Source organism: Alligator mississippiensis, chromosome 4, assembly GCF_030867095.1.
Source record: "Alligator mississippiensis isolate rAllMis1 chromosome 4, rAllMis1, whole genome shotgun sequence".
NCBI classification, from domain to species: domain Eukaryota; kingdom Metazoa; phylum Chordata; order Crocodylia; family Alligatoridae; genus Alligator; species Alligator mississippiensis.
In genome coordinates, this window is record NC_081827.1 from 93,902,065 (window position 1) to 93,974,153 (window position 72,089).

The 72,089-nt window shown below is 42.1% G+C and overlaps 2 long non-coding RNA genes across 2 annotated transcripts; one reads left to right on the forward strand and one right to left on the reverse strand.

Annotated features, from left to right (window-relative positions):
• Positions 1-8,034: 8,034 nt before the first annotated feature.
• Positions 8,035-46,873, reverse strand: LOC109281498 (uncharacterized). The gene is made up of 3 exons (XR_002088155.2): positions 46,755-46,873; positions 45,899-46,012; positions 8,035-8,839 (listed from the first exon to the last, which is right to left on the reverse strand). It is a non-coding gene; the product is annotated as an uncharacterized LOC109281498 (long non-coding RNA).
• Positions 17,239-20,846, forward strand: LOC132250116 (uncharacterized). Its single transcript, XR_009461682.1, has 2 exons — positions 17,239-17,599; positions 18,734-20,846. It is a non-coding gene; the product is annotated as an uncharacterized LOC132250116 (long non-coding RNA).
• Positions 46,874-72,089: the final 25,216 nt, after the last annotated feature.

The following is a 72,089-nucleotide window of genomic DNA, read 5'->3' on the forward strand; positions in this document are numbered from 1 at the left end:
TTAAAATTTATTTTCCCAGGTTTCTGGGTTTGGGCTTGAGCCAGATTTAGAAAGTTGGTACTAAATCCCTAAATTTCGACCTGATTGCTTAGCAGAAAAGTTATATTTATAGCATGTAAAACATGTGTCAGTAAAATAGTTTGGTTGTTAGTAAAAAAAATTCTTGGGTTGATAACCCTGTTGGGTTTCTATAGTATTTTGGTGACACTTAGTGTTTTGTGACATACAGAAAGCCAGATTAAATGACCTTCTGTCCTTATTTTTTAAGAAATCTATGAAATGCATGTTATCTATAGCACAAAGTTAAGAACAGTCATCTCATCTGTTGGCTAAGTGGCCATCTCATTTAAAAAAAAAAAAATGAATCTCTTTTTAACTTTTATAAAACTAGATGTTAAAGCAAGATATCATGCAAGCAGATGCTATTGACAGTCAGGCCCTTAGGGTGCCTGTACACATAAGGGATGCTTGGTCTGACATGTTTTAATTAGAACGCATTGGAGTAGACTTGATTAACTGAGTCTGCCAGAGCATTCTAATTAGAGTGCTCCAGCAGCCTTGCTGTCACATGTATTCAGGGTCCCCATATTTCAAAATGGCAGCAGGGGTATTTAACTAAAGATTGCTGAATGAGATTTACTTAAACCACCCCCACAACCATTTTGAAGTGCAGAACACTGAATATGTGAGATACTGTGGGTATTTTAAAGAGAGCGGTTCCCGAGAGCTGCTCTAATTAAAAGGTCTCCTAAGCCCCCTTCACCCCCTGACCTGGAGCACATGTATAGATGCCCTTAGTTTCCTGTTTCACATCAATGTATACAGTTGTTTCCCATCCTTCTGTAATGGGCCAGTGATAAGCATCAGCACCATTCAATATTTAAGATCTTGTGAAGATGTACATGCATGGTCACATTTAAGCATGGGTAGTTCTGCTGTGTTCACTGAGACTCATCATGTACTTAAAGTTAAACATGTTGTAACAGCAGGTCTTCCCTGGGGCCTTTTGAAATTTGGCCCACCCATCTGTTTTTGGGCTAGCCACCCACCTCTCTCTTCTGCCATGCCTTGATGGAAAATGATTAAGATATTACCCGGGCAGGAGGCTGCCCATTTTTGCACCCTGATGCCAGGGGGTGCTGTCTGCAGCTCCAAACCTACCCTACACTGCAGCCCATGCCTTGTAGATGGCATCTAAGTTCTTAATGTCTCTGACCCCACATTGAGCCCCATAACACTCTAGTCTGGACCCCAACTAGATCCCTTCTCATCAGGCGGCCTACCCCACCCTCATTCTGGTCTGCCAAGCTCCCTGCACTCTTCCCCCTCTTGGGCATGGCCCCCTGGGACCTTTGGCCACACAGTCCCTGGCCTCACCTCCAAGGCTAGTCAGAAACTCAGGCCCTCGGCTCTGAATGTCCCTCAGAGTGGGCCCCTGGCCCTTTTCACCCTTCTGGTCCTGGCCCCAGCATTGACCAGTCAAGGGTGTCTCAAGTCAGGCTTCTGAGCAAGTAGCCCAGACTCTTTTACATGGGCCCACTTTCTTGGGCCCTACTATGGGGTTACTTACCTGGTTGTGGGGGCTGGGGTTATTAAGGCACCCCAACCCACCTTTCACAGGGGTGGTAGCTGGCCTGGCATTTCCTGGGGGCTGCCACACCACCAGGTGCCCCACCAGGCCACCCATCCCTGGCAGGGTGCAGTTTTAGGTCATGCCCAGGACCAGGAGCCTCCAAACCATCCCCATTGCTCCTGCCCTTACCTCCAAGGTCTTCCTGGAGCAGCAGAGCTCAGCAGGAAGATGTTTCTTCCCTGCTGGCTGGTCACAAACTGCTCCCCTTCAGCCCAGAGAGCTGGGCATTAAATAGCCGCCCTTATCAGGCTGCTGCCTGCTCCAACAGTGCCCTGCCATGTGTGTATACATTTGTACATCATCTGCTCCAAACAGATGCCTGTTTTTAAATGGGACTTACATTGTGTGTACTGACACTCTGCAAAGAGATTAATTTAACCCTCAGTTAATATAACCCTTAGAAAGAAGTGAGATTAAGAACTCTTGATGTCAATTTCAGTAAAACACAGATTGAAAGGACAATTAGGAAGATTTGGATGTGGCTTACTTCTGCAAAGGAAACTTAGGGAAATATTCAGGGAGCTATGTTTTTGGTAGTAACTGAAGTGAAGAGTATATTAGAAAGAACTAAAAAAAGATGCATAATAGCTTGTGGTAGCGAGAAGCCCCCACAGGTATTAAGGGTGCTGGGGGCAGCCCTGGGCACCCCTGAGATGAATAGTAACATTGCAGGCACTGCCCCTGCATTCAAGGAAGGGGAAACAGCACCCTGCTTCAGTTTGGGGAACAGTCTTTCCCCCAGTCACCTTAATTTCAAAGTTCACAGGAGTGTCCCTCTCCCAGGGTGGGAGAAAGATGGCAGAAAATGGGAGCTCAGCCCTCTGGGATCAGGGGCAGAGGCTCCAGGTGCCTAAACATACTTGCAACTGACTGGCGCTGAAGCTGACGCTGTACCCCTCAAAAAGGGGTCTACTGGGGATAGTGGAACCATGAACAGAACACCAGAGTGGTTGGCGAGTGGACGGGCTGTAAGGGAGGCAGAGCCCCGAGAAACACTGCGGCATAGCTGTGAGACCCCTGTCGTTGAGTTGCTCGGGAAGAAGAACACCACTGAACCCCTCCTTTCTTAAGGTAACAATGAGTCATGGCAGGCAAGTTGGGGGACCCCGCCCAAGGGGGCAGTGGGGTACTCACAGCATCCACTAGAGATGCCACATAGCTGATATAAGGGATTATTACTACTACTTATATTAACATGCTCTAGTACAGGGGTGGGCAAAATGGTGGATCTGGCCAGCAGCTGGATTCCATTTCCCAGCAGCTTCTGCCTGCAGCACTCTGGCCAGTCTCCATGGAGCCCCAGGAGCAGTGGGCCATGACAGTGTGGGCCCATCATGGCCCTGTGCTCCCAGGGCCTCCATGCTGGCAGGGCATGTGGCTGGGAGGGGAGCTGTGTCCTGGGCTCAGGTGGGGGCCAGGTCTGGGGCTGGGATCTTGCAGAGATGACAGCATGGGCTGGGGCAGAGCTGCCTGCACACCCCTGCCTGAAGAACCCGCACTTGTCACAAGGGCATGTGGGCAGCAGATCACAGCTCTGCCCTGGCTCTGGCCTCATGTTGTAACTGCCACAAAATCCCCACCCGAGCCCTGGAGCAGCTCTCCCCACCAAGCCGCATGCCCTTCCAGTGCTGCTCTGGCTGGTCTCCATGGAGACCCTGGGAACGTGGGGCCATGAGGGCCCTTGCTGTCACAGCCCTACAACTCCTGGGGTCTCTATTGAGACTGCCTGGCACGGCATGGGTAGGGGATGCTGGGAAATGGAATCCACCATGGGCCTGATCCAGCCTGTGGGTCAGACTTTTCCCACCCCTGCTCTAGTACCTTTCAACCAAAATGATATGATTTAAAAAGACCTAGATTACCTCTACAAAACATGTAAATACTCCACACTTTTTTACAGACTAATAAATGGCTATAAAGAAACTGGGTTAGGTTGCAAGTTAGGGTACATTTGGGAAGAGAACTCAACAGCTGTACCATTTAGGTCACCTGCTTAGAGGAGTACTTGATTCCTGACATTAGAACTATCAGGGAATGCCAAGATTTTTTTTTTGTTTATTGTTTAAACAGTAAAAAGCTTTTAATATGAGTTCAGGAAGAAGTTAGGATGGACTAGATTTCCAAATTACTCTACAGAAGGGAATGATTTTTTTCTTATTCAAAGTTAAGTTAAAGGGGAAAAAAAGCAATTAGAAGGACATTATTTAAGCCTGAATATAAACCAGCCAAAGAGACAGTTCTGGCTGCTAGCAACAAGACCCTTGGGAATCTATCAAATATCAAATGTTGAATATAGGGCTTTTAAAATGTAGGACCAATTAAATACCCAGACAGACTATGCTTTAAAAGCTACTGGAAATTTCAATTATATAGAAAATTTTAAGAAAAGTTATCTCTAGTTAAAAGGACATAATTCCATGCTAGTTAGGGTGGTAAATAGTGGCAGGGTAGAAGTGTTGGAGAAGCAATGCCAGTTCTGTGTGGGATAAAGAGAAAGGTAAACCCTACATCTAATTGGCTACCTAATGAGGGGACATTCAGAGTTGTTACATGTGAGCAGATAGTCAAAAGAAAGTGGCAGTATGAAAGCAGAGGCTCAGGAGCTTACTGTTCTAAAAGCAAATCTATTTTAGGCCAATGCATCTGGACTGTGAAACTACATAAACACATTCAGTATATAGTTAGTGGTGTCAGCCCTGAAACTTCAATAGTAGCGAAAAGGAGGTGGAGGAAATAATTAAAATGGGACACTTCTATTTCTAGCACAGAATATAGAGGGCTGTAATAAGTTTAAAATTTAATTAAAGTTTTACATTTAATAAGTTTTAATAATATAATTTATATGCATTTAATCATGCAGTACTAGGCATAGACTGGTAGGTTTGAAAGCCAGGTTCATTCTGTAGTCTGAGTCATGTATAATACAGGCCATATCATTTCACCAAATAATCCCCACATCCTATATAATAACCCATGGCAGAGTGTGTTTTATCCAGCCTTGAATTAAAGACATTAGGCAGCAGGTCCTCAGCTGGTGTAATTGTCACAACTTGTCATTAAAGTCAATGGAGCTATGACAAGTTATCCCTACTGAGAATCTGTCCTTCCCAGTGATGATGAACATGCTGCATTCCTTGGAAATCTTTATAAGTAATTAATTTCTGTCACCAATAACATTAGCACTTTACTTTTAGAAAGATTTTTTTTTTACCTTCAACTTTCAGTTATTAGATTTTGTTTTGCCTGTAAATAATTAGATTCCCAAAGTCCTGTTTATTATGTTGGCATTCAAAAAATGCAAATGGAAGTGAAATGTTTATTTTAGAATTTTTGACAACTTTGAGAGTTGATGTTAGCTTCCTCTTCTTCCTAAAAGAGGTAGAATTAACTTGTCCCATCCTAGCCTATTTAATAAAAAAAAATTATTAAGAGAGATTCAGACTAAGTACAGACGTTCAAGGAAGTTAGGGGAGTTTAGATTGCATTACAAATGGCAACTTGATCTAAGGTAAGTCGAGATGAATGGGTTAACAGGGGGGTTGGGAGGATAGAGGAGGCAAGCAGGCTGGGGGGGATCAGGGATCTGTGGTGGAATGGGGGGGCAGGTGTGTTCCAAAGGAGTGATGTGGGGCAGGAGTGATCTATGGGGGAGGGTTGGGGGAACTGGGGGGGAAGGTGGGGTCTGCAGGGCTTTTCTGGTGTCCAGGGGGGTTGGTGGTTCAGGGGGGTTGGTGGGGTCTGCAGAGGGGCTTGTACCAGGGGTATTTTTAGTCCCCTGACCCCTCCCAGTGAATTTACACCTCCATCCCTCCTGCTTCTCCCCTGACTAGGGCTTACTTTCTCAGCTCCCAGCAATGGCAAATGCTGATTAAACTGGTGGCACCTGGAGTGGCGTGTGGGTTGTGGGGAGCTGGCTTGTCCATGGGGGGTGTGAGGGATGAGGGGCTAAAGGGGGACAGGGATAGGAAAAGTACCAGTGGGGCAAGGATAGGAAAAGTGCAGCCTTGGGGCTGGGGCCAGCAGCTGGCATTTCCCAGTCCCGGGGCTGTGTATGTAACTGTAAAGAAGTTTCATGCCCCCATCTAACCTACATTGGGTAAGTTTGATAGTACATGGATCCAGGTCTATCTTAGACTGGGTTTGGCCACCAGGTTCATCAATAAGAGGAGGATCAGGGAAAGTGTGGGCCCATTATTACTAAATGGGGGAGGCAACCTAGTGACAGAGAATGCAGAAAAGGCTGAAGTAATCAATGCTTTTTTCATTGCAGTACCTTCACAGGCAAGGTAATCTCACAGACTACTGCACCTGGCAGCAAAATATGGGGAGGAGGTGAGCAGCCAACTGTGGCATAAGACCAGGTTAGGGACTATATGAAAGTCCATGGGGCCAGAAGGGATGTACTCAAAAGTGCTGAGGGAGTTGGCTGATGTGTGGCCATCATCTTTGAAAATTCATGGTGATTGGGAGAGGTCCCAGATAATTGGAAAAGGACAAACATAGTGCCCATCTTTAAGAAAGGCAAGAAAGAGGATCCAGGGAACTACAGACCAGTCAGCCTCACCTCAGTTGCTAGAGAAGTCATGAAGCAGGCCCTCGAGGAATTAATTTCTAAGTACTTGGAGAAGAAGAAGGTGATTAGGAACAGTCAGCATGGATTCACGCAGGGCAAGTCATGCCTGACCAACCTGATTACCTTCTATGTTGAGGTGACTGGCTCTGTGGACGTGGGGAGACCAGTGGATGTGGTGTACCTTGACTTTAGCAAGGCTTTTAATATGGCCTCCCACAACATTCTTGTAAGCAAGCTAAGTAAGTATGGGCTGGCTGAATGGACTTTAAGGTAAAGAAAACTGGCTGGATCATTGGGCTGAGAGGGTACTAGTCAATGGTTTGACCTAGTTGACAGTCAGTATCAAGTGGAGTGCCCCAGGGATCAGTCCTGGGGCTGGTTTTGTTCATTATCTTCATCAAATCTTCAGCAAGTTTGCAGATGACACCAACCTGGGGGAATTTGTAGATACACTGGAGGGTAGGGTTAGGATTCAGAGAGACCTCAACAAATTCAAGGATTAGATCAAAGGAAATCTTATCAGGATCAATAAGGACAAGTGCAGAGTCCTGCACATAGGATGGAACAATCCCATGCACCACTACAGGGACCCACTGGCTAAGCAGCAGCTGTGCAGAAAGGGACCTGGGGGGTTCCAGTGTACAATAAGCTGAATACGAGCCACCGGTGTGCCTTTGTTGCAAAGAAGGCTAACTGGGTTGATGTAGTAGGAGCGTTGCCAACAGATTGAGGGAAGTGATTCTTCTCTATTTGGTACTGGTGAGGCCACATCTGGAGTAGTGTGTCCAGTTTTGGGGTCCCCCGCTACAGAAAGAATGTGGACAAACTGGAGAGAGTCCAATGGAGGGCAACAAAAATGGTTTGGGGGCTGGAGCACATGACTTACGAGGCGAGGCTAAGGGAACTGTGCTGATTTAGTTTGTAGAAGAGAAGACTGATGGATTTAATAGCTGCCTTCAAATACCTGGAGGATTTAATAGCTGCCTTCAACTACCTGAAGGATGTTTACAAAGAGGATGGAACTTGACTGTTTTCATTGGTGGCAGATGACAGAACAAGGAGCAATGGTCTCAAGTTGCAGCAAAGGCAGTTTAGGTTAGATATTAGGAAAAAAACTCTCATGAGGAGGGTAGTAAAACACTGGAACAGATTACCCAGAAAGGTTGTGGAGTCTCCATCCTTGGAGGTTTTTAAGACCCAGCTAGATAAAGTCCTGGCTGGGGTGATCTAATTGGTGATGGTCCTCTTTTGAGCAGGGATTTGGACTAGTTAACCTCCTGAGGTCTCCTTTCCAACCCTAATTTTCTAAGATTTTTAGATTGGTCTATATGTTTGGAATTTCTTTACTGTTATGGGTTTATATTTCATTTCCAATCACTAAGACTGGGTCTGAGTCTAAGGTCCACACCGGGGCCAAGCTAAGTTAGATTGGATGACCATTTTGAACTTGATCTAAATTCTGCTCCCCCCCCTGCCCCCCCCCAAAAGGTCTGTTCTTAGTCTTAATGGCAAGATCAATTGATACTGGAATGCAGAGACTTTCACTTGGTTAGCTAGAAGAGAGAATTATTGCTGCTTTATAATATTTCTGGAACTAAGAGGGCATATTTTTGTCATAAGTACCCAGTGTGAGAAGGGAACTCTTTGGAATGATTCTGAAGTTTTATTAGAAAAGTGCACATCAAGAGCAATTTATATTGATGATAAGAAGAAACCCCCTTTAAATTATTTTTCTGAGACCAGAATTCACTGAGGACAAATCATGATGTCATTTATATTAGGCAGACAAGGTTCTTTGGGTAAATCCAATATCTTTTATTAGACCAACTCAAATTCATATTATATTTATATTAGCCTTTTAATAATAATTACCATTACATATTTGCATTATGCTAGTGGAAAGAGGCCAATAGTCTCATTGTTTCCAAATCTGCAATCATATTGGGTATGTTTAAATCTACCTATAGTTATATATTATTAAGTTTGCTGAACTTCTAATATAATAAATTAGAGGCTCTCTGCTGTTGATAAAACTGATGCAAACCAAAACTAAGGAGTATTGATATATGGAATTAACCTAAATCAGGTTAGTGATGACAAAGAACAAGATGCTTGAATGGTTTGCAGCCTAATCCAGTAAAATATAATAAAAACCAAACTTGTGAAAACTGAAACAATCACTCCTAATTGAAACGTTAAAAGCAATACTTTAAATTATGCCATGCTCTATCTGATCAGCACTCCTTAAGATGCTTGTACATATGATTTTGGATATTTTCCTAAGTGTAAGCATATGCATTGATATTTAAATTAGATCTAATATAAAATCTGTTCTTCACTAGGATTTCTTAAAAAAGAAATACGTGCATTTCTCCATCAATTTGCAAATTTAAACTATTCAATTCAAACTGTAACCGCGACAGTGTGAAAAGCTATTTACAGGTCTGTAGCCATCTCTGGTTTCATCAATTTGTTTTTCAGTCTTTGTTGTTATTTCTTGTTTCTCATGGATCTCCTGGGACAGCTTCTTGCTTGAGGAGAGAATGTCAATAGCTCATTCGTCCTCCAGGATGTTTCCCTGTGACAATGATAATATTTCCAAAATCTAATCTTCTATTTCTTTTAAGTGCTTTCTGTAAAATTATAATAAAAAGCCCCTTAGTTATTTAAAAAAACCATGAAGATCATCTAAACAATACTGCAGCAATCTTATTTGCCTATTTATATAAGTTAAGATTCACTAAAATTGGCTAAAAATGAGTTCATCAATGTTTCTTTAGGATTTCATACATCAATCATTACAACCCAGGGTTATTTTATCCGCTAAATAATTTCAGTATGCTGTAGAGGAGACACCAGAAAAGGTTAATCAATTAATGTTTTTTCTTTTCAAAAACCATCTATATATTTATTAAATCTAATTCAATTTCATATACATTTAGTCTTATATATTAAAATATTTATTTTAGGAAAGAGTTTGTGTTTTCCTTAGGCCATAAGACATTTTATTTGCTGTATAGCAAGAGGACATATTGTGATAGTTACAGAATTGTTACAAAGACAGAAAAGGAAACACAGACATATATAAAGGCAAGGCTTTAGATTTCAGATAGATTCTAGAGGGAAGCTACCTTGATTTACGTAAAGTTGTTTCTTTTATAACCTCCTAAAAGAAATGTTAATTTGGTGTGTTGAAAGTGTGCTTGTTCTTTGCAGCTGCTATGTAAAGATTATTTATTTTTGTCTTTTCAGGTTTATTTACCTGCAGAAATTAACTAGAAAACTATTCTGGATTAACTCAATTGTCAACACTGTTATTCTAGAAAAAGAAAGCTTTCCCCCCCATTTCTCTTAACTCATTGTGTGTTATAGGAAGAGCTGTGTAATATCTAACCCTTTTTGTTTTCCGAGCCCATGGAAGGTTAGGTCTCTTTTTAGCATAAATAAAACTTATGGATGTCTGTTTGTAAGACTCCCATATCTATAAGACTTGACTCCCATTGTAGCAATATGATTGCTGCATGACATCCTGTGGTTAAAAAAAAAGTGAGAGATCAGGTAGGAAACTTAGATTAGAGAAAATCAGTTCATATATAAACCAACAACCTTTTGACCTTTCTTGCCAGAATACATACGATGAGGGCAATTGCCAGTACTGTTATTTGTTTTTATTTAAGTGTTTTTACAATAGGTATTAGAGTTAAGTAATTTGATGGGTATTTCTTCATCTATCTGTTTTAAATATACCATACAACCCTCTAGATCCATTAACATCATGAAGAGGATGGAAGATTTCCATTAAACTCTGTATTAGAAACAAATTTAAAACTACATTTGCGTTAGTAATACCTACTCACAATAATGAAAACAAGCAATTAAAAACTTCCTTTCCCCTCTTTGTGCTGCTTATATTGTATTAAAAATTAGATCAAACTAGGTAGTTTTGGTTCTCCTGAAGTTGTACATCAGTGCATTGAAAAATAATATTACTAACATAACACACAAACACCAAACCTTAACGGCAGCCAGCACTGCAAACTCTGCATATATGAAGAAACCTTATTTTCATTAAAAGTACTCAAAAATATTTCACAAAAACATTCCTAAGCAGATGGAATAATGTTTCAGCCATTCCCAATGGGTGCGTCTTCGAATGCACATAAATACTCTACACTTGAATGTATCCTCTAGGTAATTTTACACAAATTAGATGTAAAGTTACCTGATGTGTACATAGCATGGGTTGGTTTTTTTTTAATGGATACATGTGCAATGCTGCTTTCATGTTTAAAAATTTTGACCATTAGTTTCTGAAAACCTCTTATTTCTCCCAAAGCTAAATGCTGGAGCTAAACTGAACAGAAATCTGTCTTATATTTAAAGATACAACAGTAAATTGTTTTAAGTCCAAAAGAACCTTAATTGCTTTTCACAAAACAAATCTGGAAAACTTGTATTTCTCATGACATTACTGCATATTTGAGATCATTTGATTTTTTAATTTTTTAAATGATACAGCTTTTGACTGAATTATGGGGAGAACAATGGTGGGGTCTTTCAGCCTTGGTGTTCTTCCTTTCTTCTTGCAGGGTGATATCTTTTCTATCCTTCTTGAAGAACAAGAAGGATATCTGTGCCTCTGCTGCCTACATTTTTTCAAATCCTTTCCTGGCTCATTTCTCCTTTCTCATTCCCTGTCTCTCCCTGATCAAGTATTTATGACAACACAAGCAGCACAGCCACCACTATCTGATTAGTCCCCATGATTTCTTTTTCTAGTAACTTGTATAGAGAAAACATACTTTGACAGGTACTTTAGGCAGATAATGAGGATTTTGGAGATGGGTGGTCATGTAGAGCTTGAAATCCCTGCTGTAACGAGTAACAGCCATTACTGAACCAGATGTATTCCATTCTACTGTTTAAATGTCTGTCTCAGCTTCACTGCTATAGAATGGGATCAAGTTCTTCTGAAAGGTTTTCAATTAGCATCATGTTTCCAAACTATCAAAGTAAAATTGTATCAAAAGAAAAAAAGCCAAACAATTAACAATTTTTATTTCAAAAGCTTTAAACTACTTTAGTTGCTTAGCATGGCAAGAAACACAAGTTGAATGGAGCCTAATGAACTAATTTTGACAATCCTGGGTTTGTGAAGCTTTTTTTTTAATCAATACAATTCTTTTATTTCTAACTAGTGAGCTGAAATAAGTGAAATATTTTAATGAAAACCTATCTCATATATTAAGGATTGACAGAAAAGAAAGCAGTAAGCAACATTTCTTTCACATCAGCAGATGATAAAAAGATCTCCCTTCTTCTATTAGGAAGTAACTTGATTTAGTTCCACGGCGTTAGGATATTACTATTGCCAGCAGAGCTATACACTTTTTTTGGTCAATCTTTGAAGTACAGCTTTTTTCTAAAAAGCAGCTACAGGGCTTCTTGATGACTTAGATCAGTGGGGGCCAACCTTTTTCAGAGGTGTACCATAAATTAGCCCTCTCCAAGTGTTACTCTGATCCCTTTCTTTTTTCCAGTCTGCTGCTCAGCTTTCTACTCCCTGAGCAAGCTGCTGCTCCCCTTTCTGCCTCTTGCCCTTGCCTGATCTGATGCTCTGCTCCCTGCCCTACCTGCCACTGTGCTGTCTGTCCCCTCCCCCATTTGCCATGTACCACACACAGAGGTTGCCCATACCAGTTGTGGCACCCATGCTGGCTACTCTGACTTAGAAGGTGGTATGATAACTACTAGGGCTGTGTGATGCTTCAGTTGCCAATTTGGTGGCTGAATGTCCAAATCCAAATCGAATCAGGAGACCCTTTAATCTCTCTGAATTGAATCAGAATCCTCCAAATTGATTCAGAAAGATTCAATGATTCGAACATAAACACAGCTTTAAATGTTTTTTCTACATACCTCAAGGTACCAGGTGGCTCATGAACACTGAGCTGGTGGGGCGGATGGAGAATCCCATGGGAGTGCAGGGGGGTCCCTAGTGTGCTCGGCGACAGACCCCCCCCCTACTCCTCAGCTTGGTGACTGGTGCCTCCTAGGTCTGGGGGCGCATCCAGGGTCCCTCTGTGGCCAGAAGTATTTCTGGTCCACTTCCAGGTCCGCTGCCAAGCAGACTGCCCCCCCCCCCCCCCCAGCGGTCCTGTGGGATGTTCCATCTGTCCCACCATCTCACCATTCACAAGCCATACCTGGTACCTCAAGGTATGTAGAAAAAACATTTAAAGCTGTTTTTATGGCCCAATCACTGATTCTTTGAATCAGCAATGAATCTTCAGATTCAGCTGAATCAAATAAGGACAATGATCCGAATCATTTAATCAAATCACTGTCCCCCGAATCAGGCCAAATCTGAATCTGAATTGAATATAGCCCACTTTGCACACCCCTAATAACAACCATATGGGCGACTGGCCTTCCTAGCAAACTGGATTTGGAGTTCAAGTTTTCAAGTTCAAGTAGCACCTGGAAGATGCTATAGCTCTTTAGGAGACTGGATTAAGTGTGTGGGTCCAGTATGAGAATATATTCTGCTGTCACTTGGAAGTGTGAGTAGGTATTTCTTTTTCCAATGGAGAGGCTCTGAATGATTTAACTTCATGGCACCTATGTGACATGGTCAATGAAAAAAAACAACCCTTTGTCTTCTAGAATGGGTAGATTTCACAGTAGCACATTGCCACCATTGTCTAGTAAGGAAAAGAAATACAGGTCTGATGCCTTATGATGTTACTTTCATGAAAGAGAGAAAAATGCATGTAAATTAGCTTTTGAATATGAATATAAAATGCATATAACATTATCTGTTTCATTGTCCCCCTCTACATGTAACAGGTATTGTGAAATTAACTGGAAACCACCTACATGTCTAGTGTAGTTATCACACAATAAAAAGCCCCAACCAGCTATAAAATTAGACCTTGAAAACATTTACCAACTTTATAGATGATTGCTGTCAAACTTTAATTTGCACATGTAGCAGGGTCTTCCCTGAGGCTGGGAGCCCTATCAGCTGATTGGGCTCCCAACTGCAGGGGTGCACTTTGTCTAAAACCCCTTGGGCCCTGAGGATCACAGTTGCCATGATCCCTAGGGCTCTGGAGGGCAGGAAATCCCCAGGGCTGGAAGACTGCCACAGGGCAATTCCCCCATCCTGCGGGTACAGAAAACCTCTGGGGCTGGAGAATCACCACAGGGATGTCCCCCTGCCCCAGGGGTGTGTAAAACTACTTGGCCCAGAGGATCATGGCTACCGTGATCCCTAGGACTTGGGGGGTATGTGAAAAAACCCGCTAAAAACCCAAAAACTTGCATGATGCAAGAGGGCTCCCCCTCCCCTGACAATAAGGCACAATGGGATTTCATTTATGATCTCACAGTTGTGCCTCCTGCCATACAGGAGGCGTGATTGTGTAAATTACAGGTTAGAAGAGAGATCTGCATGATTTTAATTGAGTTTAAAGATGGTATTTATACTAAAAGTTTGTATATAATCTGTACTGCAGAGCTAAAGGCCCTTTCTCAGTTATGCACACAGAATAAGTGCCAAATACAACACTTAACATCAACATAGAAATGATGGGGCTAATCTTTGAGTTGTCTGTCACCATTTCGTGTCAGTTCTGAGTAGTATTGGGTCCAGGACCAGAGGATCAAAAAATGGCCTAGAATCAGACAGAGCTCACCTGTCTGTCCTAGTAAGCTGTCTCTGTGCTACAGCCTGGTCTTAGGCCTGGGTCCAAGACTGAGCCATGACTGACGCCTGGAGGGTGGTCATTACATTTTCATACAGTTTTCTTGTAGCAAGGAGGCTGGGGATAGAGTGGTGTTTGACATATTATTGATATTCAGTATTGTCTCTAGACATCTTATCAGCCTGTTGCATACTTCAGGTTACTTTCAATGAAAGAAGTCATGGAAGTGTGTATAGGTCCTGATTTTTCTTTACTGGATTTACCAGGTATGTGGGCAACATCATATTTACTAGTAGCTCAGGCTCTGAATCCCTCAGAGCTTCTACTGTTCTGGTATTGCTCTACACTTAAAGATAGGTGAGATTGTGTCCTTTCTTCCTGAGAGAGACTGACTTGTATTCAGGTAATCTTTTCAGAAAAATAAGCTGATTGAAAGACCAAAGTACGGCAGTTGACACTTGGGTCTGAAATTTGGTTAAGGCAAGCAGGGTTTGTTATCAGCTGACTTTTAAAATGGATTTCATGAAATTGTTCAATCCAGTTCTTACATTCCTGTGTTTTACTCAACCCACAGTAAATAGCTTTCCTCTCAATGTAGCATATAACATGTGCTGATAGGGAAGAGAAAAAGCAAAGGGCATTAGCAAAGCTCCAACAACACAGTGCCCACTGGTTTTAGATTTAAAAAAAATAAATGAATTGCCTGGAGGTAAAGGTGGAGATGAACAAAGAACAGATAGAAGAGAAAAGAGAAGGAGAAAGATCCAGAGGCCAAGGAAGAGGGGAAAAAATGGAAAACATAACAAGAAAAAGATAACAGGAAAGTATTAAAAGGAAAAATACAAAGAGAGAGACAACAGAATACAGAGAGGAGGGAGAGAAGTGGACAGGAAGAGATGGTAATTCCCTGCCCCCCTCCCTACACCACACACACATGCCCATCAAAAGCATCACGCTTTGTCAGCAGTGACAGGAAAAATTGCCTCAACAAGATCCAATATAAATCATGGGAACTGGCAGAAGAAGGCCTTTCCTGTCTCAAATCACCCATCTAATATAGAAGAAAAACTGGCACAGAGAGCTTTAGGGAATAATACTGGTTCTGAACCACCAGCTTACTTTAAAATGTTTATTTTTAAGGAAGGCTTATCAACATTTTAAATTCTCATGGACCTTATAATAAATGGCAGGAGTTTGGAAGGGTTAACAGTCACCTAACACATTAGAAAAATGAGGAGGAATCAAGGATGCTATACAAATGGTATTTTAGTGCATGCCATTAGGGGTGGATATGGTTTTAAGAGATATGTATGTATAGTATAATTAAATAGGGTTACAGTGCATTCACATGTTGTCAGTACTTCTCTAGTTAGACCATTTGTGATCTACATTTTTATTATTCTTTGTTATTTATGTCTGATGTTTTCCACCCGGTATTAGCCCCTGTGCACACATTCAACATGGGGAAAAACAAAACCTGGATTTGAGTACAGCCTGGGGAAGGTGGGTGCTGTGGCTCTGGCTCTGACCTTGACTCTATTGTCTGTTGTGCATGGAGCACAGGGAAGACTGCACAGTGCATGGGGGGGGGAGGGGATTGAGGGAGACCATGAAATGTGGTGGGGGGTGCAAGTGAGGGGAATATCATGTAGTGGGAAAGGATGGGGCTTCAGGTCCAGCCCCAGGAATCTGGGGTTAGGGCTAAAGCTGCCACCTCCATTGCTGCCTCTCTGTGTCTGGAGCCACTGTGTGCTCTGTGCTGCACGTTGGAGCCAGAACTAGAGCTGCCACATGGAGTAGGCAGTGGTGGGTGGGTGCAAATGGCCAGGGGGCAGGCACCAGGGGAGCAAGTGGCAATGGGGGCATGCACAGGAGAGTAAGGGGCTAGCCTCTTACTGCAGCCTTCTTGCTGCTGCTTTCCCTACTGCAGCAGTGGGGGGATAAATTTAAGATGGCCCTCCAACAATTAGATTCTATACATGGAAAATTATAGCAAATCTATAATTTTCCATGTATAGAATCTAATTATTGCAGAGTCATCTTAAATTTGAGGTTGTCTTGGATTCAGGTAAATACAGTCCTTAAGACATGACCTCTGCCTATCAAAATGCTTACAGTTTCCAAAAAGAAAAAAGCAGCAAGAAGAGTTGCTTGCAAATAGCCTAAAAAGCTGCAGCCACACCAGAAGTTTAATTTCCTACCACATAACTCCCTGCAGATTGGGTCAACATTTTCTTATTTAAACCAATGTTGTAAAAGAAAGGTTTAATATTATCCGTGGACACTTGCAGTAATAACTGCCTCTCTCCTTTCTGTCTTCAAGTCTCAACAAACAGCCAGCAGATTTACATTGACTTTCAGTAGTAAGCTGCCCTCAAATAAATATCACTTTCCCTGACTACTAATTCAGGTTCAGCAAGTGCACATGCATGGGCACACATACACATACACACACGGTTTTCACACAAAAACAGAAAGGTATGCTCAATATGGAGTAGCTGCATGTTAAAAAAATGTGGTTCAAGCAGTTTATATACCTGTGACAACAGAAGAAGGGACCCAGTTTTATAATCTTTAAATACATTACAAGAGTATGATCACATTTATATTTTGATCACATTTATATTTACTCTTTTAGAGCCATTTGAGACTGTCTAAGGGAGAAATACACCCCACCCATCTCCTCTACAAATGATGCTGCTTGGGGAACACTGTAGGAGCTGGGAGGGAGGAATTCATCGGAGACGATGGCAATGGGTGGCAGAAGAGGATGATTTTGTTGCTCTTCTTGGTTAGTAGCTGTTACAATCCTGCAGGGAGCTGTAGGTTAATTGCTGCTGATTTTTTGGGTAGGTGTAATTTGTTAGACTCCATCTTGAATGGCAAGGCAAGAGAGGCAGGATCTGAGAGTCAAGTCTTTCCAAGCCTAGGGAATAATACTAGGTAAGAGTTTCTGGAGTGTTATTACCATTTAAAAAATAAAACCAGACCCCAGGAGATCTGGTATAATATGTCTAAAATAACAGCATTTTCTTTTCACATTCACTACAGCTTCCTTTTGGTAGCAAATGCTACAATAAGGATTACAAAATGGCTTTTATTACACCCCTGGGTTTTCTCATGTTCATAACTTTCAGCAAATAAAAATCACCATGTGGGAGGGAATTTCCCAAGGTTGGCCTGGGCTCAAGAAAGAATGTGTAGGCAAAGTCTGAGTGAAATCTTTCTACACCGCTGCCAACATTTCAAAAAGTATTTCTAAGGGCAGTTTTCCAAGTAGGCTGCTGGCGTGCTTGCACAATTGCAGTGAATTCTAGATCGTTTGTTTGTTGTGTTTCTATGACCGGGACATTTTGGGAGAACATCCATTATTTTGGATCTTCTTTTATTATGTGTCCATAGCTCCAGCTCTTCTAAGAACCTTCTTCCTATATCATTCCCATAAAGAGACAAATATAGAATCTTAAGGTGCTTCTAAAATACAGAGGATAAGGACAAACATCCAATAGAGATTTTAATAAAAGAGAGGTAGTTTATGAAGTTGGATTCAAACCAGAGACATTGGGCATAATCCTGGCAAAACTTCTATTGACTTCAGTGAGGCAGGATTTCACTCTGTGTTCTCCCATTCTCAAATACAGCTATCAAAGGTACCAAGAAAGAATCTATCATGAGAGGCCACAGGTAAGAAGGTGTCAGTCTTTGATTATTATTAATGCATGTATTGCAAGACCAAATATAATCGATTTATCCTTTATGAGCCAGACATATGAGAACAATTTTTATCGTGTACTACAAGGCTACCTATAAAAAAAAGAACTATTACATTTCTAAATATTGCAGAGGGGCTAGCATGCAGTATGAGAGCAGAAGCATGGTTGGACTGCTCTGCTCAATTGCATTCATTTTTTATGCTTGGTTGTATTCATCTAGCTGATTCTATGCTCGGTTACTGCCAACCTCAATATAGTGTCTGTACTGACAGTACTGGAGGGGAAAAAGAAGGTGGCGCTAAAGAACTGTTGAGGACCTGGCAGTTGATACTAGGCATAAGACCTAAGGTGTCACCTTCCTGGGTTCATGGATCATATAAAAAATTACATTGTTGTTGTTTCACCAAGAACATGGTAGGCCCAGTATGTACATTTTTCATAAAAATCATGTAATAAATGTCTTGTACTTTAAATCCCTAATCCAGCAAAGATTTATATATTTGCTTAATTTGAAATCAACTGGACTATTCACAGGATGTGATGCTAATCACTTGGGTACATGTTTGTAGCCTCAGAACCTATGTGTTTATAGAACTATGACTTTGATCAAACAAAATTCTTGATTTTACCATCTTAATTAGTTTAATTAAACATGTGGATAAACATTTGCAGGGTCCAAGTCTGGGTATGGTAAAAGCCTTCATAATTTTCATGGGTAATTTTCCCCCTTCTGCCCCTTAGTTGGGGAAATTACTAATTTGCTATTTTATAATTTTGTATTATTTTACATAAAACTTTGATAAGATTTCAATTGTTACAGCATATCACATTCCACTTGTACTTATAATAAAAATAGTATATGCAGAATAAATTGAGTATACTATTAAACAGATGTTTTGAGATTTATTTTATATGACTTAATATAAGATTGGAATGCTTTATTTGTTGGGAGTCCCTTGGGCACTTGTATTACAAGGTGAAGCAGGACTCTCCAGTTTATAACACCACTTTGTTATTTTGTAGATTTAAAGCGACTTAGGGAGCATAGGATGTGTTTGTGATCAGTTTATGTACTTAACAGAGATCATCTTTCTTTTTGCTTTAGTGTTTTCCAGATTTAGCTGTGAAGTGCTACAGCGCCTCAGGGAATGTCATACATACCTGGAGAAAGATGAACACAATTGTAATTTATATATATCACCCACAAAAAGCCTCGGCTCTCACATATTTCCTGGACCATCACAGCTACAACAGCATTTCAGTGCTACTACAATTTATTTTAAATCTTTGAACTTTCTTCTAACCATTGGAAACAACATCATCCCCGGACAAAATGGCCGAAGTTCAAATGCCATCAGCCGTGGCAGCTTTACAGACATTTTTTCAGGTTTTAATCAATTTAATATCTTGACCTTGAGGGTCTATCAAGATAAGCAGCACCTGAGCTGAGGTCGCTGAAGATGACATTATTTCCCTAAGACATAAAAGAAATGACAAAACAATGGGAGTCAGGCACCTAGTGCTTTTGAAAATCCTACTACATGCCTGTCTCCATCTCTAGGCACCTAACAATCTTTAAAATCTGGCTTTAAATCTGCAAAGCAATCAGTCACTCATTGGTCTTCAGTCATGGCTGATTTAAAGATCTGCAGGTGCTGCAGTAAGCAATCAATAGGATTTGAGGCAGAGTGGATAGTGGCGCTGTGTAAAAAAAAATGAAACAATAAATTGGGACATGGAGCTTTAGCAAAGCAGGTGGTTTGATAAAAAGTATTTGGTAAAGCCTGAGGAGCTGAAGTCAAAGACTCTGCATATTCTAAGAATACCCAGAGTTGCGTGCATTTTCTGTTGTTATTAATATTCTGTTTTAAGTTCCTAATACCACTTCCTCTGATCATCTCTTCCCAAGCTGTTCCTCAGCTGTTCTCAGCTGTTCAGCCAGGGACAATTTAAGAAACCATATTGAAATGGGCAATACAACCCTTTGTGAAGGAATTAAGAACTGGATTTTTTTTAACTGTACTGTGGTAGAGAGCCAGTGCAGAGATTGGAGGGAAAGATATTGTATTTGCACATGTCTACACTGCTTCCATGTTGAACCTGAGTGTACTGCTGGGACACATGACCTTTCCACTTACCATTTTTCTACCCCCAAGACTTTCTGTCTGGGATGTGCTTACTCAGCAGGGGTGGGCAAAATGTGGCCCGGGGGCTAGATGAAGCCTGCCAGGCCATTAATATCTGGCCCGTGGGGCCCCTAAAAAATTTAGAAAATTAATATTAATCTGCCCTGAACTGCCTGTCATGCAGCCCTCGATGGCTTGCCGAAACTCAGTAAGCGGCCCTCTGCCCAAAATAATTGCCTGCCCCTGGCTTACTGGCACAGGCTCAGAACCAAACTAATTTTGGTTCTGTCTAATTTTTCTTATTTGACACACACAGACTGTGAAGGGGATGTTCTTCTGAATAGTGTACAGCAGAGCATTAGGACAGATTTGCCTTTTGTGAGGAAAAAGCTATATGAGCTATTCTTTAAGCAAAATCCAAGTAGTCTGATGTATTGTGGTGCACGACTGATTGCGAAGCAGAAGAATGGTGGGGAAAGCACAGAGTGAAGGGAAAAGACTGCTTGCCTCAATCTACAGATCCTGCCATTTATTTCCCTACTTTTTAAAAATTCTCAAAGCAGTGCATGCTTCCTTCAGCAAATAAATCCTCTCTGTTTTAAAGGTATCCTTATACTTTCCAGAACCAAGTTAGTTGTTCCCTGTTGAAGGTTTTGCAGCTGTGATTATGGAAATAAATCTGTACTACATTTTTAGCCCAGTGGCCCATTGCAGCTTGCTTCAGGTTCTTAGCTCACAAGAATAACGACAGTCATTTTATGAGAATGAGCGATTATAAATCACATACTTTGTCAGCTCAATGCTTTTCTCTAGCAGTAGAGTATCTGAGACAGCTGGTCCTGTAGGACTAGTTCACTACTCACTTCTTGGAGCTCTGCTCACTTTTTGTTTGTTTTACCTGAATTTAAGTCAGCTTTAGCAGCTTCCAGTCTCAGCCATTTTGGGGGACAACGTTAAAAAAAAAAAAAAAAAAAGTTGGGGGGGTTATAAACAAATTGTCCACTGTCCAGTATAACATGTATTTTCAACACTGAGTTTATGTCATACATTTCTGATGAAAAAATAATATAATTTTTTGTTTTCCTTAACTAATATATTCTAACATGCATTTTTTTCCTAATCAAGATAAGCATAACTAGTGAAAACTAAGGACAGGACTTAAGTCAGGGCATTTAAATTTTATATAGCTATCCATTCAATGAGTCCTGTAGTAATCAAATATTTTTTTGTGCTTTATGAATACCCAGAGTATTTCTGCTGTGCTCAGTGGTCAAAGAGTGAACAGAAGAGCTCCTGACCCAAAGTAAAGATGATAAGATTAAATCAAAATGAGAGTGTAAATGACAAAAATGGAAAGAAATATTCCGAATTTTTAAGTTGATTCTTAATACAGTCTTTCCTGTTTTAATGGAACATAACACTACATTTTGTTTTGTTTCCAGATTAATTTACTGGCACATGATGTTAGTTACATTGTTCAATATCTGTCCACAGTTGTTCTACCAAACACATCTTAACCATATACTGCTATTCTGTAGACATAGCTGCTAGTGTTCAAACAGCCTTTCCCTTTTGTGTGCCTTATTTACATGCTGATTTACAGACACAAATTACATTTTGTATTTGAATTTGCAGTAATTGCTGTAGCTCAACACAAGAAATGTGCAAAAGTCTGATTATGAGTTAAATATATGACACGCATTTAAAGGAATGTGTACATGTGCAGTAAGAAGGACTATAAATATGATGTGCCAGTGTGACAATATGATAGTTCATTTATTATCATTTCTGATTCATGGATGTGTTTTCAGTATCACAGAGACAGGCAGATATCACTTGATGCACTGTGATGCAAAAGTATGTGCATTCATATGTTGTTTTAATATAGAGGTGTTGTAGTGATTTACAGCAATAATATATTGACTATACAATTAACTAGGAAAAGCAGGAATCTCTCTGAAACAGGGCAGAATTCATTTGGAAACTTACCTTCTGCATTTCTTCACTACTGGGGATTTAAACTAGGACTCTAATTAAATATATTTCTCATGTTTAAAATAAAATGTGAAGAAAAATATACCTTTGATTAAATATGTTGTGATTGGGGCACAACCACAGCCCTTAACTGAAGACACTTTTAAGAAACAGTTAAGGTCTTTATGAAATGAAACAGCTGAAAACAAGAAGGTCTGCATTCCAGACACAGACACACGTCATTCCCCAAAACAAAAGTACCTGCAAGGAAAGCGTAGGCAGGAGGGTTGGTTGGCTACTGTCTGAAGTGGTTTGTATGTCTGAATGAGGCAGAAAAGCCAGAGAAGCGGAGAAAGCAGCAGAAATGACAAGAGTGGTTGAGGCTATATAGACAATCAAATTGCAGGGAGTTAAAATTGGTCAGGGACTTACTGCAGAGCAGCTGCTCCATGGTAACTGTTCATCTACCCACTCTTGCCCCATGGTAAGTGGAAGCTAAATCAAAGCAACTGGCCCTTAATGAAACTGCTTTCACTAACTGTGGGGAAGAGCAGGCAGATGAACAGTTACTGTGGAGCAGGTGTTCTGCAGAAGGTCCCTGCCCCATTTTAACTCATTGCAAACTGATCTTTTGTCCATAATCTGAGAGAGAAGGCAACACGAATGCATCAAACACAGCTTGAACAAGCACTGGGAGCATAGCCCCAAGAAAATCCACAGTGAGGTTTTTAGGGCTGGCTAAAAAGTGCTTGGAGCTCTGAACAAAGAAATGGTTTGCTTCTGTTTTACCGACTTTAGGAAAAGGGAATTCCATACATTCCCTGTAAATAAACCAGACTGTAATGAAAAAAAATACCTGAATCAATTATTAGCTTCTCCCCCTAACCAGAAGAACCTATAAGACCCTATATTTTGGGCTACCTACTCTGGTCTAAAGAAGCAATATTAGCATTTAAAATGTCTTAATTAAACGCTAACATTCGTGGCTCAATGAGACAAGTGAGTGAGACAAGTGAAACAGCTGTCTTTAAAGAGTAAGTCTTGATTGACGAATTAGGCCTGGGCTTATTAAACTTCCTTGCAATACAGGTAAATTGCTAATCCAGGTTGAGGTAAAACCGAGGTTCAAGCCTAAGCCCCCAGTCACATTAAGGGTGCACACAGAAGTGCAGCTCCCTGCTGTAACTGAGAGCGTTTTGCAGGAAGCATTCTTGGTTACTACAATCCCCTGGACCAAACAGAAGTTCACTGTTGGTTCCAGGAGGGAGGGGAATCTAGCTGCTGGCTGAGAGCCTGTAGCCAGTTTCCCCTAGCAGTGCCCCCTCCTCCCTGTGAGCCTCTCCCTGTTTTGAGAATGGGAGGGGGGAAAGGGAGCAGAGGGAGCTCATTCTAAGGGTTCCCCAGCTGGCACTGGAGGGTGGAGTGGGTGAGTTAGAGCCCCTGCCCCCCCCCCACCTTGGGAGGGCTCCAATACACCTGCCCTACTCTCCAGCATAGACTGAAAAAAACCCCAGACTGAATTCCCTCCGCTCCCTTCCTCCCCCAGCACACAATCTGAAAACAGCAACAGTCTGGGAGGCAGGCAGATAAGTTACAGAAGATGCTCTATTTTGAAATGTCTTCATTTGACACCTTGTGCAATGAGGGTTCAGATTTTCATCTGATCAGCCATTTTTTAAGCTGTCTGCAGCCATACACTTGTGTTTGATCGTGGCTATAAACTGCTTTCTGTGGCCAGATTAAGTGAAAATTGTCACCTCTGTCTGCAGTTTAAGTATATGTGGGTGAGGGTTTAAGCTTGATCTTTACCTTCAGGCCAAGAATTTTTGTGTGGACAGCAAACAGGGTTGCCAAGCCAAGAATTTTTTTTTACTGACAAGCTGAAACTTTTGACTGCCAACCAAAATTTTTTACTAACATATTTTTACTGAAATATGTTTTACATAATGTAAACGTAACTCTTTTGCCAGGCCTGCCCTGCTGCCAGACCCAAGTTAACAGGGCTGGGTTCAAATTTAATGGTTTAACACCATACATAATAATAAACAGTTTTGTAGTCAGTAAGAAGTTTGCAGTACAAAACCCCCCAACTTTCTTGGGCTGGCAATCCTGCTTGGTTGTGCTGCCATCTCCCAGTCTTCCCCACAAATCTCCAAACTCTGATGTGCCCAAGCATACCCTGCATCATGCTGCTCCCCCAACCTCTCCCCCTCCAAACCTTATTCCCACTGGTCCCACTCCCCTGTTATCCTGTCCCAGACTCACAAAGAAGCCCACCTGAGATCCAACAGTATAATAAACAGCCAAAAGGAAGCAGCAGCAGCAGCAGCACATGACTAGGAAGGAAGAAGTCTACAAAGCACTCAGAGAAGGCTCCCTGTAGGATGCACCGCTCCTGCTTAGACACCAGGGGACACTGCTGTTCTTTGTCTTTCAGCACTGCACCCAGCTTTTTTATGAATGTGGAACTTCAGTCAGCTCTGGTTGCTTATAGTTTTTACAGACAGTTAAATTTTTTTACAGACCTTTTGGATAGGCATTTTTAGCCTGTATTTTTATAGACTGCTTGTAATTTACCATCCTTTGGCAATCCTGAAGGAAACAGGGTTAGGGCAAAGGCCAGGTTACACTGACAATAACCTCAGCTTATTTTGGGATGGAGACATCTTCAAAATAAAAACAGACAGAATCATTATTTGTTTAAAAACATGCACTTAGAATTTACAGACTGTTGATGAAAACATAAAAAGGTGGACTTTTTTACAGCCGATATGATTTTCTCCTTTCTCTAATGTTAAGACATTTTTTACTGTGTATTTTAATGAGATCTATGGAATTCTCCTTATGCAAATTACCTACCTTTTTCTTGACCCAATCTCCTGGTCAAGCAGAAAAAATGTGCAACAATATCATGAACATGATCAGAAATTATTTTCCCCTTTATATATTAATCTTCATACTGGTCTTCCACCACTTATTTAAACTTTTACATAATTTTAGATTACAATTACTATAAAAGGTACTGTGCCAAGTAAACTATTGATATAACAGCAACATTTGTTTTAGAATACTCTCTAGATACCTTTGGAGTATAAAACTGGAGTGTAAATTTAAATTAGAAAATGACAATAAAAGAGTTCATTGGAGATTTTTCAGAATGTCAAAGGTTGATTTAGAGACTTAGTATAGCTTTCTCCTCCAAATCAATGTCATCAACATTATATAGACATTTTTCTCCAGGATTTCTCAAAAGAAAGCCTCCTTCCTAGAGAACCCTTTTTGGTTTAACTGTTGGAGGTCAGTTCTATCTCTCAGTTTCCTACCAAAGGATGTTTTGTTAGATATAATAAACAACATTTAAGTTTTCTTGCACACTGCCTTAAAATATTGCCTTTTTATTTCACAGAGCTAGGAGCCTGGGGCAGATTTTTCAGAGCACAAGTCCTTTCTGACATTTTGTACATCTTTTCTAACCACACTGGGTGCAAGTCATCTCTACTATTGCACCTCAATCAATTCAAAGAATCATAACAGAAGAACTCACAAACCAGATTAGTGCTCACAAACTAGATAGTTAGTCCTACATTTCTGCCTGCAAATGATTGTACCCCAGATTGATGGCAAGCGCAAAAGTAAAGGCAAGTCTGAGCTGTTATGTCTTCTGAACCTCAGTGTTTCCAGGATACACAGGTGATGGTTCTTCTTTTGTTCCATATACAGGTAAGTATGCTTACATTCTGGGCATGGCTCTAGCTTTTTACTAGAGCTAGATGATAAAACAAAACCTGTATTCACTTTAATTTGGAGCACCAGGCTAAGCTATACTTCAGATCTGAGTCTTGAAATACAAATCTTGCTTGGTCAAAATTGCATTCTTGTGTTCTGCTCGGTGCCTGATGCAAGTCATCAATTGGTCAAACTTTGAAGGTAATGACTTTGTCCTTATGAACTGCATCAATTTCAGACCCAGCTCTATAAACACAGACTAGACTGTTACAGCTTTCTGTGCACTTGGAAACTAGAGCACTGAGCAATTTGTAAGAGACTGGTGGCCTGTCAAACCTATGTCCTCTGGGGACAGAGATCTTGGGTGACAAGAAATCTCTCTGATCGAGCTGTTAATTTGGATTTGGGCATCTGTACTGATATCAGCTAAAGCAATTATTAAAAAGGTACTGACTCCAGTGTCTGGAACTCTGGAAAAAGGAAACTTGTGGGATGAAAAATGTTGCAATGTTAATGCTTCATGCTGTGACCATAGCATTCACTGTACAACTAATTTAGAATGCTATGGGGTTGCAGAATTAAAATAATGCATTTTAGTAAAAAGTACCACTATAAGAAACTGGAGTTAATATGAGCAATTCTGTGAATTACTATTTTATAGAACAATTTTACTATAACTAAAAGTCTGTACCCACCATGAAACAATTCAGGTTTTTCATTCTATTTCACTATAAACAGTTTCACTGTAGGTCAGAGTTCACTATAAACTGTTCCACTGTATAATGAAGTAAGCCAGAGGGGATGGTTTAGTAGTCTAGGTGTTTGCTTTGAACTAATTAGACACCCTGGAAGCAGAGGTTCAACTCCCAGCAGGGCTAACTCACCCTTCAACTTACTGAGATAGATAAATAGAGTTTATTGCACTTCACTATCTATGGGCCTCTCTGATGGGATAAGCCCTTAAGAACAGAGGTGCAATCTACCCTGTGAGGATGTTAAAGAACTCATTCTTCTTCTCTTAAGAGTATGGCTTTGCTTTGAATCTCTGACCAAAATTTTCCATTCACCTATTGTTGTGCAGTTCACTGTGCACTGCTTGTCTGATTGACTGCTGTCCTCCATCTTAAGGATGGATGCATTTCAGTCATGCTGCATATACTTGAAGCCTGACCCAAAGGCCACTGAAATCTGTGGAAGTCAAACAATTTCAATGGCCTTTGGATCAGGCCCCTAATTTGTAAAACATTCTATGTTAAGAAAATTACAACCCAATGTAAAATAGTATTACTAATAACAAGTGCCATGCCACGTGGTGCAAACACAAAATATAAATGCAATGGTGTATATTTACTTATAGCCTGTGTTATGTACACATACATTCTCTGTGTGCAATGTATAAACTGTATCAAATGTGAACCAGTCATTCAAAGACACCTCAGACGCTTCTCCCTGTTATCGAGTTTATTAACATTCCTCTCACAGTGCTTTGCCTATAGAAATTTAGCAAGATGAAAGTTTGATGCACAAGAAGAATCTTAGGACATAGTGGTTACCGTAGCAACCTTGTCATAGGCTTCAATGGTCCTGACCCAGCTACAAAGTCCTTTACAGGCTGGGGAGACATGCCTAATGACAGCTGGCTGAAATTTGGGATTACTGATAAACTGTCTTCTTATCTAGCAATAACCTTTGAGGAATATTATCTTTATTGACTTTGTTTAAAAAGAAATCAAACAAACTGCCACTACAAATTAGTACCTAGCAATAACCAGTAATACTAATTTATTACAGTATCCTCCCTTGGCACTGGTGAAGCACCTGGGACACTGCACAACAGGATAAAAACAAATAAGATATAATTAATTAACACTGATAACACTCCCTCCTCTTTGATCCATATAAAACACAGCGGTCTAGATCATCTTCCTCAGCCATTCCTCTAACTGTATCAGCCCCAATTTTGGAATCCCTCTACTGGCTCTCTCAGCATCACCCCGCCCTGTTCTTGTTTTTTCCTCTCACTTTCCAGTTGTGTCCACTTTTGCTCCTCTACCCCCCTCCATCCTATGCCAGTCTTGCCTTTGAAACATATTGTTTGGAGCAAGGGACAGCATTGGTGTGGTTGAGCCCAGTGCTCATGGTAGGCCAATATTAGAGACTGGTACTATGCTGGATATAGAAGTTGCTTTTGTCAGTTGTGATTTCCTTGCTCTTAGTGTTTGTATTTTTGTCAAGAAATACTCTGGAAAAACCATTGCTTTTAAGTTAGCAAAGTTTTGTGAGTTTTGGGAAAGTTGTGCATCTGTGCATGACTCATACATTTCCCCTCACAACTCATGTTATATAGAAAAATGTTAAAACTGTGGTTGAAGATATACAGCTGTAAATCTGGGAAAGATCACGATTAGTTTGGTGATTTTAAATTTGACAGCAACTTGCATATTCTGCTTTGCAGAGCATGAATCTTCCCTTTTGGTGATCTGCACTTTTGTTCAAAAAAGAGGTGGAAAATGAGGCATCTTGGGACTCACACTACCTACACCCATCTACAATCCTAGATGCTTTACCCATTTGGAAACTGATTTAAATAGGTTTAGATTATATGGTAACAAACACATAAAACAGTGCTTTCATATCTCACACACGATTTGAAGGGAAGCTGTCGATTTTTTCCAATCATTTTTTAAAATTTCTGAGATCAAGACATTCCACTTATCACAAGGATTTGCAAAAACACATACACACTTATTACAAAATTTTCTACATCCTTTGAACTTAGCTCAGCAATACAATATGGGCATATTTTTCTATTTTATATCACTTCATGTCAGACAGCACAACAGAATAAGAACAGTTTATTCATATTGTGTGGGAGCAGGTATCAATTTGTAACTTGATGCATGTATGTCAAAGTGGAAGGCATGACACAAACCTGTTTATGAGCAAGGACATGTCATCAAATCAATGAATAGCTTCAGGCATGTCATAGCTGACAGGAAAGTTTATGATATGCCTTTCATTTCATTGGTATGCTGTATGTGTAGCATGTCACAAAATGCTGTGATGTTTGGCACTGACTTCTTGGTTAGTAGTTGGGTAACAGAGTCCAGTGTGTGAATTTCACAATATTTTTCCTTTTGATATTTCTGTGAAACACATTCTGCAGTCATAAAAGTGGAATAATAGCTATGATCATAATTTCCTGGATTTTTCCTGAAACAATTTATAGTTCTTCAGTTATTAGTTTAAATTAGACTAAGAAAAGAATTCTTACTGGACTAGAAAAAGGTCTAATCAGTGTCACCTACTGTATGAGGCACCAAATTAGTTCTGTCACTGGTCTGCTGGGTGACTTTGGGCAAAGTCATTTCACCACTCTGAGCCTCAGTTTCTCCACCTGTAAATTGGAGAATAATGGTGCTGACCTCCTTTGTAAAGCATTTTGAGATCTGCTGATGAAGAGAGCTATGTAGACGTAGGAGCAGGGTATGTTTAATAATAAGGGATGCCTGTCGAAGTGTGGGGATGCTGCTCTGACGTGTTGTAATTATAGCATGTCAGAGCAGACTCAATTAATCAAGTCTGCTGGAGTGTGCTGACTAGCTTCCATGTCTTGTGTATTCAGCATACCTGTGCTTCAAAATGGTGGTGGGGGTGCTTTAACTAGAGCTTATTGAATGAGCTTTAGTTAAAGTACCATTTTGAAACATGGGATGCTGAATACATGAGATGCTGCAGGCACTTTAATTAGAGTGCCTTTTGGAGCTGATCTAATAAAAGCACCCCCTCCCCATTCCTGAAGCACCTGTAAAGATGCCCAAGAGTTTTTGCTGAAGTCAATGGGAAGACTGCTGTTGTCTTCACTGGGAGTAGGACAGGCCTTTGGTGAGAAAGCTATTATATGATAAAAAAGCTACAAGAAGCATCTCGGAACAAAGCAACATTTAAATAAAGAATTTCATAGTTGGGGGCTACCTCTTAGTGCCATATAGGTGTTTTAAAAAAAATATACTTATTTTTATTACAGTAACTCCTAAAAGGTCCCACAAAACATAGAATTTCACTGTGCTAGGAATTGTACAATACACATTTAAGGACCTAGCTACACTGCAGAGTTTTGACTTATCTACAATGCAACTTCAACATAAGTTGCCTTTTGTCAGCACAGGTTTTCTTGTGTTGATACACAGATTTGATACAGGCCTTTGTAATCTGGGTAAAACTATCTCTCTGAATGACACAGGCCCTCTAATACAGTTGACGGCAAAATTCTGGACTTGCTCAAATAATATAGTTATGTTGGCATCAGTAAACCCTTCCTATAGTGGAGCATGTCTTCTTCTAACATAGTCTTGCAGCAACATTTGACTGAGATGGTTTTATTCAGGAATGAGCCTACCTTGAGCAGGGGGCTAGACTAAATGACCTCATGAGGTCTCTTCCAGCCCTACTTTCCTACAATCCTATGATGTCCCACATGGAGAATATCTGGTAATATTCTCCAAGAGATCAGATCAGAGAGTCACAATGGTTCCTTTTGGCCTTATTATTCATTAATTTTATTAATCTTTAAAAGGTGTTCGGACTTTAGGTATAGTGCACTGACAAACAGAACTAAATTACTATGGAGTAGTTGGTGAAATAACTACAACTACACCGTAGGTACATACATCCCTCTCCTCTTTCCCAACTGTCTAACCAGACCAGTGGTTTTTACCTTTTCCATTTGTGGACCCCTCAAAAATTTTGAATGGAGGTGCAGATCCCTTTGGAAATTTCAAATGGAGATACAGACCCCTTTGAGTTATTATAAGTATGGGTATTCACATACTTCTGACTGAACATAGTTGTCTTTCGTGGACCCCTTAGACATAATGCATGGGGTCCATGGTCCAAAGGTTGAAGACCACTGAACTAGAGTATCCTGCATTTCTCCTAAAGTGCTTCTCTAATCTCAAGGCAACTGAAAAGGTTTCAGTGTATCAAAGTAGTTTCATAGCGCTATCAGTATTTTTTTTAAATGGAAACTTAAAAAAAGAAGCAAGTCTGTTTTGAATATCCTAGTTTTGTGTTGTTTTTGCGGATTGGAAATCCAATTTGTTTTATGGCATCCTTTGTTACTGTACCACATGGTTCCAATAAACATCAGAACTTGAGAACTGATCATCCCTGCTTATGTCTCTATAAAAATGTATGATAGCATCATTCTGTAGGGTTCCTGACTGAGGTTTTTAACTTAGATGGTAATTTAAGATTTTCTGTTGGAAGGGACACACTTCTTGTGAAGTAAGAACCAAAAAGCAATTTGCCCTGCAGCTGGCTAGCCAAGTCAGCCCTGTATGTCAATAGCTGGTGATCTTTATATTTTAGACTTTCTGTGCCTTCTGACTTCCACAGGAGCCCTGTATGAGACAAGAAGTATAGCACTGCAAAGATAGGCTCCATCTGGGAACTGGAGTTGCTAAGTCCAAATGCTTAATACCAAAGGTGATGCAAATCTATTCCCATGCACTGAAAACTGGTTAGTGCTTTGAATTCCATCCCCTAACCTTTGTTTTGTACAGGGATGGAGATGAAGAAATAAATGAGAAGTTGAAGGGGCTCAGGAAGATTTCAAGACCAGAGAGCTGTAAATGTAACTATGGGTGACGCAGGCTCTGTGGCAGAAGCATTCAGACAACAAATGATGCTGTCAATTGAGCTGGCATGAATGCGACTCCAGCAATACCATTCAAACATTTTCTTTCAATGAATTAATAGTTTTGCACAAAACTACACTGGAAGACATGAATATTTTTTCACAGACCGTAACTACGTTATCAAGTACTTTAAAAGATTCTTGTGCAAGTCTGTCAGGAGATGTAGTATAAAGCAGAAAAGAAAACAGAACAGCTGGGATGGAGAAGTGGCTAGAAGGGAGTAAGAACATGTGTAAATAGCTTCTTAGATGAATCTGAAGTGCAGAAATGATAATGCATGCACCACAGATGTAAAGGAAATTCAAGACCGTTATCAGAGGATAAAACAGCTGGAGTAATCAACATAAAGCTGGGAAATGCTTCAAGACAGCACATGAGGATGAGGACAAGGGGCCAAATTCTCTTGTGGGTTTAGTCCCTTTGAACTACCAGAGGGATGCCATGAGGCTGGCAAACAGTTGGGAATACTCCTGGCATCGGTTGGGACGGAGCTGGCATAGTCAATTCACATGCAACTGGGCTTGGCAGAAGAACTGTGCGCGGGCAGATAAGAAGCCATAGCCCACTGCTGTTACTTACCAAAGGCCTAGCGCAAGCACAGATGCTGCCAGAAAATGTGGCAGCTCAGTTCAGCAGAATGTGCACTTAGCTGGAGTATCAAGTAGTATAAAGCTTTACGACGACGTGCAAATATTAACAAAGAACATATGCAGAGTTTGCAGGGGTTTGTAATAGTATAGGTAATGCAGAGGAGATCAGGCATTACGGTTCTGTTTACTGCAAGGTGTGCTGCACCTTGACTGGCTCTGAGTGCCCTCGACTGCCATCCAAGTTAATTAGGGGTAAAAATGCTCTAAACCTATGAAGATTACTCAGTATCTTCCAGGACTGCTCTCTTAAAATAAACTGCTCCCACCCGGGTAGTTTAAAGCCTCTGTTCTGTTTCTTAGTTGCAGCATGGAAGATAAAAACAAGGAGAGAGAGAGGGGAAAAAAAAAGATTTGACATGTATAGCAACAAGCCTGCTTAATGGTAGCAAGAGCAATGATATGTCAAATTCGTGGTATTGATTGGACACATTTGTCTCCTTAGTTGAAAACGGACTTTATCAGAGAACGTGATTTATGGTAAAGATAGCAGGCTTTGCACGTCTTCATACAAAGCAGGCGATCTTTGTATAAATCAGTATTAACACATTTAAACAATAACACGTTTACTTATATAACAGTGAGTCAGCTTCCAGCACAATCCAGAATTAGTCACTGTCAACCTCTGCCTCACTTTATTGGAGTCTCTGGGAAAGCTCTCTCATCTCTGTCTTAAAAGTAAATTCAGTGAAAATTCAGTGAATGGGGAATTGCACTCAGATTCTCATTGCAAGATACCCATTTTCCAAGCATTTTTATAATTCTTAAGTAATCATTGTCACAGGTGTGTTCTTAATGAAATGTCACCTTTTTTTTTTAAGGATATTGCAACTTGGACACCAAAAATAGTCCAACCTCACCACCATGCTTTTCTTTCTAGACTCTCCTATGGTATAAAATCCTGCTCTTCACTCCATCTTATGCAGCTCTTCTCTTTTTTATTTTCTTAGTATTAGTTCTTACTGTATAGTGCATGTCTAAAAATAAAGGATAAAATGACAATAAAGGCTCCCAGGGAAAAAACAAAAGAGAGGAAACATGAAAAGGACTTGAAAAGAAAAGGGTACAAAAGCGCATAGTACAAAGGAGCCTAGAGTTGAAAAGATTATAGAATTAAGAAAAAAGTGTTAATGTAATCTTAAAAAAGAGAAATAATTCAAATAAAAAGCCATCAAAAGGAAGATAAAAAGGAGGAACATTAAAAAAATATAAAGGAGATATTTTTAGACAGCCTGCTTAACCTGAGGGGACAGCCTTCAGGAAAGCCAGATGTAGTTTACTGAAATTATTATCGTAATAAAATGTGTAACAGAACACAGAGCACCATAACAACATTTTTAATGGAGAACACAAAAACATGTTCTCCCTCTGCCTTCATAATGCCTTTATTTTTAACAGTTCATGAGCACAATTTTCACAACGGATGCCAAGACATTCCCAGCTCATTAATTCTTAGCATATATTATTCCTATAGGGTTCATTTGCATTCCCCCTTATTATTCATTAAAGAGATGAGTTTCCCCTTCTGTAAAATGGGGATACTATTTTTTGGCCTGAAAGGCCATGGGTAGAGTGTGAACTGAGAGCTGCAAACCACTGGGAGTGGACATATGACCTTACCTCTACAAAATCCCAAAATATTCAAGGGGGGTCTGTGATCTGTCCCAGCCCAATGCATCACAGTGCTGAGGCCTAATTTCTTAACATTTGTAACCTGCATTCACAAGGAAGTGCCCTAGCTCAATAATATATGCTATTAGCATACATGTTTTCTATTGTCAGCTTCTTATAGGCACATTATACTGAGCAGGTTTAATTATTTATGTGGAGTTGATGGCAGGGTTGATGGCAGGGTTAAAATCAAGTGGACAAGGAGAGAGAGTTTAATAGATTCAGTTCTGAGAGATTCAGTTCGTCTGGTTAAAATAATTAATTTAATACATTTTATCATACCTTTACACTACTATATTTACAGCTGAGATCCACATCTGAATGACCTTGATATGATAAAGGGGTCTCTCATTAGCTATTTTTTTCTTTTGGGGTGGATTTCAAGGATTGAAATATAGAACCAAAATACCTTTTAAGTTTTGTCTTCAGGTTTCCTTAGGCACTTCTATATCTATATTAAAGAGCTAGATTCTGTCTCTGGAACAGAACCCTTGACACAACCTAGTGAATCTCTCATGGCAGCATTTAACTTTGGTTCAAATAAAATAAGGGAAGTACTGGGGAGAAGATACAGTTTTTAACTGTGTCTTTGCACACATGAACAAAAGTGAGGCTAGCCAACTCAAGTGAAGGAGTCAAGAAACATTATAAATTAGGGTCTGACAGTTACACAACTTTTTCAGTGGCCATTTATGACACTGTATAGGAAGTTTTCACAGTGGAAAAACCACCTTGCAGGTCATACCCAGTTGCCCCATCAAGGTTTGAGTGAATCAGAGAACAAATGGAGGGAAAGGTTTAAAATATGGGAATGAAGTACATCCAGATGGACTCCATAGCTAATGGATGCAGAACCAAGAAGTAGTTGCTGGGGGTCAGTTTCCTAATACCTTTAACACATTGGCTACAGGCAAGTGCTATTCCAAACTTGATTACTGGGAATATCCTCCATTAGGGTAATGTTTCAAGTGTACTATGCTACTCTGCATGGGCTACCTCCTAAATCAGAAACAATGCTGTCAGGTCTGCCCAGCATTTTGGGAAGATTAATTTATACTGATGAGTACAAATGCCTGTTATCCCCTCCACACCTAGTAGGACATCAAGAGTGCTGGGTGAACATGGCTACTGTAGTTCTGGTTTGGTGTGAAGGGGCCATCAGTGGTCATGATAAATTTATATACACATGGCCCTAGAGATCACAGGGATGGCTATCCTATACACTGATTACAATATCCAGATCACCCTGGATACAAATGATAGATTTCTACCCTTAGCAACCAAGAACCACCCAGCTATGAACTCGAAGTCTGGTATGATGCAAACTGTGGAGACCCCAGACTGTTTGTTCACTCACAAGTTTCTGAACTATTTGGAAAAGAACTGAAAAGGCTGTCATATTTCACAGGCTCTGAAGAATCTAAGCGCAATACACTACAAATTACAGTCACATTATAAAGACTGACATACCATCCCTCAACAAAAATCAAAAGGGAATATATCTGTATGTCTGTGTATGGAAAACCAGAAGAATTACTGTTTAAATCAATTGGGTTTTAAAGTTATCTGTGGTGTTCTAAATTGATTTACTTTTCACTATATACCAAGCTGTATACTATAATATTTTGTGTGTGAATTACATTGGTATTATTCTAGTTGGGAATGGTCATGCTTTGAGCAGGGGATTGGACTAGATGACCTCCTGAGGTCAACCCTCCCTCCATTCCAACCCTCACTCCATTCCAACCCTCATTTTCTATGATTCTGTGCACAAATTCACAGGGCTGGATGCGATGCACCTGAAGGTGCTGAGAGAGTTGGCTGATGTGATTGCAGAACCACTGGCCATTATCTTTGAAAACTCATGACAGTTGGGAGAAGTCCCAGAATATTGGAAAAGGGCAAATATAGTGTCTGTCTTTAAGAAATGGAAGTAGGAGGATCCAGAGAACTACAGACCAGTCAGTCTCACCTCAGTCCCTGGAAAAATCATGAAGCAGGTCCTCAAGGGATCAATTTCTAAGCACTTGGAGAAGGAGAAGGTAACTATGAATAGTCAGCATGGATTCCCCAAGGGCAAGCCATGCCTGATCAACCTGATTGCCTTCTAGGATGAGATGACTGGCTCTTTGGATACAAGGAGAGCAGGGGACAGGATATACCTTGACTTTAGCAATGCTTTTGATACAGTTTCCCACAACATTCTTGCAAGCAAGCTAAGGAAGTATGGGTTGGATGAATGGACTGTAAAGTGGATAGAAGACTGGCTGGATATTTGGGTTCAGAGGATGGTAATCAGTGGCTTGATGTCTAATTGGCAACCAGTATCAAGTGGAGTGCCCCGGGGTTGGTTCTGGGGCCAGTTTTGTTCAATGTCTTCATCAATGACATGGAAGATGGCATAGAGTACATCCTCAGCAAGTTTGCAGATGACACCACGCTGTGGGGAGAAGCAGATATGCTGGAGGGTAGGGCTACGATTCAGAGAGACCAAAACAAATTGGAGGATTGGACCAAAAGAAATCTTATGAGGTCCAATAAGGAGAAGTGCAAAGTTCTGCACTTAGGATGGAACAATCCCATGCACCAGTACAGGCTGGGGACTGAGTGGCTGGGCAGCAGCTCTGCAAAAAAAGGCCTAGGGATTACAGTGGACAGTAAGCTGAATATGAGCCAACAGCCTCCCCTAGTCTAATAAAAGATCAATGGCATACAGGGCTCTATTAGTAGAGGCATTGCCAGCAGATTGAGGGAAGTGATTATGCCCCTCTATTTGGCACTGTCGAGGTCACATCTGGAGTAGTGTGTCCAGTTTTGGGCCCCCTGCTACAAAAAGGATGTGGACAAATTGGAAAGAGTCCAGCAGAGGTCAACAAAAATGGTTAGGGGGCTGGAGCACATGACTTATGAGGAAAGACTGAGGAAACTGGGTTGATTTAGTCTAGAGAAGAGGAGACTAAGAAGGGGATTTAATAGCAGCCTTCAACTACCTGAAAGGTGGTTCCTAAGAGGATGGAGCTGGACTGTTCTCAGTGGTGGCAGATGACAGAACAAGGAGCAATGGTCTCAAGTTGCAGTAAGGGAAGTTTAGGTTTGATATTAGGAAAAATCTCTCACAAGGAAGGCAGTAAAAGACTGGAACAGGTTACTCAGAGAGACTGTGGAGTCTCCATTCTTGGAGGTTTTTAAGACAAAACCTTGACTGGGATGATCTAATTAAGGATGGTCTGCTTTGAGCAGGGGGTTGGACTGAATGACCTCCTAAGGTCCCTTCAATCCTAATTTTCTATGAGTCTATCATCATGACCAAAAGCAAATTTAGAGAACACTGATCTCCCAACATAGCTCTGTGGTTCTGCCAGCATGACAACCATAAACATGGAACAACAATTATGAACCAGAAATAAATTTGGGAAAATCAGAGTTGGTTTGTGAACTGATCATGAAGACAAAAATGGGCAATGTTGGATATAGTAATTGTTATGGAGAGATTTGGGTGAACTTTTTATAAGGTGATCAGTCAGAAAGAAAGGGAATGAAATGTGATGAAATGGGAGTGTTCTTATTGAACTGCTAACCATTTGCATACTGTGAAATGATGTACAGGTAGTGAGGGCTATATGAAGATGTTGGACATTTTATCAATTTAAGTCTTGATCTTCCAGTTGAATCTGTGTGGGCAGAGCCTGGGAATCTACAAGAGTCCATTCATCCAGGGCCTAAAGCAGGGCTAAGGCCTTTAGTTAAAAGAAAATCCTGTATAGTGACATTAGTATAATGAAGCTGTGGAAGTGATACATGAAACATTTTCCAAATGATAATGCACTTGGCTGTCCTTAACTTCAAAGCTGAAACACATTACCATGACCTGACTCTCTTTCTCATGGGAAGCAACTTTCTTGTCTCCAACCCTTTTGCTTCCTCTTTTGAACACATCTAAATATTATCTTCATTCCTCTTTAAGCACACATCCTCCTTTGCATAAGACCTCCAGAAGTGAACTCCCATGTGAATTGTGGTGTCAATATTTCTCTCCACAATCTTCTTTTTCTTTAAGCAGTACAATTGCTGACATGTGGCTATGAATACGAATATTTGATCAAAATGTACCTTTAGTGATTCCAGGAATTTTATGTCCCCAAACATCTTTTTTGGCAGATGGCCAGTAATGATCTACATTTTTTTTCCATTTGGTTCCACCTTTTTTTAGGTTTAATGCCCTTAGAATAGAAGAAGCATTATGGAAATTACTTAGCAGCTGCTGTACATCAATGTTTAGAAAATTAATATTACCTGCATTACACAGCTCAGAAGCAGAATTTTAATGAAGCACAGAAAATAGAAGTAAAATGACCCTTAACCTCATCAGACAAATATTCAAATAGAATTTTGTTCATGAAAACTTGTAATTTCCAGCCAGACTATGTACATAAGTAATAGGAAAATACTATTTTAAAAATAACAAAAGGAATTGATGTTTTTGCACAGACTAGACTAAAATCTGACAGTGACTTTCAAACTGTTATTTGTTCTTATAACTAAGCTTTAGAATTACTTTTTCTTAGTAGTATGACAGTAAAAATGACAACACTAAGAATGATCAACAGCTGCGTGCTGCTGGTCCAGGAGCTGCTTCCGTGGTGGCTTGTCTGGTAGCTCTCATTGCTGCTCCTGCCACTGATCCGGGAGGGCATGGGGTGGGGGTGTGTGCTGCAGGATCTGCTGGGGGTGGTCAGGGCTGGGCCCAGCTGGCATGGGCCCAGCACAAGACTGAGCTACTGCGCTGCCTCCAGATGAGCGGCATGCAGCAGTGGGAGCTAGCCGGGCCTCCCTGTGCCTACTGGATGAGCAGTGGTTTCATTCCAGCTGGGAGAGTGGCAGCAGGGCATGGGGAGGGGAGGAGAGGGGCGGCAGCGTGTGCCTCCGGATTGGAGTGGGGTGGGCAGCTGAGCAGGGACTATGGGGACTGCAGTGAGTTTTTGGATGTGTCATAGCCCCCACTCCCAGCATCTTTCACCTTCTGTCTTCTGCCCAGAGCTCAGCCCAGCACAGCCCCAACCACATCTGCCTTGCACAGATGCTGGGGCACATACCTCTGCTCCATGCTCTCCTGGACTGGTGGTGGCAGCAGCAGTGAGAGCTGCCAGACATGATGCCACCAGACAAGCAGCTCCCAGACTGGCAGCAGCGCAAGCCACCCCACTCCCTCCCTGGGCAGTGTTTGCACCAGCTCCGGTCCCAGCCCCAACCCAATCCCCCCCTCATTGCACGGGCATTGGTCTGCCCCTCATATGCCCCTTCTCTCCCCCCCCCCACAGCAGACTTACCAGCTAGGTACAGGTGTGAGATCCATCGTAAAGGCAAAACTAGCATGGGAACCTCGAAATAGGGTGTCAGTTTACAAATGTCATAAATGCTGTTTGTCATAATTTCAAAAGTCATGTCAGACTTAACTGATTTGTCTCAAACTGGTTTATGCACTGTGTGTCCCAGACCCCTTGCTGGTGTAAGATACCTAGACACCCCCAGCATCCTGGCATGCTCTCTGGGCTGGGCGGGGTTCTCTGCTCCACAGTAAGGCTGGCTCCTCCCCTCTGCTCCCTGACTATAGCTCCAGCACAGACTGCAGGCTGCTCCCCTCTCCCCCTCACCACTTCCTGCTAAGCAGGAATTCCCCCCTCCCCTCTGCCTTGCTGAGGAGGTATCTGTGTATCTGTAGGAGCTAGCAGACCACATGCTGGCTACGGTCCATGCTGAATCAACAGGTAGAATTAACAGGTAGCTGGTAATGTCCCTCTGTTGCTTTCTTAATGGGGTGATAAACACTGAGTTAGGGGGTGATAAACACTGTTATCAATTCCCTGCTTGGCTAATCAAAACATCCTGCCGGGGTCTAGCCATGCCCCCCCCTCAACTCAGTGCTGTTGAAGAGACAGGAGGGCTGCTCTAGAACTCCCCAGCTTCTAGCCTGAGCCACTGTAGGCGAGTGCCTGCATGTCTGGGATGTCTGTGCAGTTACAAACCAGTTCAGCCTGGCCAGGTTAGATTAACCCGCAAAGATTGAATCAATTCAGGTTCAGGCTTTTTGAATGTCTGTCCCTAGCCAAGGTGTTTCCTGTTGTGGGATATTGCCAGGCAGTCCAAATCAAAACAGCCTTGATGCAGCTCCATTTGAACCAGTGGGGGAACTAGTCCCTGCCTGGCTCCTGCTTTGGTGCAATGCCAAAGTAATAGTCTCTGGGGAGGGAACACACAATTTTGCCCACTGTGTCTGTCTTTAGCACTCCATCTCGAGTTGGGGATGCTTCCATAGTATGCTCAGCTTGGGCTGTGCTTCAATGGCTTTAAGTAATCATACTCCTTATCTTCACCACATTACTAGACCTGCTCCCTTTGGATTGTTTTTTTGTTTTGTTTTGTTTTGTTTTGTTATCTTTTACCACCTTTTTATGTTGCTTTTTATTGAACTGTCCATGTAATACTCATTTGCTTTCTTTGATTTACATCTTGTATCTTCTATTATATTGCAGAACACTTATTACTTGCTGATAGTATAAGGGATTACAGGCAGATTTATTACCCTCAACCAAAGTTTCATGGGCATTGTAATTTCAGTTAGAAATATTTAGCTAACATTATTTTTCTCTCCCCAAAATGTGCATCTTAAAATTGTGGTGAAATAAATACCTTCATGGGCATCATTTTGCAAACAGTTTCTAAAATAATTTTGTAACCTTAATACACTCCCATTGATATTTTTAAGGCAAGTGTTAGGAAGATTGTGTGATTTTACCTTATGGTAACAAACTGCTGTTAGGGTAAGAAAGACCCTGGATGGAAGATCACATATAGTTTTCACAATGGCTATTTTTACTAGAGTTCAGGGATCCAAGTTCAACTTTGAATACTGGAACAATCACGCTTTTGTGAGCACATTTATTCTGCATTAAACAGATGACTACAAAAATATAAGGATCATTCTACAGGACATGGTCAATAAACCAGCTCATCTGGACCAGTTTTAACTCAGTTGTATTGGAGAATTACTGAAATAAACCTCCTTTTTGAGATTATGCAGAGTAACAGTCTACTTACCATTTATTTTAGACAAAACACTTGTGAGAAGACTGCAACAAAGCTATAAAGTGCTATAAAATTACATAAAGGTCATCACAAGTAGTAATAAACTGTTACCTAATCTATTTTTTCATGCTAACAGGAATCTGATGACATTAAAATAGCAGGTAACTTTATCAGTTAATGTCAAAATATACAGTTTAGTTTTACTGTTTTACCCATTCAAAGTTAAAATGTTGCTTACTATGGCATCATTTTATGAGTCTGGTGAGATATTTTGACATTTAACTTAATCTTGAAACAAGTCAAATGGGAGACACTTATGAACAAAATACTGAACAAGACACCTTAAACAAAATGAAAGAGACATTACTTTGTAAACAGTGATGGTTAAAGCTGCCCATTTAAAATACAGAGGTTTTATTTTGCTTCTGCTTTCTTAATGTTTTTCCATGCTGTCTCTGAAATATAAAGCAAGCATCTTGCATGTAAGACCTTTAAAAAGCAATAAAAGTCTCTCTCAAGTTTTCATTTTTGTCTTGTTATTTTACCTGTAACCATTTGATGACAGTTCAGTGCAGGGGTATTACAGATTTAACTACAATTTATGGGCAGTCTCTATTTCTTACCAGGGCACTGCAGGTGAAGAGGAGAGACATAAAAACTTGAATAGTCTCACTCAAAGAGCTTATTTCTTCCAACCTTTTCTGAAATTGGTTACGACAGCATTTGTGTTCATGCCACTACAATAAGGCTTGCTGCCTCCAGGAGACTTCTGGCAGCAATCACTCCTAAGGACAACTATTGTCCGTTGCTTAGCCTGCTGATTCAAGGCTAGTTCAATGATAATTAATCTCCATGGCTCACAGGAGGAGGAAGCTAATCTTGTTCACTCGGGAGAATCTCTATACGAGTCTCTTAACTTTTCAGAGGTGGTGGAGAGCCACATTAAGCTCTCCACACCTCACTTCACACCAGTATAGACTCCCTACCTACCTATGCATCCTTCTGATTCAAGCTAGGAACAATGGCCTTGTGGGGTGTGTGGAGGAAGGGAGTAATGGTCTTTAACTGTGCATGTTCATTTCTTTTTCCAGTCATGAGGTTTGGATCATGTGAGTTAGTTAAGCCAGACTCTACAGGGGTTACCAGGAGGACAGTCCGTGCTAGTTTAATTGGTTTGCTTTGCTCTCATTTCTTCTGCTCAAGCTGCAAGAACACCCTGGATTTACCTGTGTTGTTTTCTTTTGCTCCCTTCCTTCCCTTGTGGCATAAGAGCATAGAGTTGAACCACTATTCCTGCTCCAAACTAACAAAAGGTTTTTTGGTGTGGGGAGGGCCTTATGTCCTAGCATTCTCTTCAGTGGGCAACGGTTGGAAGGACTGATGAAAGGTGCAATAATGACCCTCGAACCCCACTAGCAACCGATGTTAAGCCAAATGGGGTGTTACTGTCCCTGCTGCTTCATGTCTCACTAGCTGGCAGTGGAAATAAAGGTTATTATTTATTAAGCATTGTTTGTTCAGAGCTGAGAATGTGCCTAAGGTTTTTCCATTTGTAACAGTGGCTGTTTCCCAGTCCCTCAAAAGCCATTTGATGTTATTTATGAATTTAACTTTTATAAAGTATTGTAAATGTACACAATGCTTTTCATGGGCTATGGGTTGGGAATATAGTGATGGTCCCTTACATTCTGCTGGCTTGAGCCCTCTGAGAGGTAGATTCAAACCCCCTCAGACAGAGAAGGTATCTAAAAGCAGGTCTCCCACCTCTAAGGAGTGCTCCAACCACTCAGATATGGGGTCCCATCACTTCTTATTGGCTGTGGGATTAGACAGGCTCAAATCAAATCCATTGAATTAGGGCTGCAGGTGAGGTAGGCAGGGGAACAACTAGTTTGCAGATCCCACTGAAGTCTAAGTGCAAGAGTGGTGCCAGCTTGCTTCTGTCAAGACAAAGGCAATCCGGAATGCCCAGCAGCACTTAGGAAAAGGGAGAGATGGAAAATGGACTGGATAATGCCTAATTTGTGGCATGGTGATTAGAGCACTGTGTTGAGAAGTATAAAATGTAGGTTCAAACCCATTTGGCTGAGGGGGCCCTAAAACCTAGGTCACTCACCTCCTGGGTGATTCCCTTTACCAGAGGACTTTGAAGCAAACTTTGGAGGGCTGACCTCTCTCTCTCTCTCTCTCTCTCCCACCCCCCCCCGCCCCCGCCCCCCAATAAGTTTTTGTCTTGCTATGATTTCAGAAAATATACTTGCCTAGGTACACATGTGTAGCACCACATATGTGCCTAGCCAGAGAGCAATCTACTGAGAAGGTGAAGTAGCTTTGTGGGTGCTTATGAATTCACATTACACATGGAATAGGATCACAAGCTTCGTTTAAGTGCCAAAAAACAGTGATTATGCAGCTAGGTAAGTGCCATTTTGATTAATAGATTGTAGGGTCGGAAGGGACCTCAGTGGACCATTTAGTCCGACCCCTGCCCCTGGCAGGCAAGAAAAGGATCACCAAACCTGGGATCATGTGATCCCAGCCAGGTGCCTGTCCAGTCTCCTCTTGAAGACCCCCGAGGATGGGGTGAGCACCACCTCCCTTGGAAGCCCATTCCAGATCCTGGCAACCCTGATCATGAAGAACCTTTTTATAATGTCCAGTCTAAACCTACTCTCCAGTAGCTTATGGCCATTGTTCCTTGTTGTTCCAGGGCGTGCCCTGGTAAACAGATCATTTCCCACTTCTTGTTGCTTATGAATTTGTACACTACCACAAGGTCCCCTCTCAGCCTTTTCTTGGAGAGGCTGAAAAGGTTAAGGTCCCTTAGCCTTTCCTGATAGGGCCTTCCCTGAAGACCTCCAATTAGACGAGTGGCTCTTCTTTGGACCCTTTCCAGGTTGTCTGCATCCCACTTGAACTGCGGTGTCCAGAACTGGACACAGTACTCCAGCTGCGGTCTGACCAGTGCCGCATAGAGGGGGAGAATCACTTCCCTGGACCTGTTTGTGAAGCACCTATGGATGCACGACAAGGTGCAATTGGCTCTGGCGACTACTTCATCGCATGGATGACTCATGTTTATCCTGGAGTCAACAGTGACTCCAAGATCTCTTTCAGTGGTGCTGAGAAGGTTGCCCCCCAGCCTATAGGTATGGTGGCAGTTTTTTCTCCCTAGATGCAGCACCTTGTACTTGTCCTTAGTGAATTGCATCCTGTTGCTCTCTGCCCACTTCCCCAGCCTGTCGAGATCAGCCTGGATCTGGTTCCTCCTCTCCAGGATGTTAGCTTCACCCCATACTTTTGTGTCATCTGCGAATTTGGATAGGGTGCTTCCCACCCCCTCATCCAGGTCATTGATGATGTTGAACAGCACTGGCCCCAGAACTGAGCCCTGAGGGACTCCACTGCACACATCTTTCCAGGTTGACACTGACCCATTCACCACCACCCTCTGAGTGTGACCCTTGAGCGAGTTTGCTACCCATTCTACCATACAATCATCCAAGGCAAATCTCCTCATTTTATTAATAAGGAAGGTATGGGATACCATGTCAAAGGCTTTCTTGAAGTCCAGATAGATAATGTCCACCTTGACTCCTACATCTAAACATTTGGTGGCCTTGTAAAAATAAAATAGGTCAGGCAGGACCTGCCTGCTATAAACCCATGTTGGTTACCTCTCTGCATCACATTAGCCAGCAGGCTCCCACAGACGTGTTCCTTGATGATTTTTTCTAAGATTTTCCCTGGGATAGAGGTAAGGCTGACCGGTCTATAGTTCCCCAGATCCTACTTCCTTCTCTTCTTAAAGATTGGGATGACATTGGCCCTCTTCCTCAATCCTCCAGGACCTGACCTGAGCACCATGAGTGCTCATATATCCTTGCTAGTGGTTCGACTATGACACTCGCTAATTCCTTCATTACCCATGGGTGGAGTCCCTTCAGTCCCGGTGATTTGAACATGTCCAGTCCCTCTAAGTCTCCTTTTACCATATTGGCACTGACATTGGTCGGCTGATGTTCCCCTTGTTGGTGTTCGTGATGCGTATTGAGGGCTCATCTAGATTCCTATTTAAGAAGACAGAGGCAAAAAACTCATTGAAGAGCTCTGCCTTGTCCCTGCTATCCATCACTAAGCCCTCCTGCCTGTCCTGTAGGGGTCCTATGCTACCCTGCACCCTCTTTTTGCTCCCAGTGTACCTAAAGAAGAACTTTTTATTGTCCTTAATTCCTGCCACTAGCCTGAGTTCCAGAGCTGCCTTGGCCTTCCTGACTGACTCCCAGCAGGTGCAGGCCAAGGAAGTGTACTCCTCCTTGCTAGCTACCCCCGATTCTACTTCCTGTATGCTTCTTTTTTTTTTCCCTTAATGTATCCTGGATGACCCTGGTTAGCTAAAGGGGCTTCCTGGCCCCTTTGCCCCCTTTCCTTTGCCATGGGATTATCTCACTCTGAGCTCAAAGAATGGTATCCTTAAGGAATGACTACCCCTCCTGGACCCCCAAAGCATCTAGGCTCTTGGTTCATAGTACCATGCTAACCAAACCCCTGAGCCTATTAAAGTCAGCCTTTTTAAAGTTTAGCACCTGTGTCCTGCTAGGTCTAGTGGCCTCCCTTCTCTGCATAGTGAATTTTATCATTTGGTGATCGCTGTCCCCTAAGTTGCCTTGAATCTGCAGGTCCCCCACCAGGTTATCCCCTGTGGCCAACACCAAGTTAAGCAAGGCGTTACCCCTGGTGTGACTCCTTACCTCCTGTGTTAGGTAAGGAGTTAGGTAGAGGTCCTGAATTCAGGTTAAGAACCTGTGTGAGTGGTTAGATCTAGCTGACTATTCCTCCCAGGATATGTCTGGGTAGTTAAGGTCCCCCATGACTACCATGTCTCTAGACAGCACAGCCTCTGAGAGCTGCCTGGAAAATTCCCCATCTAGCTCATTCTCCTGGGGCGGGGGCCTGTAGTAGCCACCTACCACCGGGTCCCTTTCCCCTGACCCCTTGGATCCTAACCCACAGAGTCTCTGCTTGTCTATCCTCTGATCCCAATTTGATTAGGGGAGATGTGTACTGTTCTTTGACATAGAGAGCAATACCCCCTCCTTTTTTCCCCTTCTTTATCTCTCCTGTACAACCTATAGCCCTCTATTCCTACCACCCAGTCATGAGTAGAGTCCCACCAGGTTTCCGTTAGACCCACTAGGTCAAAGTTATTGCTTGCAAGCAAAAGTTCTAGATCCTCTTGCTTGTTTCCCATGCTCCTGGTATTTGTATATATACATTTAATTCCCCTGGTGACTGCCCCTGGAACGCCCCTATACTCCTGTATAATAGGTTCTTTGATACTTACCTGGGCTGATCCTGTGGGTATCTCATGGTTTGGTGTTCTGTGGATCCCTCTGTCCTTGTCCCCCCCTTCCCCTGATGAACCTAGTTTAAAGCCTGCTGGAGGAGATCAGCCAACCTGAAAGAGAACACATGCTTACCTTTTGGGGGAGAGATGAAGCCCATCCCACCTGACCATGTCTCTTGTTCAGAAGTATGGGTCGTGGTCCAAAAAGCCAAAGCCTGTCTCATAACACCAGCTCTGAAGCCGGTCCTATACTAGGCTTGGGATCCTCCAGGTAGCCCCCCCCCCCAACTAGTGGCCTGCCTCAGCCTACCTTGTCCTGCTTCATTACCTGGTACCCTAGCACACACTCCCATCTCTCCTCCCATGCCTTGATGTTATGAAAAATAGATTTGTGAGACCATCCTCAAATAGCTAGATTGCTAATCTGTAACCTCTTGCTGTCATAAAGTTTTCTCTCTCACCCTTGCTCAATGGATAATAGCACTTGGTGCTTTTCTGGAGTCTGTGTTGTGTAAGCCCATAAATGACCAAACGGCCTGTTTTTGGTTGCAGGTGTCCACTCGGCCTTTGTGCCATATGCTTTGGCTCCTCACTGGGCTTACCCTAAAATATCCACCATCTCCATCACCAAGAATTAATGTAGGGTCTTGCAGCAGCCCTTGCAGAGCTTTTGGTCCTGGCAATGGCCCTTACTGAATCCTGCCCTTGGAGAAACTACAGAGTTACTCTCCTTTTCTAAAGGGGGTTCTAAGCGGTCTCCCCAACATCTGTACAGCTGCCTCATGTAAAGCTTTTTAAGAAGTCAAAAAAATAAGTCTTCTGTAAGAAAATTTGTAGTTTAAAAACCCCTCACCATTCTTCTAGGTACCTTCTTCCTGGCCCACAAGCAGCAAAGCTGCTGCAGCACTGCTGGGCTCAGTCCTTTTGGTACAGTCTGCTGCAGTCTGCTCTGTAGCTTCTTTCTCCATTGCAGCCAGCCCCAGACTGCTATCATCTCCAGGAGTTTGGCTCATATCGTGGCTAGACTCCACCCCTCTCAGCTGCTATGTAAAACAGAGATGCCATTAAAAGAATCACACCCTATTCTTCTGCCTCCATCCTTAGTGACAGGGCAGAGACACTGTTACAATGTATAAAATGAAAAAGGAAATTCTGCCACTAGTGTGATCTGCTTTGTGGGGGTTACTGGGGGTCTACCAAAGTGGTAAGAAAATATTCCAGCAATAAAAGGAGAGGAAGGCATGGCCTTCTTTGGTGGTAAAAAGATGGCTGTGTAAAGATGGGGAGATATTCTGAAACACATAATCCTATTTTGTAGTGGGATCATTAAATTCGGTCACTGTGTATCAAATCACTGAACCCCTTGAAAGAATACATTGTCATATACAGCTTCAGGCTTTTTGTTCCACATAATATTCCAGTACTAGGAAAGTTTCCAGTAGGCCTCATTATTAAAGAGTTCCTAGCATTTGCAAGCATACATTGGATTTAACTTTTATCTTACAGGCATGCTTTTAATGCCCATGTTATGACTGCAACTGCAGCCTTGAAAGATTATACTGGCTAGAAATTACTGTAACTTTCTGAGTGCCCACGGGAACAGGAGAACAGCCGTGCCATGTGAGGTCAGTAAGCAGACCTAGATTTTCTGTTCTACTATGTTAATTAGAAAGCAGAATCCTAAGTGCCAATTTTACAAAGAACTCTGTGTCCAATTTCCCTCCAGCCCTGATGGTGAACTGTCTGATCAATATTAAATTTAATTTATAATGATGGCCCCTGTGAAGCTTGCAAATGTTATGTCAACACACCTTAATAGCTTTGGCTTCCTGAGCAGACTTGTTAGCTGCAGCCTTCTCTGCTTCTACAACTTTCTTAACTACTTCCACCTCCAGAGACTCCCCTGCAATGATGGCCACCAGGTTTCCCATCTCTCTTTCACTATTCTACCAGCAGATGCTTCTCCGCTGTCAGTTCCTGTTGCATGAGAAATATTTGATGAGTGTGAGGAAGAAAAAGAAAGAAAAGAGAAGAAAACAGTATTCCTCCTCTCCAACTGATGAACCAAAGAAAGAAATAATTGCTACTCACTTTTAATAATGGTACGTTTATAGAAATTTCCATAAAGATGATTCAGAAAGGAATGCATGGATTACTTCTCTGTGGGGCGTCCAAAATGGTTTGCATTGTTCCATAATGTTATGTTATGTTATTAGAGCTCCATCTAATTTATATTTGCATTTCCCTGTCTCCAGGGCAAATTTTTACAACACACTTGCAAAGTACTAAATGAAGAAGTGCCATAGTGCTACAGACCCACATTTTTAAGAACGCTTTTACACCTTCCATTAATTGTAAAAGACTGAACCTGCAGGGTGCTGAATACCTCTGCAGAAGTACAAAGTACCCCTCTCACCTCACTGGAAAGGGAGAGCACTCACTCACAAAATCTGGGCTCTCAGGAGAAGTATTTATTAGATAAGTTGCAGAAAGAAGGTGCACCCTGGATGGAGCCCTTGCTTATATTTCTAGGGATGGAAGACAAGGGTTGCCTTCCCATACATCATGGGGGAGGAAGATGGTACTGGAAAAAGCTGAGAAATCATGAGTTAAACTGGTAATAGAATTGCCACATTACTGAGGTATCTGATTACTACTGGATGTGCTACACTACAAGTATAATTTAAATACCCTATTAAGTATATTAGTCAAATCAATCACAATTAATTTGCACCCTACTAGCACCTAGAGGCTGAAATACAGAACAGTGCTTCATTGTGCTAGACCAGTGGCGCTCAACCTTCTTGCCTCACAGGCTGAATGAAAGGTGTGAGGCCTCTCTATTGGCTGGATCAAACTGCAGAGTGACCCTGTGCATGCCAGATCCAACCCTGTGTGCTGAAATAACCCCACATGCACTGAAATGACACCATGCACACTGGATCCATCCCTGCAATCCAGCACAATCCACTGCTCAACGCTGCCACTGCTCCTCTGCCATCACATTTCTGGAATGGTGGGGCCCCATGAGCTGGATGGCATGGTCCCGTGGGTTGGAGGTTGGGCACCACTGGACTAAACAATGTAAAAACACAAGGATAGGCTCTATTCTACTTTTTAGGTGCCTAAGTGGAAATGGGTGCCTTTGTCAGATTCCATACCACTCTGCTTTAGTCCTTGAAAAACTGTTAATACAACAGGTGGGCCCTCCTCCTTGCTCCTTTTCTGTCATTGATGGATTTTTGGGACTTGAACAAGGTGTAAATGCACTTCAGCTTCTTAGTTCACTTAGATGCCCAATAGGTGGAAAAGAATTTGTCCCATAATGAAACAGAAGTCCCTGCCCCAAAGGGACAAAACAGATAAAAGGTAAAAGAAAGGAAGTATAACTATAATTAATTATTAAGCAGCTGTAGAATTCCCGTTGCACACCTCAAAAAACTGAGGCACAGCACATTAAATGGCTTGTGCAAGGTCATCTAGGAAATCAGTGGCAGAGTAACCCAGATCTCCTGCTATGTAGTTTGGTGCCTTAACCTCAAGACCATCCTTCCAATATGAAGCACATGTTTGTATTAAGAAATATTTTTAATTCTGAAAGTTAGTGCACAGTATTCCCAGCACTACATCATGTATTTGAAACATATTTTGCAGACAGCTAAGTTTATATCTTTAAGTGTATGTCTTCATTTCAGTGATTGAAATTGGCAAAGATGTACTTGAGCTAGCTTTAAAATAGGTGGCAGAATAGCCCTTGCAGCATGCAGCTGTGTCTGGCCAAAAGAGCCCCCAGGTATTTACCCAGCTTCCTGGTTAAAACTAACTTAACTATGTTTGTGTAAGATACAGGGACTGCAGTATAAACATACCCTATGCAGATTTCACAGAAACTGCAAAAAACAGCATTATCTGTGATGTCTGCAAAATCCAGCACTGGCTGTGATTTCCTGCAAAAATCAACCAAAAAGAAAAGCAGTAGTGATGTAGACTGAGTGAAGGTGCCCCCCACCAATCAGTGGCAAGGGGTGGGGAAAAAGTGGTAATGATATAGCCTGAATGAAGGTACCTTCCACCAATTATCAGTGAGGGATGGGGCTGCCAGGGTCCCTCTACCAATCAGCAGTGAGGGGTTGGCCCACCATGAAATGGTGACAAAAATCGGCTTTGGGTGCTGTGAGTGGGCTGTGAAAAACCGTTTGTCTCACTGTGACTTAGGTGGGCCCCTACCTATGGGTATGTCTACATCCCTTTCAAACTGCTCTAGTGAGTTCTTCTTTGAATCCCTGTACACATTTTTCCATGAGCATTAAGCCCAGAAGTCCTCTCTTTGGACCATAACTTTGTGGTGGTGGAGAGGCTTGTGTACTCCAATGACCCTCAGAGCTGTGTCGTCTGGGCTAGGGAGAGACATTACAAATAAACCAGTTTAAGTTATCAGAAACTGGTTTAAACATGTAACAGAACACATGTTCAGTACACATAAACCAGTTTGAAAATGACTTAAATTGGTTTATGCAATGTCTGTCCCAGACCCCTTGCTGGTTCAAGTTAAATCAGACACCCCCATCATCCCAGCATGCTCTCTGGGCTGGGTGGGCTCTCTGCTTCACAGCAGGGCTGGCCCCTCCCCTTTGCTCCCTGGCTGGAGCTCTGGCAGAGACTGCAGGTACAGCAGGATCTGCCTAGCTTCCCCCTGCCCTACCTCCACGCCCCCTCACTGCTTGCTGGACAAGCAGGGATTCTTCCCTCTCCCTCCTAACTCCCACAGCACTGATCCTAGCCCCACAGACCCTAGGCATGTGTTATGCTAGCTAATGCCGAGAGGTATTTGTGTGTGCTTGTCTCCAATTTCACTGGGACAGGCTGACAGAACAGTGACCACATAGGGCTTTTTGGAGCTAATCGACAGGTCAGCTATTAAGCTGTTTAAGAAAAATTTGAACTAATGGAGAGAGGCTGTTGTTTTGCTGATGAGGTGATAAACACTTATCAGCCCCCTGCTGGCTTGCTCACCTGTCAGTTTGCTGCAGGCAGTATAAAGAAGCAAGGAGAGGGAGATTGAAAAGCTCTGTATCATCAACAGATGAATGCACTGCACACCCTCCCTTGCCTCAGAGTGCTAGCAGGGGGCTGGGGTCTGGCAACACTCCTGTCCCTTGAGCAGCCAGTGGGGATAAGTCTGGGATGGTGCAGGCAGACTTCCCTAATCAGAGGTCCTACCAGGGCCTGGTCATGCTCCCTTCAGCTCAGTACTGTAGAAAGGAAGGGAGGGCTGCTTTAGCACTCCCTGACTTCTAGCCTGAGCCACTGCAGGCATGTGCCTGAATTTCCTCAGTCCATAGAGAATGTCTGTCCAGTTACAAACTGGTTCAGCCTAGCCAGGTTAGACTAACCCGCAAAGATTGAATCAATTCAGGCTCAGGCTTTTTGAATGTCTGTTCCCAACCCTGGAGTTTTGTATGACATCAATATTCCTGCCCTAAGTGAGACCTGCTGGGCAGATGAAGCCAGCTGAAAGAAGAAGGAGGTTTGCTACACCATTTTTTTGGAAAGAAAAGCCACCTGAAAAGAGATGCATTCATGGGGTTGGAAGTGCCATCAAGAACAAGATTGTTAGTCAGCTTTCAGAACTTCCTGTAGGCATTAATGAACACCTTATGACTTTCCTTATCAAGCTCAGTAATGCTATGGTCATCAGTACATACACCCAACACTTGACAATGAATAAGTCAACAAGGAACAGTTCTACTGTGCTCTTGATACAGTCTTGACTGCCACTGCAAAGGAAGACAAGCTCATGGGTGACTTTAACATAAGAGTTGGGCAACACTCTGAACTCTGGAGTGGCGCCATTGGGAAAGAGGTATGGGGAAAGTCAATTCCAATGGCATCCTCCTCCTCCTCAGCAAATGTGCAGAGCATGACTTGCTCATCACAAATACTGTCTTCAGACAGAGTGACAAATATAAGACTGCCTGGAAACACCAACACTCCAATCACTGGCACCTTCTTGACTATATTATTGTCAGAGCCCAAGATCATACCAGTGTCCATATCACTCAAGTCCTAAGAAGTACAGATGACTGTTGGATGGATCATGTTTACTCAGATCAATCATAGACATGCAGCTTGCACCACAACACCATACACAACCAAAAGGAATGTGGAAGAGAGATCAAGGCACTCCAAGACCAAGCTAGATATGAAGGTCTTCAGCAATGCCTTACTGAGAGGCTCTCTGACCTACCTGATTTCATCAAGGATATCCAGGCACATTGGGAGGAACTTAAGAAAGTTATTCACATGGCATGTGATGAATCAATTGGATACTCCACTTACTGTCACCAAGACTAGTTCAACAAGAATGAGGAAATCCTAGCACTTATCCATCAGAAGAGAACTGTGTTCTAAAGTTGGTGAAATGAACCCTCCAGCCAGCAAAAACAAGAGGCTTACCACCAGCCTAAACCTGTAGTTCAGAGGAGGCTACAGGACATCAAGAACCAATGGTGGCAAGCAAAAGCCATGCAAATCCAGAGTTTTGCTGATCAATATGACATGAGAAGCTTCTTTCAAGCAATAAAAGCTATACTTGGGTCATGTTCCAGTGGCCATCAAACAACACTGGAAGGGGCACTTCAAGATTCTACTCAACTGTGAATCTGACGTCTCAGTTGCCACCATCGAGTCCATCCCTCAACATCCAGAAATAGATTCTTTTGCTGATCCCCTATCCTTCAAGGGAGTCTGGCATGCCATTACTTAGACCAAGAACAATAAGGCACCAGGACCAGATGGCATTCCTGAAGAGGTCTTCAAAGCTGGTGGAACAGCACTGGTACAAAAACTTCAACAGCTTCTCATCAAAATATGGGTTAATGAGGACTTAAAGAATGCCAACATTGTGACCATCTTCAAGAAAGGGGACAATTCAGTATGTGGGAACTACCAAGGCATTGCCCTCCTCTTCATTGCTGCTAAGATTCTTACTCTCATCCTTCTGAATCACCTCCTCCCCCTTGCCAAAGATGTCTTTCCATAATCCCAGTGTGGCTTTAGATCATCATGGGGTACCACCGACATGATTTTTTTTGCATGACAGATCTGGGAGAAATGTAGAGAGCAACACCAAGAGCTGTTTATGGCATTCATTGACCTAACCATTGGCCTTTGTCTCCATCAATCGTGAAGCCTTATGGAAGGTGCTGGCTAGATTCAGTTGTCCACTGAAGTTCATCAGTGTCCTCAGGCTACTCCATGATGGGGTGACTGCCACCGTCTTTTGCAATGGATCAGAGACAGACCCATTTACCATCTGTACTGGTGTCAAGCAGGGCTGAGCCATTGCCCCAACCCTTTTTTCCATCTTTCTTCCTGTGATATTGATTCTCATCTGTGACCACCTCCCTCCTGGAGTTGAGATTGAGTATTGAATGGATGGCCAGCTTTTCAACCTACGACACCTTCACAGCAAAGCAAAAGTTACCAAGACTGAAATCACCAACCTTCAGTATGCTGATGACTGTGTTATCCTTGTGCACACTGAGACTGATATGCAGTCCACCCTTGACCTTTTTTTCAGGTGCCTATCATAGGCTGGGACTGTCCCTTAATATTGGGAAGACCAAGATGTTCCATCAGCCTGCCCCAACACAAGATGTCCCCTTCCACCACAAATTATCACTGGTGGAGAACCCCTAGAAAACATTGAGCATTTCCCATACCTTGGCAGCCACCTCTTCCAGTCAGTTAGTCTTGATGTAGAAATCAAACATAGGATTCACTGTGCCAGCATATCCTTCAGAAAGCTGCTCCAACATGTCTTTACCAACTGAGATGTGCAGATGTAAACTAAGATCTTGGTCTACAATGCAGTGGTTATCCCCATGCTCCTGTATGGGTGTGAGATGTGGGTGACACTGAACCACTTAAAGTGCTTGGAATGGTTCCATCAGCATTGCCTCAGGAAGATCCTTTGCAATAGATGGATCTAATGCCACCAATGCCAGCATTCACTCTGCAGCTCACATAATGGCAGAGATCATGAAATATCAACTCCACTGGGCTGGCCACTGTATGCAGATGACTGACACTCATCTTATGAGTACTCTTCTCTCAACTCAGTCATAGTAAGAGGACCCACAGAGGACAGAGGAAGCGCTACAAGGACACCCTGAAAGCATACCTTAAGGAGGGTGGCATTAACCTTACAAATTGGGAAGTGCTGGCTGGTAACAGGTCTCAGTGTTGCTTCACTATACATCAAGCTACAGCACACTTTGAAGAAAATGATCTTGCTCAGGAAGCCGAGAAATGGCAGAGGAGGAAGAAAAGTGCACAACAGCTGTACTCCCTACAAGGTACTACCTGTCATATCTGTGGAAAAACTTGCAGAGCATGGAATGGACTCTTCAGCCATCTTAAAACTCACCAATAATCCCTCTGTCCCTGGCAGACATCATCCTTATATTGAGGGATAGTGAAAGAAGCCCAGAAATGAATGTCATATGGCCACCTTTTAGTGGCTATAATTCACCATCCAAGTAAAACTGAGGCTTCATTTTATCTGAAAAAATTATCTTAGCAGTCAGTTGCAGGACTTCAGTTGTGGTAAAAATTGTGCTAGAAAAGAAAGAAAAATAAACTGAGATAAGCTTATCCTGCCCTAATACTTGTTGGCAAAAAAGGGCTTTTTTAGCTCTTCTGTACATCAGAAAGTTGTGATTTATTCTGTGCGTGTGTAATGACAAGCTGGCTCCCTTGTTTTCTAATGAGACAATATTATAATCCAATTAAAACCAGGATAAATTTGTCCCATCTGCTTTTTAATTTCGGTAAAGCTAGGCTGTAGTTTATGGCAAAATCCATCCCCACAACGAGGGAGAAAGGGAATGATGGGGGCAGGCTGCACCTGCTTACATATCAGGTCTGAATTTGGCTCAAGATGTTTAAGGCTGCTCCTCAGGTTTTGTTTTTTAATAGCATGCGTCTGAGCTGTACTGCATGTTGCAGTTTGTGATCAATTTGAGGAGCGGTGAAACTGAGCTTTTAAAGTCCAATCACATATCTGTTTTTGATGGATAGCACTTCAGAAGTATTATGTTCCAAGAAGTCTTAAGCCTCTTAATTAATTCAAGGTAAGAAGTCAGAGTGACATAAGTCCTTCTTTGCAGGGTTTGAAGAAACCTGGCCAGCTATTCACAATGTTAGATCAGTCAAATTTCATGTTGGAATGGCAGGTGTCCACAACAGAGAAACTCTTTCTCTTTCTCTCTGGATCAGTTCGGCCATTCTGATTTGGAGTAAGCCTGCACATTGATCTAATTAATCCTATAAAGTTACTTTTTTTCTGTGTATTTTGAAATATAGCAAATATAGAAAGTTCCATCAAAGTAAAAAAATAATTTCCCCTTGAGCAGCTTAGAAGTTAGGTCAGGAGACAAAAAAGCTGGCACTTATGTTTATGAATATTTGCTGAGCTCTAACTTGTAATGAAAGTTCTGTTCTAAAAATAATGAAAATGCTGATCGAGAAAATATCCCACTCACTAATGATTATTTAGTCTAAAAATAAGATGTTGGTGTCTCACATTGACAAACAACACAGAAGTGAATAGTGGCCTTTTCCACTTTCTACTTCGCTCCTCCATAGATAAGACCTTCTTTGTTTACCTGTGTTTTGTAACCAGTGAGTAATTTTAGTAGGAAGAATGGTGCACTTGTAATCACTGCCCAACATCAATGATATTTTTCAGAGGAATAAAACAATTGATACACTATACACACTAACAAAATGTTTCTATATATTGGGTTTTCTAGAGAAAAGTGTAGGGGTGGTGAATGACAATATAGCCTAATTTTTAGGGATAACCACTATGACAAATATAACTACATTTGTTTTAAAGCTATATGTGCCCAATCAAAATGAGTAAAAAATTACAGTTTTAAAAACCAGAAGCTGAAATTAGCCTTAATTTTTATAATCACTAAAACTGGGAATGTTGAATTATAACCTTTGAGGGCCCCAAAAACTGGCTGTCTGTGACATGCTTAAATGAATTCCTGAGTAGGATGCATGAGTATTCTGCCTGTCCTTTTTGTGAGTAAATCCTTAAACCTCAAATGCACTCCTAGAAATGTTTCAAGGCTATTCAGTTCTTTCTCAGCTACTTGACTAAGAGCCCAATCCTAAAGTCCTTACACAAAATTCCCCACCACACCTCTTTGGATCCTGGTTTGCTGGACCAGCTGGTGTTCCTCAAGGTGAACCTCCCACTGCTGGGGTTCCCCAAGCTCCAGGTGCAGACGGAGTGAGTGCCACCCTCCTCACTCTGTCTGCACCTATTTCCTTTTTTCATTTTTTAAAAACCATTTAATGCCCCACTCTCAGAGCTGGAGGCGTCACTCACTGCATGACCAGCCAGCAGGGGAAGAACATGTTCCTGCTGAGCTCCCATACCAGGATGAACTTGGAGGTATGAGCTAGAGTGATGGGGAAGGAAGAAGCCCCATGTCCTGGGCATGACCACTAAAATTGCACTCTGCCAGGATTGGGAGGCCAGGTGGGACAGCTGGCAGCACAGCATCCCCAGGAAATGCCAGGACTGAGGATCTCCCTGGTGAAAGGTGGGTAGGAGGTGCCATAACCTCCAGCTAATGCATGCACACACACATGCATGCACACATGTGATGGGTCTGGAAAGCCCAGACCCATCACATCTTTGACAGGCCTGAGGCTTGCTGGTTGCAGTGGAGTTGTGAGGCTCCAGGTTAGCTCATCTTAGCTGCCTGGGATGTCATCTTTCGGGTTGAAAAACACTTTGTCAGGTTCAGGAAGCACCTGCAGTTGGTATGTGTGCTCTTCCTGGATGGAATGAATAGTAAAGAAGCCAGAGGCTGGCATACAGTGCAGGCAAGAAAGCCAGTCAATGAAAATGTAAATGGAGGCATTGCGGGGGGAGGGGAAGCAGGGGAAGGGGGAGGTAAAAGTGGAGAGTTACCTGAGGAGTCAGATCTCCGGCAGGTTGTAGCGTGTCAGAATTCCAATGTCTATATTGAGTCCATGAGTTTCTGCTTGAGGGGTCTGGATCAGTGAAGCAGGGAACTTGGGACCAGGTCCAGAAGAGCCAAGAGGGATATCTAACAGACGTAGCCCAGGGTGCGAGCCAAGGTCAGAAGCAAGGAGATTCAGAGAGCCAATGCCAAGTTCCAGGAAAGATCCAAGATCAGGGTCAAGAAAAGTCAAAGCTGAGTCAGGAGCCAGGAGAACCAGAGAGAACAGTGAATATGAAGCTTGCCAGAGTGGACTGAAACTGCCAGTGTGCTTAAAGAGGCTCTCTCAGCAGCCAATCCAGTTACAGAGAACGGGGGCAGTGACATTAGCCCAGGATCAAAGCCAGGTGTGGAAGCTCAGGAGCTTGGTCCAGCTGGGCCTGACTGACCAGAGGCCCTGACAGTAGAAAGGGGTATGGTGGCTGGGAACTGTGCCTCCTGGGATGCTGGAGGAATGAAAGTAAAGTATTTTACCTCCCCTGAAGATTCAAACAATAATCAGCATTAGCTAATTAGTATTAGCATTAGCCTCTGAGCTACAGGAGGGGGGAGGGGGGGCTTTCAAGTAATAGACTTTTCAAACAGGCTATGCTGAAGGTGTTTATTCATATGTTTAACAACACTCCTTTAAATCTCAGTGTAGCCAAAGCTGGTAGGATTTTTTCCAAACTACGGCCAACAGAATTTGGCCCCCAGTCAAGCCACCTTCTTATTTCCTGTTTATAGCTACTTTGCTCATAGTTAAAAATAGGAAAAGGTACAAAAGGTTCAAATCTGATCTTAAAAAAATACCACATACATTTCCCCTTCCCCACCCCGCACTGACACATTCCTTTCTCTGTCTTTAAAAGGAAAGCAAGACCAGAAGATCATGCATTACACTTTAATAAATGTGCTTCAATTTTGATTGGCAGTGAATTTAAGACAATAAAAGTGATTCTTCATTTTGTAAGTGGTGCACAATAAAAAAATGACTATAATCAGGTTTGTCTCAAGTAAATAAGAGAGAAGAAGAATACTTTATATATGTGCTTCACTTTCCTTCCCTCCAGAGTAATTTATGAACTTTAACAAATGCATAAAGTTGCATACAGGGAGAGTTCCTTGGTCACAATATATAGCCACTTTTGTGATTGAACAGGGGAACTATTTAACATTGTATAGACCAGCTACACTAAATGCCATTGGATTTGTAATGATTACAAGTGGTCATGATATAGTTTTATGTTCCTTGAGAAATCAAACATTACCTTCTAAAACATTGTTAAGAAAGAAGGTAGTAAGACAGTCTAAGAAATCTGATTAATTTAAAAGCCTTTTTGGTATCAGTGACCAAAGAAAAGTGACTGACTTAAAATGGCACCTTGGTGTTATAAATTTCTGCTCCCTCTGTGGCTTTTGAGAGATATGTGTTCAGTTTACTGATGAAAACATATTTTTTCTCCCTGGCACCAAAGCAGAGGCAATATAACTATGTCCAAATAAACTGTGTTCTGTCTCAAATGCTGCCTAGAGAATTTCCAGTTAGGTTCTTATTCTACAATTTTTATAGTTGGTGATGATACATAAGGTACTGAAATGACACAGTTTAACTTCCAGGTGCTAGGCTGAGTTTACTCTTGATAGATAAAGCTTGAACTGGCTTGAAAATGGAGTGATTATGGTTAGGAATTTATGGACCAGCAATAAGTAAGGAATACATGGATGTCACTTTTAAAAGGACACTTTTTTGATGATAACTGAATTTGTTATAAACTGAGTTATTGGGATGCAATATGTTTAGGCTTTATTGTGAAGTTTGCAACTGCTGACGTGAAGACTGAAAATTGCTTAATACTAGGGTGCTAATTAATGTAGACTGAGGCAAACTCTTGTCCACTGGAAAAATGGAACAAGAAAACCAAACCAAGCCCATTTCGCCTGGGCCGCTTACTTCCTTTAACAACTTTTTAACAATTAAAAAAAATCATTGTTGGTGGTAGGTGCCCCTTGATATGACGATGATAATCTTCCAGCAAATAGGGAAGTCACTGGTGAATCTGGAGATGACTGAGAAGGCTGGTCTGAGATTCACATGTTTGACTGCAGACAGGGATAATATTTCTAGGAGGAAGGAGTGGATCCTGGTGTCGTGAACCCTGTTATGTTGTGGGGGTTCGTGGTGTGTCATTAACGTTTTCATGTGTTTTATGTACTGATATGTGTGGTCTCATGGGAAAGCTCATGTTATGCCATATCTATTTATGTTACCATTACCACTATATAGATTATGTTATGCCGGCTATGTATATCTTTATGGTTTTGGATATGGTTTAGTCAAGGAAAGGGAATGGGTGGAACTGCTAAATCTCTCTTGCTATTGTGACTCTAGCTCAGGGGCAGGCAATTATTTGGATCTGCCAGCCACATAGGCAGTTCTAGGGAGCTGCTGTGGGCTGGTCAGCACTCCACCCCCAACAGCCCAGAGCCTATGCACCCTGCAGCTCTTCCTTGCCTCCACCAGCAGAGCACAACCTCGGCCCTGACCACAGCCCACCCCACACCTGCTCTGGACTCACCCTGGCTAAGTGGACCAGCTGGAACCCGCATGCATAACCCCAAACCTGGCCCACCCCATGCTTGCTCCGAGCATGGGGCAGGATAAGGTCAGGATTGCGCGCACAGGTCCTCGCCAGTACCATGGGGCTGGGGCCAGTGGTGGCAGCAGCCAAAGAGCAGCCATCACCTGGGATGCCTAAAAAGTCAGTCCAGCCACAGCCCTGCTGTGTGTCCAGGGGGCAGTTGGGACATGCCACGGGCCAGGCGGGACTGAAGGAGCAGCCACAGGCCAGACAGTCTCTAGGCAGGCTGGATCCAGCCTATGGGCCATATTTTGCCCACCCCTGCTCTAGCTGAAGAAGAATTGTTAGTTCCAGACACAGAAGGGGTTGGGCCCCAAGGCATTGCTTGCCTGTAATGGGGAAATCAATAGGGTTGTGTGAAGGTTTGGTCCCTGATTCAATTCAGCAGAGATTCATCCTGATTCAGTGGCTGAATCTCTAAATCTGAATTGAATCAGAGGACCCTTTAATCTCTCCAAATTGAATCGGAACCCTCTGAATCTATTTGGAGAGATTCGGAAAAATTTGGAGATTCGGGTCTTCCGGGGAGCGTGCAGGGGCTTCCCCCTCTGCACCCCTCCAGCTCAGTGACTGGTGCCTTCTGGGTCGGGGGGGGGCACCTGGGGTGCTCCTGTGACCAATTGCTGAGCTGGGGAGGTATGGGGAGAGCCCTGCACGCTCCCTGGTGGACCCGGAAGTGGACTGGAGGTACTTCCAGTCCACTTCTGGGTTCTCATGTGGAGGACCCCCCCCCCCCACACACACACTCCTGTGGGACACTCCATGAGCCCCAGCATCACAGCAAGCACAAGCCACACCTGCTACCTCAACGTATGTCGAAGATACTTTTAAAGCTGTGTCTATGTCTGAATTGCTCATTCTCTGAATCAGCATCAGATCTTCTGATCTGGATTTGGTCAAATAGAATCAGGGACAGTGATCCAAATCAATGAATTGAATCACTATCCCTGATTCAGGCCTAATCCGAATCTGAATCAAATAGGACCCACTTTGCACACCCCTAGAATCAACTCTGTAGCAAAGTCATCTGAGAGAAATGACCCATCAGGGCAGAGGAATGTCAAGTAGCCAGGGAGGACAGAAACTTCTGGTTGGTTCTAGTGACTCATGAGCCACTAGAATAATGTTGATGGGGGGATGAGGGAGGTACTGAATTCAGAGGCTTTTATTGACTAGCTAGGCTGATCAGTGCCTTTGAATCTTAGGCTTTGGGGTTTCAGTGACTTTAGTGGGCAGTGCTGGAAGAATCAGCAGGAAATCTGAATTTTAGGGATGGTGGAAGCTCTCTCAGGAAGGCTAAGGTGTAGCCAAATGAGAGAGTAAGAAACTTTGTTGTTTTGCTTCTCTATTTCTAAATCTATAGTCAGTTTGGCTTGCATAATTCTTATATGTAATAAATCCCTTTTTTGTTTTGGTCTCCTTACTGATTGCTGGGGGAAAAAGTGATTTCTGGGCAGGTGATCCTCCAGGCTTACCCTTTCCAGAAAATTTCTTTCATAACCCAACAGGGTGGGCGCACTTGTGCCTGGAAGAGATTCCCTCACTGCAGCTGCACCCTTCAGTATAAAAGCAGTGGAGCTGAGGCTTGCTGGGTTAGGAAGTTATCCCAGTGGAACCTTGTTCTTTTCTTGAGGGCAAGTGGCAGCACAGTAGGGAGAAAGTTGGGACTCTGGGGACCCCCCACAGATGGGTTTTGAGCCCTGGTGATGTCAGGTGACAGATTCCTGCCCAGAAGAGCATTCCATCTTTTCACTCTTGTGTGAAATATCAAACATCATAACCAGAAGGAAATGTGATTCTACAGCCCGCATACCACCAGGCAACTTCGAGGTAAAAAGACTTTTCCAACTTTTCTCTGAACCGAATCTGCACAAAATGAACTGTTACAAACAAGAGACTTTACCACACCTTCAGCTCTCCTGTGAAATATGCATTTTAATTTCTACCTAGGAGAACTTTTACAATCTTTGCAGTCTCCTATGCCTGATGAAAGGTGCCTGTGCCCAAAAGCTTGCAAATAAAGATTGTATTTTTCAAATATCTAGTTGGTCTAATAAAAGATATCACCTCTGCCATGAGTTTTGATTCCTTTGCCTCTAGACCAGTATGGCTACAACCTGGATACCTGAGCTCTTTCCCTTTGACTTTCTCCTCTGTTTCCTTAGTGAAATGATTTTGCTCAAAATGATTGATGCTTTGTCATACATCATAGCACTACTGGAGATGATTCAGTGCTTGAGTCTCCCAGGTATTGATGTTAATATGACATTTCTTCTGAGTGGCCTCCAAGGTGTCCTTGATTCTCTTCTTTTGCTTACCTCTAGAGTGGTGACCCTTGGTGAATTGGGAATATAGTATGTGTTTTGGGAGCTGGTGGTCAGGCAGCTTTATGACATGTCCTGACCAATGGAGCTGGTGCCATATAAATGTGGCTTCAGTGTTGGTGGTTTTTGCTTGAGCCAAAATGCTGGCATTCATTCTTCTGTCTTTCCAAATGATTTGGAAGATTTTCTTAAGAAATCAATGATGGTGACATTCTAATGTTTCTGATATGTTGTCCAACTTTCACAGCCAAACAAGAGGGTAGGGATGACACATCCTGGTAGACAAGAAGTTGGTTTTGGGCCCTGATGTCACGATCATTGAAGACACTGTTTTGCAGAGGTCTGAAGGCAGCACTGTCAGATTTTATCCAGTACTAAATATCATTGTCTATGTTTACTTCTTGGGAAAGGTGGCTATCTAGGTAAGGGAAATTATCATCATTCTTCAAGGCTTGCCCTCTAATTGTAACATGTGGAGGACCAGCTGGTTGGTTTGAGGCAACTTGGTAAAATATCTTGGGGGTTTTTTGTGAAGTTCACAGGGAATCCAAGCATTTCATATGCTTGAGAGAAGCAATCAGGGGTGCCCTGGAGTTCTTCAGTTGAGTGGGTACACATGACACAATCATCAGTGTACTGAAAATCAGTACTGGAGGTTTGTTGTCTTGGATTTGGAATGTAACCAGTTGATATTAAAGAAATTCCTGCTCCTGTGGTACTGAATTCTGACTCCAGATGGAAGCCTATCAGCAATGAGATGAGGAATAGCCGTGATATATAGATGGAAAAGAATGTTGGTACAATCACACATCCTTGCTTCACTTCGGTTCTCACAGGGAAGGGGTCTGTTTCTGAGCCGTTGCTTAGGATGGTTGCTGTCATGTCATCATGAAGAAGTTTGATAATGATAATGAATTTTGGCAGACATCCACATCTTATTGTGATCTTCCATAGGGCCTCTCTGTTGATTGAATCAAGGGCTTTAATCAGATCGATGAAGGCCATGTAAAAATCTACGTGTTGTTCATTGCATTTCTCCTGCAGCTAGCTAGCAACAAAGATCGTCTCTGTTGTATTTCAGAATGGTATGAACCCACTTGGGTAAAACCTCCTCAGTGAGGGAAGTGAGTCTCTTGAGGAGAATGTAGGCAAGGATCTTCCCAGCTATGGGCAGGAGTGCAATACCACAATAATTGCTTCAATCCGATTTATCTCCTTTCTTAAATATAATAGCAATTCTGGCATCTCTTGAGCATTGGGAATCTGCTCATGTTTCTAGATTTTCATAATAATGATGTGTAGGTAGCATTTTCAATGAGATTTCACTAACCAAATAACAACTCTTTTGTCTGTACCAATCTAGGTGGCATTTAAACCGAAAGGTGAAAAGCAGAGTGGTCCTGATTCAGGACACATACTTAAGTGCATTGATAGATCAAAACCTCACTCACACTGCTGACACCTTAACCAACTTGCTGTTAAGTGTGGCTACTTATTTGCTGATTCTCTGAAGCTATAAACAGACATCACCAAACGAAGCAAATTAGCCATGTTGGGATGTGTCCAGCTACAGCTGATCTGCTTTATTGAGTGAAACAGACACTGCCCGCTGTTCCACACGGTTGGGACATTACTGCTCCCAGGGTCCCAGTGCCCCAGTCCTGTGGAACAAGAGTCAGGGCATGTCTTTGCTAATGGAGGAACCCTGGGGTTTCCCCACTTACAGAGACATCCCACAGCTCAGAACCTCTGCAAGCAGGGAACCCCAGGGTTTCCTTGTTGGCAGAGTCAGGGTGTGGCAGCACAATAAGCACACCTACCAGAGGATTCCCAGGGCATGCCTCTGCAAAGAAAGGAACTTGGGCAGATGCTCCTGGGGCTTCCAGCCCTGGGAAGGGAACTCTGAGATCATACAGGATCGGGCCCCTGAAGCCCAAGGAGCATGTATGGCACAGCAGGCAGTGTAGATAGTGCATTAGATCCCATTGCACATTTACCTACACATGTAGAGAGGCCCTGAGTTGGAGATAGATTTCTAAAAAGTTAGACTAAACTGATCATGACTAAAAAGGTAGATGTGATTATTACTTCTTTTTTTACCCAGTGACTGTACAATGTAAATAGCAGAAACACTCCAGGGAGCAGGAGCCAAAACACGTGCCTCCTTCTACCTTGGGGAGTGCCCTGAATATTGGACTGCAGTCAAACTCCCTTTTATTTGCTCTCTTTCTGGCCCTATGAATCACATTTCTTTCTACGTAATGCTCAGATACAACTGAACTGGTGGAGCTGAGGGATTATGGCAGTGTTCTGGCAAGTGGGAGATGTATATCAGAAGCACATTGGACTAAGCAGGACCTAGAACCCAGGTCCTTTACTTCCTCTAACCATTAGGTGATTATGCAAATTTGGGCATTATCACCACCATTAGGCACCTACATTCAGAAGATGAGTAGGTGGTGTAGACTCCAAGTAGATAAAAATATTATGTTCCAGTGTGGGGTGGGAGTTCAGACATACTCCTCTGCTTAGTTTTTCTTATTGTCTAACTCTGGTAGCTCTCAGTTTAACACCTGAACTCCTTTAGGGTCAATTGGTTATATAGGGACCCTAAGTATTTAACTTTATTTCTTCCAGTCAAGCTTATGGGGCCAGGCACCTTATTTTTAGGTATTGTGATGTAAGAGAATAAGAGACCAATCTGGATTTGGCTCTCAGTCTTACAATCTCTGACAAAATTTGTTAAAAATATGCTAAAGGATTCACAAACCAGACTGTTCTTTTAAACTGAAAGTGGCTCATGGTTGATAGAAAATATGCTTCCCATGAAAGCAAAGCAAAGTTCTTCACATCATAAGATGGTATAATTGTAGAGCTGACTGGATTCATAACAATATATAAACAGACATCATTAAAATAAAAATAAATGCATTATGTTAAGCATTTATTGATCTATAATTCAAAAGCTGAAAGAAACTATTATTTTTGTTTTATACAATTAGTTTTGTTGAAATACTCAGTTCATGCAGAATTTAAAGATCCAGTTCAATAGAGAACTCTCCAAATGCATATTCTACAAAAAGGCCATCTCATTATGCAGCCAATTAAAGCAATTTGTTTGTTCATGATGGAATCTAATGTAGAGATTTGTTTTCTTCCAATAGATACCTTATGCTAAGGAGCCAAATTGGCACAACTTTATAATTGCTTTAGTTCCACAGGGAACTACAAAGAAGTTTGTGAAGCTGATACAGAACATCAACCATTTATAAACTTTCAACCTTAAAAAGTTAGAAAAGTTGGAACATCAAAATCAAATGTGAAAAAAATTCAAAAAGCAAGAGTTGGAAGATTAGTGATTATTATTGTAATTTACATTCTGTTAGCCAGGGAGGGTCTCAGTTGGGGCATGGTGGCAGAGTGGTTATACATACTTCTTATACACAGCTTTGTGCACATCCTTTCACAACATCTGTTGAAATGAGCTTCAGCCTACAAAAGCTTATGCTAGATATATATATATATATATATATATATATATATATATATATATATATATATACACACGCACACATACACACAAATATATGTATGTGTGTACATATACATATACATGTATACATACATATATATGTGTGTGTGTGTGTGTGTGTGTGTGTGTGTGTGTGTGTGTGTCCCCACTTGATCATGTTGTAAAGGGGTATGTGGTCATTCAGGATAGGGAATCATAGGTAGATGAGTGTGATGCTGGCTACATCAATCCCTTGTATACTGCTGGTTATAGAAACTGGGGTGCTTTCACTACATCAGCCCAGTAGGCTTGTACGTTCAAACTGGCCTTTGAATTTGATCTGGGATCTTAGGGGGAACACAACTACAAATCAGGGTCTCACTTAAATGTATGAATCAATGAATTTGGAATGCCAGCACCTTCCTCGGTAGATTAGAGGTTCCATCAAGGTTACTTTCTGAATGACCCATATCTTATAATTCAGCCACATTCTAATGTATACCTGGCTATTGTAATGTACCCATCATGACCCCCCAGTTCACACAATTGTCATTTTGCTTTTAATGCCCCAGACTTTTCCTAATCCCTGCAACTGCCCTCCTTTTCTATAAGTGGAATATCACATATTCTAATGCATACTTTATGAACAAAAATGAGCATTAAAATAATCCAGTAATATTTTTCTTTTAGTATTCTCTACAATTTTGTTTGATTTAGGATGGCAATGCTTGAGAATCCACCATTCTTGGAGGACCTCCAGTGTGCTATATTACCACCTTTGTCACAATGTACTTTATAGTCAACACCAGTCATCCTGGTACATCCACTTATCTTATGACTGATAATCTGTGGGGCCTGGTCACACATCTAACACTCCAGACTTACTCATCGCTTACCATCTGTTGCTGCTTTAATGTATCTTGTGCAAATAGCTACATCCTTTGAGGACATGATTAAACTCTAAGTTTCTCTTTTCAATCCTCTGACAAACTACTAATAATTGCCACATTCTTGTCATGAGTTTTTTTTCTAAGAACACTCCATGCAGTCCCTCCATTTCTGCTTATGTGTCTCTTGTTGTTGTCTGTCTAATGACTTTTTCTCAGTAGCGGTATGTTTCTCATTTAGTTTTTTTTGTACTTGATCCAAGATCTAGTCAGTTTGCCTTGTATCTCATATAAGTTACTGTCATTACATGCTCCTCTTCTACAACATCTGTATCTGTTCTCAGTCCTTTTCTTCCATCCTTCCTGACAACATAAAGCCTGTCCACATCTGAATTCATGTTCATTACCATATGTAGTGTTAACTTTCTTCTAGTCCTCCTATCCACCTCCCTTAGATCAATTTTTGTGCCATCTACTCTGTAGCAGTATACCGTGTAATTGGAATGGTGTATATGTTTATTGCCTTAACTGTATTTTGTGGATTGAGCTTTGTTATCCTAAGTTTTACTCAATTCCAAAATATTTTTCTTCAGCATTCCTTCATTTCTTCATCACAAACCTTTTCCTCCTGAAGAAATCCTGAATGCCAGGATCATAATGAGTGGTAGGGGCGTGTGAAATGGGCCATATTTGATTTGGATTTGGATTCAGCCTGAATTGGGGACAGTGATTCAATTCATTGATTCGGATCACTGTCCCCGATTCGATTCGGCTGAATCTGAAGATTCGATGCTGATTCGGAAAATCAGCGATTCAGCCATAGACACAGCTTTAAATGTTTTTTCTACATACTTTGAAGTACCAGGCATGACTCATGAATGCTGCAATGCTGGGGCAGATGGAGTGTCCCACAGGAGTGCAGGGGGGCCCCCCTGGTGCTCTGGCAGTGCACCCAGAAGTGGACCAGAAGTACTTCTGGCCCACTTCCAGGTCTGCCACCAAGTGTGCAGGAGGGCCCCCTGTGCCCTCCCAGCTTGGCGATCAGCCATGCCCCCCAGACTCCAGAGGCACCAGTCGCTGAGCTGGGCAGGTGGGGGGGGGGGCAGTGTGCTCCCTGGCGGACCCAGAAGTGGACCAGAAGTGTTTTTGGTTCACTTCTGAGTCTGCTGGTAAGTGCGCTGGGGACTGCCCCACGCTCCTGTGGGACGCTCCATCTTCCCCAGCATCTCAGCATGCATGAGCCGCCTGGTACCTTGAGGTTTATAGAAAAAACATTTAAAGCCGTGTTTATAACCGAATCGCCGAATCTTTCTGAATCTCTCCAAATTGAGTTGGAGGGTTCCGATTTGATTCATAGAGATTAAAGGGTCTCCTGATTCGGATTTGGAGATTCAGCCACCAAATTGGGCTGAATCTCCACTGAATCCAATCAGGGACCGAAGCTTTGCACAGCCCTAATGAGTGGCACCCACCTCAGATGCCCACTTAGAGGGGGCACAAGAATGGCAGTCACTGCCAGTATTATCCTAGCTGGCCTGGCCCTTGTCACAGCACATGGTGTTGACTCTGGCTGTTACACCTTTCTGAATACTTAAAATGTTCAGTACTATTGTCCATTTTATCTCATTTTCTGGCTCTATCTTCTCCAACATTAGTTCAGTTCCTTTACCTCTTCTTATTAATTCTGCCAAGAGTATGCTTGGCACCTTACAGACAACAAGTTGATGAAATCTTTTCACTGAGAAGTTCATGATCGGCAGCCTCATTCTGCAAAGCCTTCTTTTGTGAATCTTCTTATTCTTGTACATTTATCATGAGCTTCTGCCATTCCTGTTGTATACATATGACACAGAAAAAGGAAATTTCTGTCAAAGGAGTGATGAAAAAAACAAAGTCTTAGTCACTGACATTCAAATGCTAGAATTAAGAAATTAAAGTAAAACTGGACAGAGAGCTCATAGGCTCAAATATATATGTTTTAAAGTTGCAGAGTTCATAACTTATAGTGCCTGCCCTCATTCAGTAGTGAAAGTTAATGGAAATGGTGAACGATGGCTTTAGCTAACATATAGTCTATGTAATACACAACCCACACAACAATATAACCTACATCATATATTCAGCAGAAAGGACTGAAAGAAGTAATTCAAGGCTTAGAGCATAACCCTTAGAAACAACAGGAGAAGTGGGGACAATACTATAAGAACCCTAGGAGCAAAATTCAACCTAAGTGAAAATGGCTGCAATTTCCAGTGAAATCAAAAGAGGTTTTACCCACTTAAATGAGGGCTGATTTTGACTCCAAGACTTAATTGGAGTCTGTGCTGCAGCAGCACTTTCACAACACACAGCTATGCTTGGATCTCTGACTTGCTTTTCTGTTTTAATTAGGGAAAGAAAAGAGCAGCATGAATGAGCAAGTCTAAAGAGTGTACTAGTGTAAAAAAAAAAAAGCATTATCCTCAACCTCCTATAGAATGGCTAATAGCAATAGAAACAATTATGTTCAGGTCCCCATATATCTGCTAGGGGTCTTTACAGGCCACATCATAACTACTTCCAAAGATCAACTTGGCAACCCACTTCATCCTTCTCCAAAACAAAGTACAGGAGAATTTTAGCAGTAAAATCCTGGTGCCATAAAGCACTATGGTACTGACTAATCTTGGTGTTGACACATCTCCATGTTCACATTCAAGGGTTACTGGAATTGTAGGCAATTCCCTTCTGGACAGCTAATGCTCTTAGACAGAGCTTAATAGAAATAGTAAGAGGAGGTGGAGGAAAAGTCCCCCGCCCCCATATACTTTCTCTCTCTACCCACTAGATCAGGGCTCGACAAAATGGGGCCCGGGGGCCAGATGCAGCCTACCAGGCCATTCTATCTGGCCTACGGCCCCCACCCCCCCAAAAATTAAGAAAATTAATATTTATCTGCCCCTGGCTGCCTGTCATGTGGCCCTCAATGGCTTGCCAAAACTCAGTAAGCGGCCCTCCGCCCAAAATAATTGCCCATCCCTGCACTAGATAGTTTAGTGTGGAAAAGGGACAGGAGTCTCAGCTTGCCAGACCTAAAGGGCCAAACTATTTTAGAGGTGGGAGCCAGGGCTTCCATAAACTTGATAGAAAGTGGCCAGAATCACCACAGAAGAATGAGGATCACCACAGAAAATCTTAATTGTATTGGAGCCTATCCCTAACACAATTTTTAACATTTTGTGGTATCAAGGCCATCCTTTTTAGAGAAGGAGCCTTATTCTTCAATTGCTCTGTGCTTTGTCTGGTCACTTAACATCAGCACAAAGCAGATATAGGCTGTGTACAGACATTCAGGGAGGCTAGATCATGTTAAAAATAGCCACCTGATCTATGGTAAGTCACAATGGGGAGAAATAGTTTGGAGGATTTGGGTTATCAGGGGGCAAGCAGGCTCTGGGTGGGATTGGGGGGTCCATAGGGGACCGGGGGCGGGGGAAGGCAGGATCTGTGGGGGTATTGGGTGGGAAGACAGAGTCTGCAGGGGGGAACAGGGATATGGGGGGTAGATTGGGATTTGTGAGGGGGTTGCTGGTGTCTGGGAGGTTTTGGCAGGATCAGGAGGCTTGCTGAGTCTTTGGGAGGGGGCCTGGAGGGGTGGGGGTAGGTGCTCTCTCTCACACCCCCTGGGGCCAGGAGCTATTTTTAGTCCCCTGACCCCCCATGCCCAGACAAACAACCCTCCCAGTGAACGTATCCCTCCATCCCTCCAACCCTTCTCCCTCCCCCAACTTACTTCCTCAGTTCCCGGCATCAGAGAATGCCGATAAAACCAGCACTGGGAGCAGCTTGTAGGATAGGGGTTTGGTGGGCTGGCTGCATGGGGGTGGAGGGTGGGGGGTGGCTGGCTGGAGGGGAGTTGTCCACTTGGGGGCTAAAAATAACCCAGTGCCAGGGAGGAGGCTGGGACAGTGGCTGGACTTTCCCAGCCTTGGGGTGTGTTGGAAACTGTGCAGAAGCTCAGTTTAGATTGGTTTTGCCAAATCCAAGCTAAGTTAGACTACCTCAAAGGTACACTTAGCTTAGATCAGGTTGGCCAGTTTTAGACTGATCTAACTGTCCTGAACTTGTGTATAGTTCACGTGTAGATCCACCTAACTAGTGTAAGGTCTGCACCTGGACAAACTAAATTAGATTGGCAATTTCTAAAGCAATCTAACCTCCCTCTAACCTCCCCGAATGTCTGTACACAGCCATAAAGTGCCACCCAATCAGAAAGGGAACACATTACACCACTATGTACTGTGATTTTTTTTTCCTGCACTTCGTACAGCCATCAAAATAAAATATCAGGGTCTTCCAGTGGTATGCCCCTGTTTGAAAAAAAAAATCACTGCTGTTCTCATTGCTGTAGATAAAATTAGATTTCATTTTGATAAAATATGTGGCAGCATCTAATGGAATAATTAAATACTGTTTTGAAATGGATAAATCCTATATACTGTACATGATCTAATGGGATAGAAGATACTGGGTTACTGCAAAAAATGAGCTAGATACATCTCATTAACAGCTTACTGCTGTATTTGCATTTTGTCTCATACTCAAATATTGAAGCACTGCAGATGAGATGTAACTTCAGATTCTTTAAAAAATAAAGATTAGATAAATGCAGATGCTATGCAAATAGTCACTTGGCAGCAGTCTATTGTGCAGCAGTTAATGAGAGCTAGAAATTGACACAGGTGTTCACGAAAAGGCCTTTCCAAGAGGACTGAATGCTGAGATAATGTACAAGTTCTTCCTGATTCTTTTCTTGAACTTATGATACAGGATATATACTAAGCTTATGCCTTGTTAGTTGGAAAAGAATGATGCTTTTGTAGGTGGGGAACTATATGTAGAAAATCACAATCATGTAATGAACAGGCAACACACAGTATAATTGCACACCACCTGAAAAATTGCAAGAAAGAAAAAATAACCTTTTCTATTATTTCCACTTTTTCTTCATTATCCAGTAGAGCAGGAATATCACCAGCATTCAGGGTAATATTTAGATCTTCCAAAAAATGACTCATCCTAGAGCAGAAGAGACAGTTGCTCATTTATATTTCAGATTACAAAAACATTTTAAAAATCACCCTTTCAGCATCAATTTGTTTCCCTTCCCAACATTCTTTTGTTGGTTGTTAGTTATGAAAGAGATTTATCGTTTAAAACTCCATCTTATTTATTCCCCTTGCCTTAATGAGTAAAATAAGCATCATTTTCCTAATGTGCATGTTGAATGTCAGAAATAGGCAATTTAAATGTGAAGCTTCAAAACACTGTTAATGCTGCAGTTTAGTGACAAAATCTCTCTCAGTTTTCAGTACCTCTTGCTATATTTCTCCACTCCAAATGATTTATTGTATTATTCCTTTGCCTGTTATTGTGAGGGCCCTAAGTAATAGGCTTATTTTTGTAGTTCCTTCATAAATTAATTTATTTCAATAATGGCTGATTCTACCTTTATTTGATGATCAGCAAAGAGGAACTGCAATGAAAAGTCCCATTTCATCCAGTCCATCTTGGCAGCTGCTTCAGATTGTCTCTCCATTCACTGACTGTGCATGAATCCTAAAAGTTACCTTGGAAAAATTTGTTATCTGCCATCAGTGTCTCATTACAAAATGCTGACCCCTACCTTCTAGACCTGATGTGAAGAGGGAAAAGCAGTTACAATCCCTAACATGAAAATGTAATTAATTAAATTAAATTAAATTAAATTAATGATAGGTATTAGAGAGCTTGTTGATGATCAACAATGCTTCAT